Raw genomic sequence first — 72,089 nt, forward strand, 5'->3', positions numbered from 1 at the left:
ATTGCTGTGTTACATGGTGAGTTCAATGGCACTACTATTCCTTGCTCAAGCAATGTGTATATAGTTTCTCATATCCCTTCCTCTGCCTCTCTTGATAAAGGGTACTGTTTTACTCTAGGTGGGAGGGCACCTGGCTTTAATTTTATCCTGATTGGTGTCACTTCTTGTAGTAATCCTACATTGTGTGGACCTGTTGTCCAAATCTCTGGCGATACCTTTTCCATGCCTTTCTCAAATACAGTGAGTGGTATGTTGACACTGGCCATGAGGGGGTTGTGTACCTCTCTGTGTTGGATCATAATGTCACAGGGCACACTAATTTCCATTGTTATCTCTCCATCACATTCATTGTCAGTAAATAGCTCCTCATCAGTTAGATTGCACAACATCAGGCTCAGGTCTATGCATAACAATGTTCGCCATTCGCACCCATGTGTGTCCAGTCCTATCACTGCAATACGTTTACTTGATACTTGTACTGCTTCCAAATCAATAGACAAAATTGTTCCAGGGACAGTGTCTGTATTTACAATTGGGCGGAAAACAAAATCTGAAGGCACCTTCCATTCTTTTCTTGTTATCTCAGGCACCACCCGTGCCAGCACTCTGATACCATAAATGAACATGTCCATATCTATAGGTACCCCTCTGACAAGCACCTCATTTGTCATTGTGCTGATCATTAACATTGCCCGCATGGGGCGTACTCCTTGGGTGGAACAAACTATTCCCCGCTCAGTGAAGGAAATGGTCATATTCAACTTGCTTATAAGGTCCCTTCCCAACAAATTTATTGGCGAGTCTTCATGATACAATAGGGGTGTTCGCACTGTTTTCCCCCCACTGTTATGTCAAGGTCTTTTGTGTAAGGAACTTTTAAAATAGCCCCAGAGAACCCCTGCATTTCCAAATGTCTGCCCGAAAGCGGGAACCGTCCTTCCATGAGGCACGATTTTTCAGCTCCCGAATCCACCATAAAGATGAACTGTTTGTTGCCTATCTCCACCCCCACTAGTGGTTCCTCTTCTGCAAGTAGGGTGGTGGATAGGACTGGACACGCAAGTGTTTTCTATGGGCTGTCCTAATCTGCATTTGTCTCAGTTCCTGGAACGGAGAATACATTATCCCCTATCACTGTTACACCTCGAAAAAAGGTGCTGGTGCACCGTTTGCAGATGTTGCGAAAAAATTGTTGCTTGCGTTCGCCATAGTGTTTTGTCTTGATATCTGCTGTGGCATACCTCTCTGTTGCACATGCTGCTCTGGTGGTTGTGTCTGTTGCATTTGTTGTTCGTTATACCCTTGTCCTTGTTGTCCATTTCCACCCATAGGTAATCCGAACGGACTACCTGGGTGGGGGTGGCCATATTGCTGCTCATTTCCCATGAGCGTCTGCCCTTGCTAGTCTCCCATAGGTCTCATCCTGGATTCTCATGAGTAATGCCCCCATCTTCCACAATTCCAACACGATCCTTGTGGCCCGCCCCGGGCCCCGGGTCCTCCAAATCCTCTATTTCCCATTCCTCTGATCTCCCTCCCGGCCCTCTGTACCCACCTCATCCTCTTGGATGTCCTTCCTTGCCACTGTTGCCATCCGTATTGTTCCTCTCTATCCCACTGTTCCTGCCCGTTTCCTGTCCATGTTACTGCCATTTTTATTGGGCCACTTCCTCCCTCTTCTTCACCTTCCTTCTGTCTGGCTGTTGATGTTGTAGTATTCATAGCCGCGACCTTCACTAATTTATTCTGTACCAATTTTGCTTCGTCTGACAACCTTCGCTGCACTATCTGTTTTTCCCTTTCTTTGATCCTCCTAAGTGGTGTACAATTATGGCTTGAATCTCTGGCCAACCTTTGGCTTCAAACCCAGGTATTTTATCCAAGGCCTTCTGAACCTCCTTCGGGAGCTCTTTCTTTATTATGAAATAAAATAATGCTGTTGACTGGTCCCAGGGCGTACCAGTTTCACTTCTCTACAGGGCTTGCACCCGGAGGATGAATTGCTTAGGACCCTCCTCCTCTCCCATAGTGCATTGTATCACTAAGTGTAAGTCTGGAGTATCAGGAAACGTCCTTCGTAATGCATCCCACACCATCGCCCTAACATTGTTATGACAGCCCGATATGGCTGTCATAACTCATAGTCACTCCTGGGAACCCCACCTTTACCCACACTGCATCTGATTGATCACCTACCGCCGATATCAACAAACTCTTTACATCCCCTATCGCTAGCGGGAACCCTGCCGTATGTTTTTCAAATGCATGTATCCACTTCCCCGCCCCACCCCAGAGTGAGGGAGGAGCTTCAACAAGTTGTTCTTGTCCATTTGCGCCCATGGTATGTAGTTGGGCCTCCCTGCCCCCTTGTGTATTAGAGGCATTTGTAGTTTTGTCTTTACCCCTCTTTTACTTACCGTTCCCTTCTTTGTTTTACTTACCAGCATGCTTCCTATTCTCTGTCTCAACCTCCCTTGTCACCTTGGTGGCGATCTAACATCTCCTTAATGAAAGTGGAATGGCAGTGTTGTTCCCGCTGCTGTTGCTCCTTCCTTGTATTCATCTAAATCACTCCACACATCTGCTGCCTCTTCTTCTGACTTCTTTTCCCCCATGCCCTCCTCCGTGTTGGCTGTCTGGTGTTGCCGGTCGCATTATCCTCACCGGTTTGCCATTTAAATGAAACACAAACTCTCCAGACTGCCACTCTTGCTCTTGTCCCTTTGCACAGGTGTTGGTGGTGTTGGTGTCCCCCCCACAACACTTTCTCCAGCAATACTCGATCCCGCAACACTCGACGGTGATGTGAGTTCACCAGTCGTCAATGGTGGCATTTCCCCTCCCCCTTGCAACATTTGGCTCCTGTCACACAATGCTCTTAACCTCGTTATCTCCATCAGTGCATGTGCTAGCTGTCTATCTAAGTCTCCTGTTGGTCGTGTTATGCTTACCATTGGCGCGATAGTTGGTCCATACATGTCACAACCTTATCTCCTTCTAGGGGTCACGGGCCCTTAAGGACCTCATTTGGCTCGCCTCGGATGCCCTGGAGCCAGTCTTGGCGTTGCTGGCCTCGGAGACGCTTGCACAAACGGGGTTTCAATGAGCATTGGACCAGCATGGCCGCCCCCAGGTGTAATACAGGAGAACTGCATCCTGCGGTCTAGCTTCCAGGTTGGGGCCCGCCCCAAAGACACCTGGGAGACCACCTTGCTATTTAAACCACACCCGTCTTGAGGCACGCGCTTCGCGTTAATCTGCTTTAGCAGCGTGACGCTCATCTGGTCCAGTCCAGCATACCTCCGGCTTTGTCGACATCCAAGGCCCAAATCTTCTCCATCCTTACCTGCATCTCTGCATCCGTCGGCTAGACGGTGTCCTCCGGCTTCGTCGATGTCCAAGACCAGTTTCTTCTTCATCCTTACCTGCATCTCTGCATCCGTCGGCTAGACGGTGTCATCCGGCTTTGTCGACTTCCAAGACCAGTCTCGTCTTCATCCTTCCCTGCACAGCTGCATCCACCGCCTGGGCAGTACCCTCTCCTCCCGGATTTTCGAGGACAATTCACCTCCGGGCCGCCCTGGCCTGCAAGATAAAACAAATCACAGGTTATCCATTTGCAAGGATGCTTCCGCGCCACTTGGCGTTCACTTACCAGTTCGGACTCGCATTCGGCTACTTCGCAGCATCTTCACCTGCAGCAATAGTAAGAAGGTTACTACCGGCGAATTCATCACAGCAAAACCCCACCCAAAGACATTGTTCCACCAATCAAGACTCACCTGAATACTTAACTGGATAGGAGTTGCAACCGGCCTGAACTCCGGCCCTCGCCAGTGAAGTAACTCGGCGATACAGTGCCACATCGACGCGCCCCTGCCCAGTGTGGCAGGACGGAGAGCGCATCTTTACATCATACAAGGTGAGAGCCATCACTGGGGGAAAACTACAGGGGGAAACCGGGTGGAGGGTCTCAAAGAAGGAGTAGTTTCTAAATCGCCCCTCCTGTCTTCCAGTGTTACCTCTACCGATTCCAGGGGCAGGCGAAGGGTTCCAAAGAACTTCCCGGTTATCGAGAGACGCCCCCCGTGGAGACACAAGGTGAGCGTTACAGAACGCGAAGCCCTAACTTAATAATCCACCTGGACGTCTAGGATGGAAACTTCAGAAACAGATCAGCTAACCCAGTTGTTGGGACAGTTGCGTGCTGAAGTCCATTCCCCGCGGCAGGAGACCAACGCATTACGAAGGGAACTGATTGTCACCAAAGAGAGGAGGGAGGATTTAGGGCGGCAGCTTCTTCAGTCCCAGGCAGGACAGGCTCCCTTGCCCGGATTGGGTCCGTCCACCTCAGCCACCGACAGTAATCCAGTTCAAATCAATCTCCCAGGAACCGTGCCACTAGCTCCTCCTGAGCGCTTTGCGGGAGATCCCCGGGGGTTCGCCACTTTTATGAACCGAAGCCGCCTCCACTTTCTGTGCCGACCGGGGGCCTTCCCTACGGACCAAGCCTGTGTTGCCTCAGTGGGAGTGCAGCGGATTGGTCTGTGCCGTTCATCAGTCGAGATGACGCGCTGCTGCAAGACTTTGATGGGTTTCAACGGGAGCTGGAGAAACTCTTCGCTCAACGCCACCATGGGCGGGCTCTAGACAACAAACTCCTATCACTCCGTCAGGGGAGTCAGCACTTGCTAACCTATATCGCTACGTTCAATCGGCTGGTGGTCGAGGCTGACTGGCCGGAGGATAAACAAACTACCTTGTTTCATCGGGGTCTTTGTGGCGAGCTAAAGGACGTCTTGGCCCAAGTGGTGGACCCGCCCCAGAATTGTGCTGCATTCATCAGTCTGGTGGTACAACTGGATCGTCGCCTACAGGATAGGAAGAGTGACCGTGGGAGATCGGATTTGCATCCCTTGTTCTTACGTCCCAAGGAACACTCCTCGCGGGGCCCTAAGGGAACCAGTGAACCCATGCAGATACGAGGTGCCAGACCTCTGTTAACCAAGGCCTAGAGGGAGAAAAGAAGGAAGATGCAGTTGTGTCTCTCCTGTGGCAAAGCAGGCCACTTCTTGAAGGAATGCCCAGTTAAGCCCCCCAGATGAGCACTAAGTGCCACCAATAAGGAAACTCTGGAAGAGGAATCGGGAAACGACCAAGCCTGGCAATTGTAGCGGTCCAATTGTCGAGCAGAGAAACCCAGCTTCAGACCTCCCATTTTACGGTACCAGTGATCTTAATTCCCCACTAGCAGTCGACCAAAATGCATTCACTGGAAGCTTACCTCGACAGTGGGGCAGTGGGGAACTATATCGATCAGGACCTTGCGGTAAAGATGGGCCTAGCCCTGTGCTCCAAACCAACTGCAGAGACTGTTACCACGGTTGATGGCACCGGGATTGCTTCAGGCCCTGTCTCAGAGTGCACCACTGAACTTATCCTTCTGTGCGAAGATGGGCATCATGAAATCATAGCCTTTGATTTAATTAAGGCGCCCCAATTCCGGTTGATCTGGGGAATGCCTTGGTTAGTGGCTCACAATCCTCGAATTTACTGGTGAGCTCGGGAACTGGTTTTCGCCCATAGCTGTACGCATACCTGTTACCCAAAGGGACGGAAGGCCAAACTAGCAAGTGCACCGGGTCGAGAGGGACTGGCTCACACCCTTGAAGGGGTTGTTTCCCTGCCTGCTCATTACCAAGACTTCCATGACATTTTCCAGAAGGAACAGGCAAACACGTTGCCTCCCGATAGACCTTATGATTGCCAAATCGACCTGCTGCCCGGAGCCCAGATTCTGTGTGGGCGCATGTATGCACTCACTGAGCCTGAAAATCAACATCTTAAGGCATACTTGAAGCAATACCTAGCCAATGGCTTCATCCGTCCGTCCAAATCTGCAGCCGCGGCGCCGTTATTCTTCATACCAAAAAAGGAAGGTGAACTGAGAACATGCATCGATTATCGTGCATTGAACCAAGTGACTGTCAAAAACCGCTATCCATTGCCCTCGATTCCGGAGCTACTGGACCAGGTTAAGGAAACCCAGATTTACACATAGTTAGACCTAAGAGGGGCCTATCATCTGGTGCGCATCAGAGAAGGGGACGAGTGGAAGACGGCCTTCTGTACGAAGTACGGCCTATTCGAGTACCAAGTAATGCCGTTTGGCCTCTGCAATGCCCCAGCCACGTTCCAATACTTCATGAATGAAGTCCTCAGAGAGTTCATTGATGTCTGTGCTCTTGTATACATTGATGACATCCTGGTGTATTCCACGTCCGAGCAGGAGCATATAGGGCACGTGCGGGCGGTCCTGACTAAGCTTCGTGAGCACCACCTTTATGCGAAACTGGAAAAGTGCTTGTTCCATGTTACGGAAGTGGAGTTCCTGGGCTTCGTTCTTTCCCCACAGGGCATTCGAATGGACACACATAAGGTGGACGCAGTCCTCAATTGGCCAGCCCCTACCTCAATCAAGGGAGTCCAAAGCATGTTGGGGTTTGCGAACTTCTATCGTCGCTTCATCCCAGGTTTTTCTCAGATCGTGCACCCAATCACCTCGTTGCTCAGAAAATGCAACAAGACTTTTACCTGGACCGAAGAAGCAGAAAAGGCCTTCCAAAAACTCAAGACAAGGTTCACCTCGGCCCCCATTTTACGTCATCCGCGTCCAGAGCTCCCCTACGTGGTGGAAACTGATGCCTCCAGTCTGGCCATAGGGGCGGTTTTGTCCCAAAGGGATCGCTAACTGGTCAGCTACACCCAGTAGCCTTTTGGTCGCGCAAGTTCACGCCGGCCGAACTCAACTATGAAATTACCGATAAGGAGTTATTGGCCATAAAGGCGGCTTTCAAGGCCTGGCAGCACCACCTACTGGGGGCCCGGCACACCATCACGGTGATAACGGACCACAGGAACCTCCAATACTTGAAAGGGGCAAAGGCCCAATCTTCACGGCAGCTGCGTTGGGCTCTATTCTCCGTAGAATACGACTTTGTAATAACATATCGACCTGGTGTCAAGAACGGCAAAGCGGATGCTCTCTCCCGCATGGGCACAGATGAGTTGGCACGTACGCCACCTGATCCAGTGGCTATCATACAGGAGAACCGGATCATGGGCATTACTACTACTATGACCCAGAGTGAACTTCTTTATGAAATCCAACAGGTTCTCACCCAGGATCAGCTACAAGAGTGGGCCTCCAGAGGAAAGCACTACAGTATCAAGAACCAACTGCCATATTATCGTGAACGGTTATTCGTCCCGGTGAAGGAATTACAGGAGCAGGTCATCTCTGGGCATTATGATTCCCTTATGGAAGGCCATCCAGGGATCACCAAGACTCTAGCCAAAATCAAAAGGAAGTACTGGTGCCCCCCTGGCGGAAGGATTTGATCGAATTTGTGGCTTCGCGTGGAGTGTGCGCCCAAAACAAGTCCAGCAAGCAAAGACCAGCCGGACTCCTTCAGCCCCTGGCCATCCCACCAGCCCTGTGGCACACATTGTCGCTGGATTTCATCACCGACCTTCCCCCGTGTCAAGGCTTCGATACCATCTTGGTGATTGTGGACTTATTTTCCAAAATGGCCCACTTCATCCCCTTTAAGGGACTCCCAACTGCCTCCGGTCTCGTCAAAGCCTTCTTGGAACAAGTCATGCGCGTGCATGGATTTCCGTTGGTCTTAGTATCTGATCGGGGAACTCAGTTTGTGTCCAGCTTCTGGAAAAAGTGCTGCTCCTTGGCCCAGATAGACATCCGTCTATCCACCAGTCACCACCCTCAAACCGACGGCCAGACCGAGAGGACAAATCAGACTCTTGAGCAGTATCTGCGCTGCATGCTTCACCAGGGAGAAGGGGATTGGAGAGAGTTCCTATGGATCACGGAGTACGCATATAATAACTCGTTACACAGCAGCACGGGGAAAACCCCATTCTTCACAATCTACGGTCGGCACCCACGGACTTCCGAACTAGACATCCCTGCCACCCTGGAAATGCCAGCAGTCGAGACTCTGCATACGACCATCACCCAAGCTTTCGCCAAGGCTCAGGAACATCTACAACAAGCCAAGACACGCCAGAAGAAGTGCACGGACCAGCATCATTCAGAAGCTCCTGTCTATCAGGTGGGAGACATGGTGTGGCTTGCCTCCAAGCACGTACCAATCAAGGGAAAGCGAACGTTTCGTCCACGGTTCTTGGGACCGTATCCAGTGGAAACTAACATTAATCCAGCAGCGGTGAGGCTGTCGTTACCAGCCAACATGCGTATGCACCCAGTTTTCCATGTGTCTCTCCTGAAACCCTTCAAACCGGGAACCTGTGTAACAATCCCACCTGACCCGATCATCATCCAAGGAGACCCCGAGTACGAGGTAAAAGACATCCTCGACTCCAAGGAGGTAGCGTTGAAGCTTTACTACCTGGTGGACTGGAACGGGTATGGACCTCAGGATAGGACGTGGGAGCATAGTGAGCATGTTCATGCCCCTCGTTTGCTCCAACGCTTTCATCGGACATTTCCCTCTAATCCCGGACCTGGCTGGAGAACTACCCTGAGAGGGGCCTTAGGGGGGAGTGCTGTCACGACCTTATCCCCTTCTAGGGGTCACGGGCCCTTAAGGACCTAATTTGGCTCGCCTCGGATGCCATGGAGCCAGTCTTGGAGTTGCTGGCATAGGAGACACTTGCAGGAACGGGGTTTCAATGAGCATTGGACCAGCATGGCCACCCCCAGGTGGAATACAGGAGATCTGCATCCTGTGGTCTAGCTTCCAGGGTGGGGCTCGCCACAAAGACACCTGGGAGACCGCCTTGCTATTTAAACCACGCCCGTCTTGAGGCACGCACTTCGCGTTAATCTGCTTTAGCAGCGTGACGCTCATCTGGTCCTGTCCAGCATACCTCCGGCTTCGTCGACATCCAAGGCCTGAATCTTCTCCATCCTTACCTGCATCTCTGCATCCGTCGGCTAGACGGTGTCCTCCGGCTTCGTCGACGTCCAAGACCAGTTTCTTCTTCATCCTTACCTGCATCTCTGCATCTGTCAGCTAGACGGTGTCCTCCGGCTTCGTCGACTTCCAAGACCAGTCTTGTCTTCATCCTTTCCTGCACAGCTGCATCCACCGCCTGGGCAGTACCCTTTCCTCCCGGATTTTCGAGGACAATTCACCTCCGGGCCGCCCTGGCCTGCAAGATAAAGCAAATCACACGTTAGCCATTTGCAAGGACGCTTCCGTGCCGCTTGGCGTTCACTTACCTGTTCGGACTCGCCTTCGGCTACTTCGCAGCATCTTCACCTGCAGCAATAGTAAGAAAGTTACTACCGGCGAATTCGTCACGGCAAAACCCCACCCAAAGACATTGTTCCACCAATCAAGACTCACCTGAATACTTACCTGGATAGGAGTTGCAGCCGGCCTGAACTCCGGCCCTCGCCAGTGAAGTAACTCGGCGATACGGTGCCACATCGACACGCCCCTGCCCAGCGTGGCAGGACGGAGAGCGCATCTTTACATTATACAAGGTGAGAGCCGTCACTGGGGGAAAACTACAGGGGGAACTCGGGTGGAGGGTCTCGAAGAAGGAGTAGTTTCTAAATCGCCCCTCTGTCTTCCAGTGTTACCTCTACCGATTCCAGGGGCAGGCAAAGGGTTCTGAAGAACTTCCCGGTTATCGAGAGACGCCCCCGTGGAGACACAAGGTGAGCGTTACAATACAGCCCTCCTGTCTCATAGGGGGGCAGGGCAGTGGGAGATGCTGCTGCTCTTGGTGTTGCGGTGGTGCATGCGGGAACATACGGGGGCTCACTGTACCCCACTGCAGGCCTTGCCAGCAACGAGTACATTTTTGACGACTTGCTCTCTTTTGGTGGTGTTGAACACTCTCCCAATACGCACCTGTCTCGTCCCTCTTGTAGTTCTTCCTTTTTAACTATTGTGTCTTTACTCACCTCACTGCTAGGTATTACCTCCTTGAACATGCGCCACAAATCTAGTACTTCCCTTCTGTTTTGCAACTTCTTACCTTCATATTTCGCTAGTAAATGTGTCGATACCAGATCCAATACCCTCTTATCGAAGGACCCTCCTTCTGGCCATATGGGCTGTACGCTATCTTCTTTTATTTCTGTCACCCACTGATCATGATACTTCTGTATTTTCTCGCTATATAGAGGGAGATGCTCACAGATATGTGCTAGTGGTGTGCTCCTTCCCATAGTGGCGTTTGTGTTGCCTTGGCTGGTGTTTAGCACCTCTTTTTCCGTTCCCCTCTCTGGGTCAAATAAATGTTCTCACTTTACGTTTCACCTCCGTTTACCAAAAGAAAATTCCAACAACTCTCCAATATTTAGAAAGTTTTCCAATATTCCGAACATTTTTGATCATCGATCACAATTTTGTCCATTTTGAGTTCTTGTTTATATTTGACAGACCACAAATGCAATGATACTTACTGACAGACAAACATATAACAGAAAAGACAAAGTACATGTAACATAAACTGCCTTCTCGTTATCCCCTATTTTGGCTTATTTAACGCTATCACCCCCTCACTCTTGCTGTCTCACACACTCCCCACCTTTAATCCCCCTGAGGCTACCTTACCACTAATTCTGCTCACACAGAAAAGGGAAAATTTAAATTACTACTCCGAGCCTACTCAATGTACGAGACTCCTACTTTTTGTCTTTATCTTCACTTGCTCCCTGCACTGGACGAGACAATGCTATGCGGCGCCGCCTTCTACCCCGTTCGGGCTAGGCTTCTGTACTCCCTGTTTACTTCTCTTTACCACAAAACCTAATGGCCATATAAAGGATAAATGAGAAAAAGCCTCAGTAATATTCACACAGACCCTATACCTTGTCCCCCAGTGTTTTGTACTTTTACCCAAGCCGTTCCCTTTTTCTTTTCTACCCCAATGCCTTTCTTCCACTTGCAAAGTCTCACAGCCAGTACTCACATGTTCAGTTGGGTGGTCCGAGAGCCACCGTTCACGGTCTATCCACAATCTGGTCTGCACCCAACCAAGCCGTGGCCCACCCTGGCGAGCAGTTTTAAGTTGGGTATTTGGCAAGTGGGAACCCTTGGACCCACACTTTTGTGCGCACAAACTGGTCGACCGTGGAGGTGATGGTTTTGATGGGGGGCGTCCCAGATCTCACTGCACGGCACGGGGGCCTCGGGGCCCCCTTCCAATCAAGTTGCGGGGGTCACCAAAATGTAGGCCCCCTCCTTGTCTTGCATGCCCAAAATACGAAAGAATATAACACACCCAGCGGGGAATGAGACCAGGAGGAAAGGCTGCAAGAGTTAGTCGTTTATATACAATTTGGCATCCAGAGAACTCTGCTGCCCGGGAGAGCTCTGGCAAACATTACAAAGGTGGCAGCTTAAGTAAGAATATCACGTCATACATGACATCATTGCATAGGGGACTACATAGACACAGGATTGGATAAAACAGTTGGATACATATGTAATATATGATGTTGCTCCCGCTGGATTGGTTGTTCAGTTGGCGGGAGGGCTCATACCACGAGGTCCAGCTGCCTGTGTCTGAGTGGGGTGAGGGTCAGGGCACAATGAAGCAGGGCAGGCCCTAGATAATCTAACATAACATATTGCTTCAAGCATGCACTAAATAACAGTTACTGAGGCTCCTTTGAGCAAATCATTATCTCCTATAAATTCTCTATAAATTCTAAGTTTACAACATCATTATTCACTGGGATCAGAGATGGGGAGAAAAGGTGGGGGCTTTTGCGAGCGCTGTGCGTGGCGCTGCAGAGGGGAGAGAAGCCTTCTCATAGTATCGCAGTGAGGCCTAATCCAAAGATGGAGTCGGAGGTGTCCAAGATGGATGCCAAGTGTCTCTCCAACAGCCCCACCTGTGTCGTCATCAGCAGAGGGGCTGGTTATGGGCTCAGGGGCAAAAAATAGGAAGCGTCCTCCACTGTTGGTCGAGCAAGTGATGCATCTTAAACTGAATGGGTGAGGAGGAGCCCGAATGGCCCTGCCACTCCCACACAGGGGTCCAATTGTCGAGCAAGGAAATCCAACTACAGACCTCCCATTTTGCTTTACCCGTGATCCTAATTACCCATCAACAGCCCTCAAAGATGCATTCATTTGAAGCTTACATTGATAGCGGAGCAGTGGGGAATTACATGGACCAGGATCTTACAGCAAAGATGGGGCTTCCACTCTGTTCTAAGCTCACCACAGAGACTGCAACCACTGTAGATGGCACCGAAATCACCTCCGGTCCTGTGTCCGAGTATACCACAGAACTCACCCTCTTATGTGAAGATGGCCATCGGGAAACTATCACCTTTGACCTCTTCAAAGCACTGCAGTTCTGATGAATCCTAGGAATGCGGTGGCTTGTCGCGCACAACGGATCAACTGGCGTGCCAGAGAGTTGGTCTTCTCCCACGACTGCACACGCACCTGCTATCCCAAAGGGAGGAAAGGGAAGCATGCCAGTTCACCTGTCCAGGAAGGTACGATAAGTGTTTTAGGTGTGGTTGCTACCTTACCAATTCAATACCAGGACTTTCAAGACGTGTTCCAAAAGGAACAAGCGAATACCTTGCCACCCCACAGGCCCTACGATTGCCAGATTGACCTGATACACGGAGCCCGAATTCCATGTGGCTGTATCTACACGCTCACCGAACCTGAGAACCAACATCTGAAAACATATCTGAAGCAATACCTGGCCAACGGTTTCATCCGCCCTTCGAAGTCATCGGCAGCGACTCCCTTATTCTTCATACCGAAGAAGGAAGGAGAATTGAGGACTTGCATCGACTACCGTGCATTGAACCAAGTCACCGTCAAGAACCGCTACCCCCTACCTCTGATCCTGGAACTGCTAGACCAAATCAAGGAAGCCCAAATCTACACAAAATTGGACCTTAGATGTGCCTACCATCTTGTGCGCATTAAAGAAGGGGACGAATGGAAAACGGCGTTCCGAACCAAATACGGCTTATACGAATACCAAGTGATGCCGTTCGGCCTGTGCAATGCCCCAGCCGCATTTCAATACTTCATGAATGATGTTCTGAGAGAACTGATTGATGTCTGCGCCTTAGTCTACATCGATGACATCCTGGTGTTTTCGGTTTCTGAACAAGATCATGTCAGGCATGTACGGGCCGTTCTTACCAAGCTCCGTCAACATCATCTCTACGCCAAGCTTGAGAAATGCTCATTTCATGTTACGGAAGTAGTCCTGGGTTTTATCCTCACTCCAAAAGGAATCTGAATGGATGTGCACAAGGTCGATGCCATCCTCAATTGGCCAGCCCCAAGCTCATTCAAGGGAGTCCAGAGCATGTTAGGTTTTCAAACTTTTACCACAGTTTCATCCCAGGGTTCTCGCAAATAGTAAACTCGATCACTTCGCTATTAAGGAAGTGCAACAAAACATTTTGATGGACAGAGGAGGCCGAAAAAAGGCCTTTCAGAAACTCAAGGTGAAATTCACCACTGCTCCAATCTTACGACATCCACGCCTGGACCTTCCATCTGTGGTGGAGACTGATGCTTCCAGTATGGCGATGGGTGCTGTATTATCACAAAGGGACCTACACACCGGCCAGCTACATCCTGTGGCTTTCTGGTCACGAAAATTCTCGCCACCTGAGCTCACTATGCCATCACAGATAAGGAGCTGCTGGCCATAAAGGCTGCCTTCAAGGCCTGGTGACACTATCTGTTGGGAGCCAGACACACAATCACCGTAATAACAGACCACCAAAATCTACAATACCTGAAAAGTGCAAGGGCTCAATCTTCTCGACAACTACGCTGGGCCCTGTTCTTCGTGGAGTCTATGTGATCACGTACCAACGAGGAGTCAAAAAACGGCAAGGCTGAAGCCCTTTCACGCATGGGCACCGATGAGGTGGTGTACACACCTCCTGACCCCGTGGCTATTCTTCCGGGGGAAATACTCTTGGGCATTACAACTACGATGACGCAAGATGAGTTGCTATATGAAGTCCGGCAAGTATGAACTCAGGATCAACTACGAGAGTGGGGTTCAAGAGGAGAACACTATAGCGTTATGTACCAACTGCCTTACTACAGAAATCGGCTATTTGTGCCTGTAAAAGAACTTCAAGAAGAGGTCATCTCAGAATATCACGACTCCCTCATGGAAGGTCAAAGACCCTGGCCAAGGTGAAACGAAGTTACTGGTGGCCAACGTGGCGCAAAGATGTAATTCAATTCATCACTTTCTGTGGTATCTGTGCTCAGAATAAATCATCAAAGCAAAGACCCGCTGGACTTCTACAACCATTGGACATTCCACCGGCTCTGTGGCACACGTTATCACTTGATTTCATCACCGACCTACCCTCCTGTCAAGGTTATAACACTATACTAGTGATCGTGGACCTATTCTCCAAGATGGCCAATTTCTTCCTGTTCAAAGGGCTACCAAATGAATTGGGTCTTGCTAGAACCTTCTTAGAACATGTGGTATGGCTACACGGGTACCCATCAGTCTTGGTTTCAGATCGAGGTACCCAATTTGTGTCCAACTTCTGGACGAAGTGTTGCTCGATGGCCCAAATAGACATCCGATTATCCACTAGCCATCCCCCCCAAACGGATGGTCAAACGGAAAGAACAAACCAAACGCTCGAGCAATACTTGTGCTGCATGCTTCACCAAGTAGAAGGGAGTGGAAGGATCTCTTGTGGATTGCTGAGTATGCCTATAACAACTCCCTACATAGCAGCACCGGGCAAACCCTGTTCTTTATGGTATATGGCAGACACCCACGCACATCAGAACTGGACATCCCTACGACTCTGGAACTGCCAGCCGTCACGAACCAACACGCGACCATTTCAAAGGCCTTCATGAGAGCCAAAGAACATTTGCAGCAAGCCAAAACCTGCCAGAAGAAGTATGTGGACCACATTGCACAAAGGCCCCCAACTACCAAATACGGGTCATGGTGTTGTTAGCCTCCAAGCATGTACCTCTAAAAGGAAGCCGTACATTCCGCCCACTGTTTTTGGGGCCATTCCCAATCGAATCTATCATAAACCCAGCCGTGGTAAAGCTGACATTGCCAACCTACATGCAGATACATCCGGTGTTTCATGTATCCCTCCTGAAACCAGTTCAGCCGGGAACCCGAGTAACTACCCCACCAGGGCCTGTGATAATTCAAGGATAACCAGAATTTGAGGTAAAAGACATCCTGGATACAAAGTATGTTAGAACGAAACTCTACTAGTGGACTAGAAAGGATATGGTCCGCAGGACAGAACATAGGAGCCCAGTTATTACCTTCATGCCCCACGCCTGATTCAGCGTTTCCACCAAAAGTACCCCACCAAGCCGGGACCAGACAGAAGGACTACCCTGACAGGGGCCTTAGGGTGGAGTGCTGTCATGAACTTAACCCATGGCCTGGGACCCCAGGTCGTCTGGCCCTCGCCACAGTATTCCTGCAAGGCCCCAAGGGCCCAATCATGCCCCTCTCGGCTGTTCTGGAACCAGTCCTGGCACCTTTGGCGCCAGGCTCATATGGCAGATGGAGTTTCCATTGGGGATTGGACCAACATGGCTGCCCCCACAAGTATCGACGTGGAACTACATCATGCACTCTAGCATCCAGGGCGTGGTCCGCCCTGGAGGCACCTTGGATACCTGCTGGCCATTTAAGCCATGCCCAAGCTGAGGCACGCGCTTCGCGTTGTTCTGCACTTGCAGCTTGATGTTCACCAAGACCTGCTCGCAGCATCCTTGGCCTGCATCTTCTTGAAGAAGAAGAACACCGTTATTCCTCCTTACCTGTTCTGCATCCAGCTCCTCGCTCACTCTGGAATCTTCCCTAGACCTCATCTTCATCCGCTAGCAACATCCTAGAGTGGAGAAACCAGAAGAGGACAATTAGTAAGCGTTCGTCTTCCGATTCCATCACCTCCGGACTCCGCTTACTTACCGAAGCTCTCCTAGAAATTCAACTGCCGTCCGGACATCTTCCATTCTACACTCCGCTTCCATCTGGCCGCATATTTTCCAGGAACTTCTCGGCGACCTGCAAGGAAGGACAGCACAGGTTTGCCTTATTCAAAGACGCTCACAGTGCCGCGCTTTGCACATTCTCTTACCTTCTCGAGCACTGCCCTCTCCATCAGCTCGACGTCTCCATCACCCCTTCTGCATCAACGAGAGAAGGAGATGGTCAATAGGGCAGCAACAATTGCAGACACTCATTCTTTCAAAAACTAAAGACTTGCCTCAAGAGGGGAGTCGCAGCCAGCCTGGATTCCCTGGCCCACGCCAGTGAAGTAACTCGGGGGAAAGGTGCCCAGCCACAACGCGCCCCTGCACAGAATGGCAGGACTGAGAGTGCACCTTATCAAAATACAAGGTAAGAGAGGCTCTAAGGGGGTCGCAAAGGGAACACTAGGGAGGCGGGCCCCCAGAGAAGGTGATTGTGGCTAAAACTGAACTCCTGTCTTCCAGGATAAGCCCACGGCAGCGCAAGTCCCCGTGGGAGGTGAACCAGTCCCAGAAGCGCACCGAACCAGTCGGGTGGCGTCCCTGTGGATACAAGGTGAGCGTTACAATTCAAAGAGTTTGACTGGAATCTAGAGAAATAGTAACTAATCCCAGTTTCTTGTTTCTGTTGTGTCTGACAGGGAATGGATATAACTCCACGACGACTTTTTCACCAACACGCTAGCGCAGTCTAAACGCTAGTACAAAAACCAGGGTCTTACTCCTGATTAATGTTCTGGATTCATCACCTTTATGAACTGAAACATGTTGAGACTTTATACTGTGCAATGGGAATACAGTGACAAATTGATGCAACTGACCACCGAATGTTATGCATAAACTCTAGGTTTTACTGAAATAATATGTAAACCAGAGGTGAACAGTATATATAATCAATGGTTGTTATGATACCCTGGCCACTGAGGTGGAATTTTGTAAATTTGTTTGACCAATGACCACAATCTATGTGCTGTTTTTTTTAATCAAATTTTAGGCAATATTTTGTATGATGTTTAATGTTGAAGTTTATTATGATTAAAATGATTTTTAACTACTGAAAACAACCCTTTGACATTGTGGGACATATTGACATGATGCGGCAAGCGACCTTCGTTTTTATTGAAATTGCACTATTTGAACTGTGCGTGCTTAATAAGCCTGGAGAATTCTGCATGTTGAGCTTCGCGCTCTCCCCACTTGGGAATTTCACCTTTGATGATTTAATATTCCTGATGCCTTCCCTGCCTTAGGCCTTTCTAAGATGGCAGTCTCCCTCATGTTATTGTTGTTTGCTTCCTTACTTCTGGGCCAGCTCCTGCCTCCCTCTCCCATTGGTCGCCTTGGCCCCTTAAGCCAATGGCAGCAACCGGGAGGCGGGAGCCGGCCACACCGTCGAAGGCCAACAACAAAGGCCCTGTCTACCCCTGTCCACCACGGTATGCCCCACTCCCCCCGTGACCCTGTGTCATGTCCCCCCTCGCTCCCCCTCCCTGTGACTGTCTCTGGGTCCCACACCCCCCGTGACCCTGTGTCATGTCCCCATCGCTCCACCATCCCCCGCGACTGTCTCTGTGCCCCACTCCCCCCGTGACCCTGTGTAATGTGCCCCCTCACTCCCCCCTCCCCCCGCGACTGTCTCTGTGCCCCACACCCCCCCATGACCCTGTGTCATGTCCCCCCTCCCCCCGCAACTGTCTCTGTGCCCCACTCCCCCGTGACCCTGTGTCATGCCCCCCCTCGCTCTCCCCCCAGTGACTGTCTCTGTGCCCCACTCCCCCGTGATCCTGTGTCATGTCTCCCCTCGCTCCCCCCTCCCCCATGACTGTCTCTGTGCCCCACTCCCCCGTGACCCTGTGTCATGTCCCCCCTCGCTCCCCCCTCCCCCTGCAACTGTCTCTGTGCCCCATTCCCCCGTGACCATGTCATGTCCCCCCTCGCTCCCCTCTCCCCCTGCGACTGTCTCTGTGCCCCTCTCCCCCGTGACCCTGTGTCATGTCGCCCCCTTGCTCCCCCCTCCCCGTGACTGTCTCTGTACCCCACTCCCCCGTGACCCTGTGTCATGTCCCCCTCGCTCCCCCCTCCCTCCGTGACCGTCTCTGTGCCCCACTCCCCCGTGACCCTGTGTCATGTCTCCCCTCGCTCTGTCTCCCCCGTGACCATGTGTCATGTCCCCCTTCTTTCCCCCAGTGATTGTTCTCCCCTCGTGACCCTGTGTCATGTCTCCCCACTCTCCCCCTCCCCCCGTGACCCTGTGTCATGTCCCCCCTCTCTCCCCCTCCCCCGTGATTGTTCTCCCCTCGCTCCCCCACCACCGTGACTGTCTCTGTGTCCCACTCCCCATGACCCTGTGTCATGTCTCCCTCGCTCCCCACCCCCTGTGACCCTGTGTCATGTCCCCCCTCTATCCCCCCTCCCCCGTGATTTTTCTCCCCTCGCTCCCCCCACCCCTGTGTTTGTTTCTCCCCTTGCTCCCCCTCCCCTGTGACTGTCTCTGTTGCCCCCACACTCCCCGTTAACTGTCATGTTTCTCCCTTCCCTCCAAAGCCCACACCCTCCTTGCCTCTGTGCTGTGATATTACCCCCCCTCCTAAACCCTCTGCTTCCCTATCTTAACTTTTCTCTCTGCACTACTCCACTTCCCACTCTTAACTATCTTGGTTGCCCCTTATCCCCCTCATCCCTTTACCTTCCTCCTGTCTAAAATCTGGCTATACCCCAATTGCCGTCTGGCATAGTAATTCGTAGCGCCTGCTTTTTTCACTGCCCCCCCCTCTTCCTACCCCTCTCTTGGCTATAGGCTTGCACAACACCAATTGCCGTCAGGCATAGTAAGTTGTAGCCGCCTGTTCTATCAGCCACTTACCCCTCTCCCTCCCCCCTCTCTCCTTCACCACTTCTCTTTCTCGTAGCACTTACTACTACCATTGTCCCCTGTCTTCTGATAGCAGCTTGTCCGACCCGCCTCTCCCTCCTTGTTCCTCTCCCCCCCCTCCCTCCCTAGACTACTCTGAACTGTATTCCGACCTTCTTGAAGTCTCCTGTTTGTTTCCTCTCCACCTCACTCTCTCCACTTCCGCCCACCCCTTCCCCTCCTCTTGTAACTCTTGCACTGCAACAAATGTCGCCAGGCATAGTAATGCTACTGCTTGTTTTGTTCTCCTTTTTCCCTTCCCTTTCTACCCCTAACTGTTCTTGCACTTGTACTAACAAAAATTATTATGATAGTTCTACTTTTCACATTCTAATTTGTTTCAAGGACCTAAAAGAATGTAACTGTATTCTCCCTTGTTTCCTCCCTCCTTGAAGCGCTTTGAAACACATTGTGTATAGGCGCTATACAAACAATCAATCAATCAACCCCACTTTCAGTTACCCACCCCATCAGACCTGCCTCTACCTTCCTTTTTTGTTTCACACCTCGAAAAGACAACATGGCTGGTGCAATTTATACCCAGGTATAGCCATAATCCATGCAGAGGCCTCAGCCAACTGCAGCTCGTAAGTGAGGTCGGCAGCATTGCCTACAGCCTCGGGAGGATAGCTCAGGTGTAACATGCTCGTCTTGGAAGCAAGACCACCCAGAGCAACACAGGTTAGAGCAACACAGGTTTGATTCCCAGGTCCGCTCTTAGAAACCTCTGGGTATTGAGCGCGCTATAAATAACCAATTACAATTACGGCAAATCGTAATGGGTGCATGAATATTTCACCCAATTAGTTTCTCAATTTAGGCAATACATTTGCGCAGCCGAAGCAGGTAGCAAATGCTAAATATTGCATGTTTAAAACCGAATGAAATTTCTTATTTGGTCCTAAGGGAGTAATGGCAAAGTGGCAGATTTCAGATATTCCAAATTTGCCCAAAATTAACTGTTTCCTCATCCTGGTGAAATTCGGACATTACACCCAGCCCTAGTGGTAATTACTACAGGCAAAATCCATAATGAGATCCTTGGACCAAAGTCGACCGAGAGCCGTTGAGCTTGCTGGTAAATAAGCCTACAGTGCGGGCTGTAAAAATGAACGATGGACGCTGCAAATACCAATTTCTGATAAAAATTGAAACATGCATCCATTAAATGATTCTGTGTGGAGTTCACTCCCCTCCAGACCATTGTCAGAATGTCACTGGAGCTCACCCCATTCTAAGAAGCTCACTGCTTCCTGTCAAACGGGAAATCTTCTCTCTTGTAGGTTCTTTTGTGATCAAAAGAGCACTGATCTTCCTTGTATATAAATAAATATACTGCGGAAGGACCAGTGCACTTGTTTCATAATCACTGTGTTAATTTCTAACATTTTGCCTGAAACACTCTCACAATGAGCTACACTGTAATTGGCATGTTTTCGATGTCAAACAAAAAGGGTCCCTCTAAAGTATACACGTCATGAGCGTGTATTGTTAAATGATGGCTGTACGCAGTTAAATCTTCAGTCTGTAATAGTTAGCAACGACTTGTCTAACATACCGATAACTTGACATGTTTCAAAACAGTTACAATAAAATGAAACTGGAAAATTACCCCTTGTGAATAACACAAAGTAATGCGAGATTAAACACATGTAGCGCAATTCTCGCATTACATGTCCCCTGGGAAACGAGTGTGTAGGTGTATGCAGCTGGGAAGCTAAAAGCACGGCGGCGTAATCGCATCTCTGAGAAAAACCACGAAGCAAAACATGTCTGTTTCAAATGGAGGAAGCAGCGGCGTCCATCTTGTGATCGCTTCCGCCGGGTCAACCTCAGAGGGGGTGTATCATGCCTGCGCTTTGCGGAGGCTAACATCCTGACGCTGCCACTTAGTGGTGGCGTCTCCGAAAGCTAGCCACAATATAGCATCCCTTCAAATAAAAAATAAAAAAGTTTTAGAAAGAATGAATTACAGTGAACTTTGCTTCCTTGTCACACACAAACAATAATTACACCCACATAACTGTACTGTGCATCATCAGTTTGTGTGAAGATGCGGTAGAGTTCTAAAATCGACCTGTGGGGAAAGGACATCCGCTGACGAGGGAAGAGAGATGCTGCAGAGCTGTACCCCCTCGCGGTTGTCGATTAGAGTTTTCAAAGAATGCACAAGTCGCTATTTCACAAGCCACCTCAAGCAGAAACAGAAGTCGGCAGGCACAGGCGATGCTGTGCCCCATGATTTACAAGGATGAGACAGGCAACTACATCTGAGGGGCCTACTGATACAGAGCAGTCTTGCAGAGAGAGAGAAAGAGTATTATGTGCCCAGGGCATACTGCGTCACAATCAGACAGCAGCACCCTGTGAAAAAGCAGGTGGGGACAAAGCACACAATCTAAGCCTTTGAGATGGCGGGTACATATCTGACAGGCAAGAGCGGCGTGGTGTGCTCAACAGCCGCTAATAGGGGAATCATTGCTTGGTTCAGCTTTTGTGTAGAGGTTTTAAATGCGAATTCGGTGTTCATTATGCTCTGCTGCTAATTTTACTGATTCCGCTTGTGTGATTTGTGGGATTACTAATGAGGAGTGCATGAAGCTTAGATGTAATGGCCTCTGATTTCTGTGTCAACCAGTTTAATGTGAGAGATGGATGAGGGATAATGAAGGTGACAACGGAAATACAGGAAGAAAATGGAGGAGGCACCCCGATAACTGGGGCAGGGGCCTTCCTCCTTCCGCTCTCTCGTCCCCCCTCGCCCCCTCGGGGGCAGGGGAGAGGGCAGCAAGAGTTCCAAAAGAGCGCCAAGCGCAACAGTAAGCCTGCAAAGGGCAACAATGGAAAGGGGAGGAGCAAGGGCTTCATATGCAGCGGGCGCCCGGCACAGGAGCACTTGCAGCTCTTCCAGCAGCCGGGCGCCCGTCAACCAGGAGAGGATTTCGTTTTGCATCCAGCCCTTTCGGCAGAGGACGTCGCACGCCGCAGCAGGAAGGAGGATTTCCTTTTGTTCCTGGTCCTGGTTCGTGTGGCTTGTTCGGGATGCGGTTTCCGTTCCAGGAGAAGTGTGCAGGACTGCCGGTTCCAGCGAAGGAGGGGATGCCATTGCAGCGGAACCAGAATATGGTATGGAAAGGCGAGCTGGGCACATTCGTGGAACCAAGCCTTTGCTTGTCAGATGTTTTAATGGGGTTTACGAGTGTCATGGCCGCTATTAGCATACTAGCGGCGGGATGCGGCGGCAGCTGGGTGTGGGGAAATAGAGGCTGGGCTTGCCATTGTAATGTAGAGCCCCACTAAGATTGCCAGGGTCGTGCAAAGTGTTTGGATACTGGGTTTGTTTTTTCGGTTCCGTGTCCGGTGTGATGAGCTTGGTGTTTTCCCGAGCATACTGACGAGCTGGGGGCATGGTTTTCAGAGGGCAAGACAGGCTTTCAGCGAAGCGACTACGGCTCCCGAGTTGTTGTGATGAAAGACGCTCTTAGAACAGCTACCAAAGTGGTTCAAAAGAGTGGCGTCGGACACAAGTGGTCGCAAGGCGAGGGCGACAGTCCGCTGGAGTCTGGTTTTTGTTCTCAGCTCAGCGAAGCGCGTGGTTACACCATGGGAATGTACACTGTTTTGAGGTGATGGAGCGCTGTTATTTTAAAGAAGAGTTAATTTATTGCAAGCGTGGTTAAGTGTGTAGGACGCCGCGCAGCACCTTGTTTTATGGGTGCAATGGAATATAATACGCAGCTTAGGTTTCGGCTATACATGCATTTAAGTACAATTGTAATAATCTCATACCGGCGTCGAGTTTTGCTGGTTTGGTCGCAGCTAATGGTTTGGGCCGAGATATTATGTGACAATTTCTGTTTTTTCTGGTCGGCTGCTTGGGGGTTTCTGTCCATTGACTGCATTGTGAGCATTTTGGTGCATTTTAGGGTGCTTTTGTACCTGTGTAGCCTTCCCGTCGCAAGACGTCTCTTTCCTACCCTACGTGCTTCTAAAGGGCGATTGTTGGGAATACAGCATTATGCTAAATGCGAGAAAGCTACCACTGCCAGATAATTGTATGCCTGTATGAGAGTTTTAAGGCGGGGTTTTGACGGTAAATGCATGTTGAACATTTGGGTGTGTCGTGTGCCTTTTTATCTTGTCCGACGGAATACGATTGGTATCTTACCTTGGGTGTTGTTGTGCAGAGAAAAGGGACACAGGCCCTTTAAGAAAAGGTGAGGGACAGAGGGAAAGGGGGCGGGGCAAGGGGAAGGGAAAGCGGGAAAGTCAAGGGGTCGGCAGTTACTGTTTAATAAAGGAGTTGTGAAGATGCACACCCGTGTCGCTGCGTAATTTGTAGGCCGGAGGCCTCACAACAACTGGCGACGAAGACAGACGGACCACGCACACGAAGAAGACTGCCAGGCAGAGAGAACGCGAGGCAAGGAGGAGCCAACGCGCCCGAAGAAGGCATCCGGAGTAGCGGAAGGACCCGACGCCGAGGACTGAACGTGAGGTGTGGAGGAGCCTACGCTCACGAAGAGAGCAGCCGGAGTTGCACAGGAGCCGAGGAGGAGCCCTGCAGCCCGTGGAGGAAAAGAAAGGAGACACGCACCGCCGAAAGCGAGGTGGAGCCCAGCGGGTCGCTGAACAGCGCCCTGGAGTTTGAGAGGTGCCAGGCGCACACACAGGTACCGAACAGACCCCACAGGCGTAGGGGAGGGAGCGAAAGGCACGACAACGTATAACGAGCCACTTGAAAGCGAGGAACTTCATGCTTATGCGAATGCTTGATGAGCCACTTGAAAGCGAGGAACTTTATGCACATACGAATGCTTTAATGAGCCACTTGAAAGCGAGGAACTGTATGCACGTGCGAGTGCTTCAACGAGCCACTTGAAAGCGAGGAACTAACTTTATGCACATACAAATGCTTTAATGAGCCACTTGAAAGCGAGGAACTGTATGCACGTGCAAGTGCTTTAATGAGCCACTTGAAAGCGAGGAACGTCACGCACCACTTGAAAGCGAGGAACTGTATGCACGTGCGAGTGCTTTAACGAGCCACTTGAAAGCGAGGAACGTCACGCATCACTTGAAAGCGAGGAACGTCACGCACGTGCGAGCGCTAGCAAGAGAAAGGTGCGACAGCGCGGAACGGCCCACCTGAGAGTGAGGGAAGTGAAACACACGCGAGCACCAGCAATAAGCCACTTGAAACCGAGGAGTCACTGGCACACGCCGGCGCCAGCCACACACCAAGGGACACCCGATTTCAGTGATCATGTCACAACCAGGGAGTGGTGGAAGCGCAGCAGTAGACACCACGGCACCTACCACGCCTGGTGTGACTTCCACCAATCCAGTCTCCTTCCTACGCCGCCCAAACCCATTTTCGCTAGAACCGCAAGAAAACCAAGGGCAAAGGTGGCAAGAATGGATGGACGAGTTTGAGGAATTCATGAGGGCAGTAGGAAACCAAGATGCCCCGAACAAACTAGACATGTTCACAAACTTAGTTGGGAAAGACATAAAAAGTGTCATCAAGACCATCCCTGCAGCAGAAAGGAATACATACCAAAGACTCATTGAAGCCATCAACGGTCGATTGATAATAGTCCCGAACAGAGACTACGAGCGCTACATCTTTAATCAGTGCACCCAGCTACCCCAAGAAACAATCGGCCAATTCATATTGCGCCTACAAAGGAAAATAGCGTACTGTGATTTCGCCAACTTCAACGACGACGAGGCCATCCGTCTGAGAGTGATAGAGGGATGCCTGTCATCGATATTCCGCAAACATCTTCTGAAAAAACCACTCCCTCTGAAAGAAATAGCTGAACTCGCCAGAGTATATGAAAGAGTGGATGCTCAGGCTGCACACATGGATAACCCGAGAAAGATAGACTCCGTCCCAGCCGTCACCACCAATCAAATGGGCCGCCAACACAACAACACATACAAACAGGACCAATGGAACAACGCAAGACGCCCACCACACGAAAAACAATGTTACCGGTGCCGGTTTGAATTCCCCCACAGAGGCCAGTGCCCCGCAATTGGCCAAATGTGCATGAAGTGCGGACAAGAGAACCACTTTCAGAGCATGTGCCGGGAGAAGACGCCCCCGCTATCAGCGTATAGACCACACAACCAGCAACCGACCACAAGGAAGGTCGAGCCGCGGCCCGAGCCACTGAGACCTCTGAACCCAAGACCATACTCAGAACGAGAATACGCCAAGCCCGCTGGCAACCCCAGAACACCAAACAATCCTGGGTTCATCAGGGCGGTCGAAAACCTACAGGTGGACCAAACCGATGCACCGTACGCCAACCAAGAACAAATATATCACATGCAAACGTACCCTGAAGAGAAACCCCGAAGGGAAGATAACACCAGGGACCCATACGAAAACCCACCAGTCGAAGAACACCCAACAGAATACCTACCCTATGCGGAATACGACCGATACAGCAGGGAATATGTCTGACTTATCTCGGAGGCCTCCGACGACAGCACGGCACCCAGAGTGACGGTACACCTGGGAGGAATAGACACACCATTCCTGGGGGACACGGGCGCAACCGTAAATGTCATGAGTCACCTGGCATACGAGCATCTAGCAAACAAGTTTCCCCTACAACCATCTTACGCCCACATATTCCAATGGGGCGCAACACAACCACTGACCTCAAAGGGACAGTTCACATGTGACCTCATACATAGGGCCAAGAGAGCACCGACCGCGATACATGTCATTCACAGCCCGGCAATCGGCAGATGCCTGCTGAGCCACAAGACTGCCACAGCCCTATGCCTCATCGACATCCATTACGACGCATCGGTGGTGATCCAGGGCGTCCCGCCCAACTCCCACTTCATACAGGCCATCCACCACAGTGCCCCAAACATAGAAAACCTGAAATCAGCCTACCCGGCCCTATTCGAAGGTGTGGGCAAACTGAAGGACAACGTCATCAAACTACACATCGATCCGAAGATACAGCCAGTACCACAGCACCCCAGGAGAGTAGGGTTCCACCTGCAGGCGAAAGTATCTCATGAGTTGCAGATGCTGCTGGACAATGACATCATAGAAAGGGCAACAGGACCCACGCCGTGGGTTTCCCCACTTGTAGTTGTCCCCAAAGCAGATGGACGTCTCCGCCTCTGTGTGGACATGAGGATCCCCAATACCGCCATCCAACAGGAAAGGCACCCCGGCCCAAACATAGAGGACATGCTGATCAGGCTCAACCAAGCCACAAAATTTTCAAAATTGGATCTCAACCAGGGGTACCACCAGCTAGTGATTGACCCCGCATCAAGGCCCATCATGACATTTACCACCCACGAAGGCCTGTTCCGTTACAAACGACTTAACTTTGGAATCTCGTCCGCTGCCGAGATATTTCAGGAAACGATCCACAGACTGATTTGCTCCGTCCCTAACGCATTCAATTACAGTGATGACATCCTCATCTTTGGTGTCACGCAGGATCAGCATGACACAGCCCTACACCAAGTGTGCCGCATTGTACAGGACGCCGGACTGACACTTAACAGCCAGAAATGCGAAATCAACACACGCACCCTATGCTTCTTCGGACACATCTTCTCGGACCAAGGAATCAAAGCAGACCCGGACAAGATCCGCGCCATTACCAACTTGCCCAGCCCACAGGACGCCTCCGAACTCCGCTCATTCCTGGGCATGGCGGGATACTGCGCCCGCTACCTTCCATAATACGCCTCACTAACATGCCCACTGCGGCAGCTACTAAAAAAAGACCAACCCTTCCAGTGGACGGACCAATGCCAACAGGCCTTCGCCACAATAAAACAAGAGCTAGCTGCCAATCGCCAACTGGCATACTTCAATCTGAGATGGCAAACATAAATCATTGCGGATGCTAGCCCAGTGGGGCTTGGTGCCATCCTAGCTCAAACAGATCCACAAGAGAACTCCAAAACTCATATCGTGGCATACGCCAGCCGCGCACTCAACTCCACCGAACAAGCATACTCACAAGCAGAGCGGGAGAGCCTGGCGGCAGTATGGGCGTGCGAAAAATTTCATCATTTTGTCATCGGACAAACGTTCACCCTCGTTACGGACCACCAGGCCTTACTGGCCCTATTTGGCAACCCGAGAATAAAGATGCCTCCACGCATCGAACGATGGGGCATCCGCCTCCAGGAATATGACTATACAATCATTCACAAGCCTGGGGGCGACGCAAACCCAGCAGACTATCTATCACGACACCCGGAAGAAGCACCAGACACCGCAATGCAAGGAGAAGCCGATGGATACATCGCATACCTATCACACAATGCCATTCCCCCGGCCATCACTGCCGAACTATTTGCGGAAAAGAGCAGAGCTGACCCCACCATCAAGGCGGCCGTCCATCTCACCAACACCAACAAGTGGCAACAGGCGGCCAACCAACACTTCGTGTCAGGAGAGGGGGGGGAAGTAGACAGAAGAGATTTGGCCAGAATGGAAAAAATACACAACGAACTGGACACAACAAGCCAAGGCACACTGCTCAGAGGGAACCGCCTGGTAGCACCCAAAAGTCTTAGAAAACCACTAGTCATGATCGCTCACGAAGGTCATCGAGGTGCGGCGAACACAAAAAAGATACTGAGAAACCAGGTGTGGTTCCCCCACATGGACACCATTGTGGATGACATACTAAGACACTGCAACCCTTGCCAAGTAAATGCGGCCGGCTCACCACCCTGCCCCATGCGCATAGTTCCGCTCCCTGATGGACCTTGGCAGCGAGTAGCACTTGACTTCTACGGCCCACTCGAAGAGGGGGGTCACCTGCTGGTGGCCATAGATGAGTACTCCCGATTCCCACTGGTAAAGCACGTACAATCCACGGCCTTCCACCACGTGGTAGGCCCAATAGACGAAGTATTTAGCGAATGGGGCATCCCGAACGTAGTGAAAACGGACAATGGATCCCCATTCCAAGGACAAGAGTTTAGGAAATTTGCGGCGCACCTCGGATTCCACCACCAGAAGATCACACCACTATGGCCCCAGGCCAACGGGATGGTGGAGCGATTTATGGCGAACATTAAGCGCACACGCCAAAAAGCAGCAACAGACCAAGCCTCGATGCCACAAGCCATCTCACAAATGCTACGAAGCTACCGGCATACCCCCCACGAGGCAACTGGGTACACCCCAGCCGAACTTATGATCAAATACAAACCAAGGTCCAGGCTTCCCCAACTCGAGGACTACACACCGGAGGAGGACGACGAGATACGACAACGAGAAGCGGAGAAAAGACAAAAAGCCAAAGAATGGACTGACCGGAAGTGGAAGGCCAAGGAACCCCTGATCCCCGTAGGAGAAACAGTGCTGGTCAGGCAGGCCCAACGCCGGAAAACGGACTCGAGACATCGGCCCGAGTCCATGATAGTGACGGAAGTGAAAGGACCCATGATCACCGCCCTGGGAGACCAGGGTGAAATAACCCGCAACGCGTCATACTTCAGACGAATGTTCCAAGAAGATGGACATGAAGACATGCCTCTTGAGGAAGAAGACCCTATGGAGCCAGAGACCCCTCCCGATCCGCCCGAGGCGCCGCTACCGGCAGTCCAGGAGGACGAAAGGGAAGAGCGAGCCGAGCGACCCCACCGGCTAGCCAGACGGCCCACTCGGCTCATTGAAGAAATGTAAAGACGGACTTCGACGATAAGTAAGGGAGGGGTGTTGTGCAGAGAAAAGGGACACGGGCCCTTTAAGAAAAGGAGAGGGACAGAGGGAAAGGGGGCGGGGCAAGAGGAAGGGAAAGCGGGAAAGTGAAGGGGTCGGCAGTTACTGTTTAATAAAGGAGTTGTGAAGATGCACACCCGTGTCGCTGCGTAATTTGTAGGCCGGAGGCCTCACAACAGGTGTTGGTTGGAAATACATCCTGATGCTAATTTCCAGTAAGCACGGAAATTATATGCATAATGGGGCGGTAGAAATCTTAGCACCCTTCGGGAATTATTGCAAAACACGATGACAGGAAGGAAGTAAGAAGGCGGCGGGAAGATCAGACAAGGCTTGTGAAAGGTCACGGGGACACGAGCGGGGTCACAACGCGAAGCAGTGCAGTAAACAGGGACGGAAAGGAGAACTACTTCGCAGGAGGAGCAACTGGTAGTTGGCCTTCTCAGAGTAACCTGTATGGCGGAGCTGGGGTGCAGAACACGCGCAAACACAGCAGAAGGGGCAGTAAGGTGCTGCAGGGGTATATTCATAGCACAGGGTTATGCAGGGGAGGATGGTAGGCAGGCCAGGGGAGAACAGGCCTATGGGAGAATCTGGGGAGTTCTCAGTGGGCCTCTGCACCCTGGGCAGGGGAGGGCTGGCCTAGAGGGAACTCGGGAGATTTCTCGGCAGGCCTCGGAACACAGGGCCTCGTCTGTGGGGTTATTCCAAATGTGCTCATAAGAAAAGAAGTAGGCCTGCTGAAAATGTGTCATATGGGGCCACTGTGAACATTATTTCCAGGGCCTCTTTTGGTCCCCAGTAACGATAGCCAGGGCTTCTTTCAGCTCCCTGCCCGTCCCGGAATCGGGATGAGGTGCAGTTGAAAGGGGAAATGTGGGGATTAATGTGCACAACTATCCCCGGGGAAGGTTTTGTGGCAGTCGTACGGTGTGGGACGTATAGAGGTGTCAGTGGTTAGCCAGCCAAACAGGTGCCATATGAGGCAGTGCGGGTCTAGGTGCATTAAGGACGGATCAAAGAAAAATGCATGCCCAACTCCGGCATTTGAATGGCAGGACATTTGGAATGGCCGCGCACGGTGTTGAGGGACTACAGTGAGGGGTCGCCCAGTGGGAGCTCTGCTAGTGTAAAAATTAAAGCCACATCCTGGGCGTCAGAGCACTGGGGAAGGGACGTCGTGCTGTAGGGGTGTTTGCAGCGGTAAAGGGGCTTATGGTCCGCATGCAAGAGTTTGGTGAGCGGATTTTGGGTGCCCAAGATTACTGCAAACAGGGTATGCGCGGTTTAGCCCAAACGATTTGGTGTTGCAATAGGCACTCGTCTAAGCGATGGAAGCAGGATGTGATTATACGATACCCGTGGGCAAATGGTTACCTTGTGGTGTTATAGACTGTACACAGGTAATTTTCACCACAGGCGGAGTGGCGTCGCTGTTAGAACTACCATTAAGGAAAGAGTTTCTAGGTGCAGTGCCGGTTCCGTGTATGATTGAGTAGGCCTTTGAGGGGTGGGCCTGGAACGGTGATGCTGGCAGGTGTATATATAATGCGGACTCGAAGTGGTGTATGCACAAGGAATGAGGCGATATTGGCTCGGGGGAGCATGCAGTATTGGCGGTAACTATGTATGTTCTAAACTCACGCTTTCCACAATGCGAAGGGAACGCTAGCCACATAGGGCAGTTGTAACGCACAGGTACACAAGTGTTTTTAAGGCGCAATTGCGTGAAGGGGTGGCCCCTCCCCACAGGTTTCAGTAGCTCAGGAGATCAACAAAGATATTGCGGTTGTAATATAACTGGCCAGTTCACTACTTACATCGGTATAGGCAGGTGTGATGTGCAGTTGGGACGAAACAGGGCTAGCTTTTCACTTACGGTGGTTCGCTATGGGTCAATTGGCAATGCACAGTATGGTATAGGCTCAGTGTTCGCTGGTATGGTTGAGGGGACTGGGTTACTCACAGTAGCTCCATTGGGATTGGCTGGACAGATGCAAGTGGGCAGTGGTCCAGGAGTCAGCAGTGGGGGGTTATGGGGGCACTTGTGCTTAGTATGGTTAAGGCACTGAATGGAAATAAGGCCTGGGTTGAGTTTGAGTAAATAGAGAGCAGGAGCGACAGCTAAGAGAGGCGGTTCTGCTCCCCGGAGGATAGCTCAGGGGGAGCAAGCTCGCCTTGGACGCAAGATGACACAGAGCAGCACTAGTTCGATCCCATGTCAGCGCTTGGAAACCTTGGGGTATTAAGCGCATTATAAAGAACCTATCCTCATACCAATGTGCCAAATGTTATAAAGCAGGTTGAGAGAGGATGGGGGAACAGGCGGGGGAGGCAATAAGGGCACAGAGGTAGATGGATACCCCTGTAGACCATATCTGGGCAGATTCTAAGGTTCACGGTATGGGACGCATGTCTAAATTGGCCAGGGGGTGAAGGTGGCTGGGTCACTCAGGTCTGTGGCTGATCCACCGAGGTAGATGCACAAGAGGGCATACCCTATAAGGTAGTTTGTCCAGGTTTGGGGCATGGTGGGGTCCCTTATCACTGCATGGCCTGGTAGTTGCAAGGGCACTGATGCGAGGGAGATGGCTCAGGCTATCCATTGGGCTGCGGAAGTGGCCAGGAAGGATACTAATACACAGCGCAATTTATTGGGGCTTGTGCAAGGGGGTCAGTTAAGTTGAAACAACATAACACCAGTAGTAGGAGGCAAAAAAAGCGGATAAGTTTCGATCCAGAATGCAAGTCAGTATGTACAGTAACCTCAGGTATAGACTCCACTACTCGGGAGTCAGACCAGCACCTCCGGGAGCTTAAACAGCAGGGGCGTCTGGTGTGGCAACATGGGCTCGCTTCCTCGAACAAATGGCGTTCTCTCAGCCCAAAAACACCTGCAAGGGCAGGGGGTATCAGGCATGGAGGGTTGAGAGAGTGGTGTCTACGAAGGAGATGGTTGGACTATGCAAGGAACGGAGTCGGGCCAGCGCCCCCTGGGAGCCTAAAACGGCAGGGGCGTCTGGTGGTGGCAACGAGGGCTCCGCTTCTTCGAACAAATGGTGCTCTCTCAGCCCAGAAACACCTGCAGGGGCAGGGGGGTAGCAGGCACGGAGGGATGAGAGAGTTGGGGCTACCAAGGGATGGTTGGAAGAAAGGGGAGGCAGTTGGCCTCAAAGCGGTGGTCGAACCGGGAGCAGGTTGTGCAAGAGCAGGTCAAGGTATGACGGAAAGATGGAGGGGACTGAAGTATCCCTAGATCAGGCACAACCGGCAAAGGTGAAATCCCTGGTCAAAGGAGGATAGACGGAGTTGCACTGGGCAGCAAGGTGTACTCAGAACTGCTAGAACAACAAAATAGAAAAAGGGGGAGCCACGGTGGGCGGTAACCCACCTTTGGCGTGGTGGTGTTGTGGCGACCAATGAGAAGAGAAAGACTCCGAAGGAGCCATTGCTAAACCGGAAGGGGCTTCGCCCAGTCTGGACAGCGCCTCCTGGGAGCCTAAACGGCAGGGGTGTCTGGCGGTAGCAATTGGGGCTCAGCTTCCCCCCAACAAACGGCGCTCCCCCAGTCTGCAAATACCTGCAGGGGCAGGCGGTTCTCAGACTCGAAGGTCTTGGGGGAGTTGGGCCTGCAATGGACATGGATAAAAAGGGGGAAGCAGGACAAGGAGCAGTCGCTACATCTTTGGAACTATTTTCAAGATCTGTTTGCTGTGGTTGTATATATGTGAAAATAAATCTGCGGCCTTGTTACGCCAAACCAAAAGAAAATGTCTCATTCAGCACCTTACTAGAGGGGAAAGGAAAGGGGCTGGCAAGAATGAGAAATGGGTGATACACTGGCCTAACTAATGGACAAATGCCCAGGTTATGAAGGTGACGACGGAAATACAGAAAGAAAATGGAGGAGTCACCCCGATAACCGGGGCAGGGGCCTTGCTCCTTCCGCTCTCTCGTCCCCCCTCACCTCCTCGGGGGCAGGGGAGAGGGCGGCAAGAGTTCCAAAAGAGCGCCAAGCGCAACAGTAAGCCCGCGAAGGGCAACAATGGAAAGGGGAGGAGCAAGGGCTTCATATGCAGCGGGCGCCCGGCACAGGAGCACTTGCAGCTCTTCCAGCAGCCGGGCGCCCGTCAACCAGGAGAGGATTTCGTTTTGCCACCCACCCACCCTACAGCTACGGCAGAGCCTGGACGTCGTTGTCGCAGGACGACAGTGCGGTGTTGTGGCGACCAATGAGAAGAGAAAGACTCCGAATGAGCCATTGCTAAACCGGAAGGGGCTTCGCCCAGTCTGGACAGCGCCTCCTGGGAGCCTAAACGGCGGGGGTGTCTGGCGGTAGCAATTGGGGCTCAGCTTCCCCCCAACAAACGGCGCTCCCCCAGTCCGCAAATACCTGCAGGGGCAGGCGGTTCTCAGACTCGAAGGTCTTGGGAGAGTTGGGCCTGCAATGGACATGGATAAAAAGGGGGAAGCAGGACAAGGAGCAGTCGCTACATCTTTGGAACTATTTTCAAGATCTGTTTGCTATGGTTGTATATATGTGAAAATAATTCTGCTGCCTTGTTACGCCAAACCAAAAGAAAATGGCTCATTCAGCACCTTACTAGAGGGGAAAGGAAAGGGGCTGGCAAGAATGAGAAATGGGTGATACACTGGCCTAACTAATGGACAAATGCCCAGGTTATTGTTTGTCTCACAATTCGGCACGATACATTTTCAAGTGCAGCTGAAGGAAAGAGGCCAGCGCAATTACTGTCCAACAGGACAGCAAACGAAAGGGGTGTAACGGTCACTCACGTGACTTTGAATTTGGCAGGCCCCAGGTGACTTTTTAACAAATCCCTTGATCTTAGTTAGGAATGCTTTGGGCAAGCGATCTCTACAATGAGGTGTCACAGGCCATGGGAGTGGGAGACTGGATGCATTTCAAAAGAGAGACAGCTCATGTTCTTTTTACACCGAGTGCATATCGCCAATCACGTTGCTGCTCATGCAGCATTCAGTGGAGCGGTACACTCCACGAGGACAAACTGTCACGTGGCTCTTGCAAAACAATGGACTGAATCTGTCACCATCTAGCCATGATCAAGGGACTGTTTTGTGATTAAGCTCCAGCGCCTGTGATGTAATCCCCAGCGCATGTGTGTGTGAGCACGTGAGCTGGTGGCTGTGTGACGTGTGTGGGGTTAAGATTCTAGGGGAGACGGTTGAGAGAGCCGAGGTTTGCCGGGTGGGATGTCCAGTTGTTCACCATTGTAAGATCTACGCATTATATATGAACCGTGTAACAAGCAAGTAAACATTCGTTAACTACACGTCTGGCATCGTTGTTACTTACCCACGAGATTACTACACTGGCGACAAGGAGTTAAAGGACCTTGAAGGAAGGTGTTCGTCGTGGAGGGGACGAGCGTTGTGGTGAGAACACTGCCATCCATATCCCATCCCACCTGGCGGGCAGTGGCCAGTTTCAGGATCCGGTGCGATGGTCCTGGGGGCTTACTGGTCCGAACTGTGTACAAAGGAGGAAGAGCGTTAGGGTAGCCGGGAAGGCTACTTGGTGTGTAGCCGGGGCCCAGCTGTCTGCTGAAGCTGGGGTCCACATTGGCGTTGCAGTGTAGCCGGGGTCCAGCTGTCTGCTGAAGCTGGGGTCCACCAAACTTTTTGGAACTTTCGTTGGTGCTGCCTGGGTCCGCCGCAGGAGTTTTTCCTCATTGCCGCTGTCATCCAGCAGGTGGCGCGCCGGAGACGGAGTAAACAGAGAGACTTTCGTGGTTGCAGCAGAAGTGTGCAGACGTCTCCTGGTCGTTTGGGTAGTGAGTTCAGACTGTGGGTTCCTAGTTGCGGGCAGTTTTGAACGTTGTTACCCATGGTGGGCGGGGCATCAGAGTGCCAACATGAGGAGTGCCTTCGCGGAGCGCATTTCACGGTGCATGCATCTATTGTCGGCCAGCCACGCGTTTCGGGAGTTTGTGCATGCGGCAAGAAACATTCCACCCAGGAGTTGTTGACTGCTGCGCGGTGCATGGGCAGCAGTATGGAGGCTGCTGTTGTGCGGTGCGTGGACAGCAGTATGGGGTCGGAGGAGCGGCTGATGGAGCAGCCCACTCATCAGTGCAGGTGCACTGTTAAAAAGTTGGTTGAGGCTTCTGGTGTTGGTCACATTACTTCAAGGAAGAGGCGTTCAGCAGTGGCCAGCGGTGGCAATTACTGTGCGAACCTGAAAAGGAAATGTGACCATATGTGGAGAGGAAGGCTGTCATGATAATACTCATTGTGATAAATGTGTTTCCGTCCTTTCTATTCTGGAGGGATTTGATCCTGATTTATATAACTTCTATGTGGGACTTAATGGTCTCACATTAAATGAAGATTAATAGTTATTGATCTTATGCTGTGTGAGGCCGGTGTGAATGAGTGGAGATTGTGTGTGGCCTCTGTTGTATGTGTTTTGTTTGGGGCCTTATGGTGTGAGTGATTGTGCGTGACTGTTGTGGCCCTGTCATGTGTCTGTTTATTATTCTAATTGCTGATGATATCGTTTGATAACGCTGTTTTCCTTTGCAGGTGGGAAAAGGGTTGTTCTAACAGACTTGATGAACTATATGCGTGTTTTCATTTCTTTTCAGCACGCACCTGCAAGTTATTAGTTTACTGCACAATGTTCATGTTGTATTTTTCCTTGTATGTGGGTGTGGGAAATGTAATTGTTATTGGTTTTATAGCTCTGTATTTGCTATTTTTGGGAAACATGCACTTATGTGTTTATGAATTTGTTGATATTCATCCGTTAATGGGTCTTTTGCATGACCTGTGTGTGTTGTAACGTAAATTGCGTATGTGCATACATGGAGGTTATGTATGTTGATGTGGTGTTAGGGAGTTCAATAAGAGGGCTGGGTAAAATTGGTAGTGTGGGGCATTGTAGAACTTAGTGAAGTACTTTTACTTGCTCTCTATTTAATGGAGGTAGTCACTGGGTGGTGCTACTTTGCGCTGTTGCGCGATAGGGTTGGGAGACGTTATTTTGATCGTTTCCTTGTGTGTGGTTGCTTCATGTGTGGGTGGCCGGGAGGGCCCATACGGGGGTGTGTATTGCTAGTTGTTGTTGAAATGGCTAATAAATTATGGGCAGCCGGGTGGGCCCACGGGAGTGTCATTGTGGCATTGACAGGGTTTTGGCATTCTGGGTTTCGCCAGTGGCAGTAGCCGGGGCTACAGTGGAGTTGAGGCGAGGTGTAGTTCGGCAGTGGCCTGGGGCCACACTTGGGGGGTGGTTTTGGTGTATTGGCGTTTTGGGTTTCGCCAGTGGCAGTAGCCTGGGGCTACAGTGGAGTGGAGTCGAGGTGTAGTTCGGCAGTGGCCTGGGGCCACACTTGGAGGGTGTTTTGGTGTGTTGGCGTTTTGGGTTTCGCTAGTGGCAGTAGCCTGGGGCTACAGTGGAGTGGAGTCGAGGCGTGGTTTGGCAGTGGCCTGGGGCCACACCTGGAGGGTGTTTTGGTGTGTTGGCGTTTTGGGTTTTGCCAGTGGCAGTAGCCTGGGGCTACAGTGGAGTGGAGTTGAGGCGTGGTTTGGCAGTGGCATGGGGCCACACTTGGAGGTGTTTTGGTGTGTTGGCGTTTTGGGTTTCCCCAGTGGCAGTAGCCTGGGGTTGCATTGGAGTGGAGTGAGTGTAGTTTAACGGTGGACTGGGGCCGTCCTTAGGGGGTGTTTTAGTGTGTCGGCGGTGGGCTGCGGCCCGCATTGAAGTTTATGGGCAGTTAGTGCGGGACATTTGTCTCCTTAGGTTCGCTCCCCTGGCTCCATGGGGGTGGTGTTGGTGTTTGTATTCAGGGCCCATGTTAGTTGCGGGTCGGTTGCTCTTTCGAGCTGGTTTGAGCTTGGGTGTGGCAGATCCAAGGCCCCGAGGGGCAGCTCAGGGCGGATGGGGTGTGTGCTTGATGGCGGTCGAGAGTTAGTAGTTAGTTGTGTGGAGGTTGGGTGTGGCAGGCCCAAGTTCTGAGGGGCAGCTCAGAACTGGTGGAGTTCTTGTTTGTTGTTTTTGTTCTCGTGGGTCGGGTCCTGTTGTTATTGGGTTTTGTTTTAGAAGAACTTTGTTGAATGGATTGTCATCATCTATGCGCCGGTTTGGTGGTGTAATTGGTTGTTCCTGTGCTATGGGCATTCGTTTAGTGTTTGTGCTTCCTTATTGGGTCTGGGTTGGTCGTGTAGGGTGATTAGCCTCATTTCCTGCATGCTTGTGACTTTTGAGTTGGGGTGCGGCTTGGATTTAAGGAGTGGGCTCTGTGTGCTGGCCACACGTAGTGCCAGGTTGGTTTTGGGATATTGGTGTTGCGTGGTGTTGAGTTTGTCGGAGGAGCAGTGTAGTGAAGTTCATCTCTTTTCTTTCAAATGTACGGAAGGAGAAGTGTTGTGATTAAGCTCCAGCGCGTGTGATTAATCCCCAGCGTGTGTGTGTGTGAGCGCGTGAGCTGGTGGCTGTGTGACATGTGTGGGGTTAAGATTCTAGGGGAGACTGTTGAGAGAGCCGAGGATTGCCGGGTGGGATGTCCAGTTGTTCACCATTGTAAGATCTACGCATTATATATGAACCGTGTAACAACCAAGTAAACATTTGTTAACTACACGTCTGGCATCGTTGTTACTTACCCACGAGATTACTACAGACTGCAACCAGGCCAGCACCACACGAGCAAGTGCTCCAGTCTGCTCCAGTCTGACAATTTTTCAACAAAATGACATTTCTTACTTTTCGTCTTGCATATAAAGACTTACCAAACTTAGAATTCCGATTGAGAGATATTTATTTTAAAGAAAATTGTGACTGGGCTAGGACTTTGGCTTACTGCCTGGTTCATCAAATAATCAGTTGCTTTTACTAATGTTACCTCATTTTAACCTATTTTCCTCACGGTCCTGAACCTATAAGTGCCTTCTCTTGAACTCTACAACTAGGGATGGTATTTGCACCAAGCACTCTTTGTGAGGTGAGTGTTTGGACTCCCGCTGTGGTTCCATACACTACGGCTGGAAGAGCGAATAAAGGGAGAGAGACAGGAAGCAGGAGGTGAAGAGCTGAAGTACTAGGGACGTAATTTCACCAAAATGTCAGGGGTAGCGGAAGTGACATCACACAACCCTTGACCTTTGATGACATTACAGGAAGTGCTGTCATTTGACCACACCCCAAAGTGTCATCCCGGGAAGCGATGGAACATGACCTTTCACCCCTTCACAAAACAGGAAGTGGCATCACATAGCATTGTTTCTAAGTGCACTACAAAAAGTATGGTTATGATATCACTGTAATGTGATATACATTTCATACAAGAATGGATCAACATGTGTATCATTAATAGCAGTGTGTATAGACCAATATTACCAAATTACTGTGAATGCAAGCAGACGTCCAAAGCCAAATGATAATGAAGTTTTATTATATAGCACTAACGCGTAAGTGCTTTATATAGAACAAATACACATACAATATCACCCAACCTGTGTTGCTACTCATTTATTGACCTCAGAACGATGAAAGGCTGAGTTGGCCTTGCTGGGATTCGATCCTGCAACCTTCAGATCACACACACATTGCAGCAGCGAGTGCTCAACCACTGAGCTATCTTACAGGCTATTGCTGTCATTCTGGCTATAGTAAAATGAGCAATTACATGTCTGAATGTTCTGAAAGTCAGAAAGCAAATTACGCTCTGCAGTGCATACCATTAAACTAGTAACTGAGATTCAACAGCAGGCCAGTTCATCTGCAGGTCTGGTGCAAAGTTGGCCACATGTCAAGTCTGTTTGGATCTACTTTTCAGATTTCAGAGGTTGCCACCATACATACCATTGGGAGGGTTCATAACTGTGTATTGGAGTATTTAGAGTAGCGCATGGAAAGAAGCGCACTCACATGGCATCCTGTACTCTGGACACTCGTTACCACATACTTGCAAACAAACATCCTGAACAGCATGCCAGGGAGATAGGAAAGATAGACACATTACAACAAAGCATTAATTGTGGCACAATGAAATCAAGGGCCACTTTATGTTCTATGGTCAAACATTTCTAAACTGTACACAAGCCTTAAGGCACAAGGATTTTGTCAAGTGACTGAGGACACAGAGATGGAATGTCTTGTGATGATTGTAACAGAGACAACGGCAGAAAAAGCAAGCTATAACTGCAACTTCCAAAAAGCAAAATACATAGTTGGAAATGGATGCTTATTCTACTCTAAATGCTTTTTAGAAGTTTTTGTCTGCATTATGAATTTGTGGTGTTTAAGAACAGACTAAATCAGTGACTCACCCACTAAGTGTGACTGAAATAAACCTTTAATAACTCTAGTAATTATTGTATAGAATTCCAGAAAGACACATTAATTGGCCAAATGAACTTCGGCGCGTAATTGTCCTAATAATTGAGCCAATTGGAGACTGAGGGCTACATCGGGCATAGAGGGTTGCAGCATATAAGTAGCATCGGCAGTGGGTTCTGAATACATTATAATACATTGTGGTTCATAAGTGTCATAATTGCAGCAACATAAGTCTTATATGTTCTTTCAATGCATTCAGTGTTAGAGGGCAGTGCTGCGGAAGAAAGACCATAGAGCAGGCTGTAGGGGAGCCAGTAGAGGAGCGGGTGAGGGGAGTAGCTAGGTCCGGCATCAGTGGTGCTGGCCAGAGAATCAAAAGACAAAGGAATGCTGTTACGATACAATGGAATTAGTCATACCAGTGTTAGTAAAAATTTCGAAGTGCGGCCACTGGTGAGGAAAGGAAAATTCAAAAGCTGCTGACACGCTAGAGTATATGGAAAGAAGCCGAGACATGAATAGTTGAAATTCATAGAGGAGGAGTAGGATCTAGGCACCAGGAGGCCTACTGAAGTCTGATTAGTGCTGTAGGATATATTTTGTATTGCGGTAAAGTTTTTAAAATTAATACAGTAGAAATGGTGATAGCGCTGTCTGGGTGCGCAGGTACCAGGGATGGAGGGGCAGAAAGGAGGAAAATAGAGGCAAATAGGGGATCAGTTTGTAGCATGCGAGGAGTTCAGTGAAGACAGAAAGGGATAGTAACACGCCGATGCAACTGCCAGATGCAGCGGGCATGGCTTACCTTTCCTTTTCTTTCAGAGATAAAAAAGCGGCCACCTGTTTTAAAACATATGGACGAGGTATGGCAGCATGGTGGCAATCGCTGGTGGGGACCGGCAGTGACACAAAGCTGCGATGGCCTTAACTTCAGGCCTTTACATAGGGCCGGCTGCACCTCACGGCTATTATGGGCAGGTTACTTTGAATTGCGCACAGGCCAATCGGGGTCCTGCAGTGGAATTGCAGGCTTGTAGTCCTTGTGAATGCCCGATGGTGTGTCAGTCATGATGATATGTCTGTGATGGTGTTCTGCCATCATGTTCTCTGCTGCAGTGGTCAGGCTGCCATGTAGAATGAAACCGGGACCTATATGGTCATCCCCATCGGCAGAGACACAAATCTGTGCTCAGGATGGGACCATGATGGGTGAAGGTCCATGTGGAAGAAGATAGACACTCATACCTTGCAGAGGAGGTTCCAGATAGGGTCTGCACTCCAGCCACCCATTTCAAAATACCAGGAACATACTCGCAGAGATATGTGACGTATGAGGACCAAATAATCCAACAGAGAGCAAGACTGGGGCTCTGCCCAGTGCCCATCAGAAGAGCAATACCTGTTGAAGTGCAAATAACCAGACAACCATGGGCAGCACGGTACCCATTGAGACAACCTTAACAACAGCTGACACGAAATGAAGACTACTTACAAACTGTCCCCAAAGAGACCCAAAGGGCCTTAATCGAAGGCGAATGCTGACAACACAAGGGCCAGGACAGATCTACAGATGAACGGAATAACAACCAGAGGATGACAAACAAAGATGAAATTATATGAAGAAAGAAGTAAAGGACTTAAAAGGAGAAACGATGCTGAACTTTAAAGAAACGTAACCATAAAGCAGGAGGCAAAATTTGCAACTGGCTAAACGCCTGTAAATAGGTTTGGAACACAAGAAGCTAAGGAAACGGTACTGCTTGCTATGCTTAGTAGAAAAATAGAGCGGCAAGCGCCAACTATATATCTACCTTAAAGAAGCACATTATACAAGTACGACTCCATTTTACAAAAGCAGAATTAAGCCCAGAATGGCAGGGGCCAAACAAGGCAGGATTCATATAACAGCACAGAGCCAGACAAAAGAGCGGAATCGAAACTTAGCAAGAAGCAGCTCATGCCTGGGAATTCTAGGTCACCCAAGAGAGGGAGGAGAGCGGCAACTTTGAACAATCGAAACTTGAGAGCACAGCAGCCAGCCATTGAAGGTCGAGATAAAGGGGCCCAGGCAGATGGCAAGGCTAAAGGAAGAATCAAATACACAAATAGAGGGAAAATGAAGCAGATTCACGGTGTACTGACACGTGACCAGCAAAGCGCGAAGAGGTACCAATGTCTGATCTCATCCAAAACCAGAGGATGCCATAACTTCTCCTGATAAGAAGCTACAGTTTCGAGGCCATCCTCTGACAACTAATTGACACATAGCCCTGAAGTACTGATTGATGGAAGGGAGGCAGGGTGAATCTTGGGGCATGCTACACCTGGGTGATCATTCTGCATGCTGCTAATTAAAGTGGAGATTTGTGCCTAGGAGTGTAACCCACCCAATCACAATGGACCAAATAATCAAGGGTCCTATAGCTAGTAGAAGCAATGAGACGTCATACTTTTAGTGACGTCTAGCATGAGTGATGTAGAGGGATGGGCTTAGATGCCCACCCGATAAGAGTTATCCAATCCCCACACTCCGTTACCATATACAGATATAGTACCTATACTTAAGTTACCTTTTCCAACCAATAGAATTGCATGACAAACCTTTGAGTGTTACACGTCAATGGTGATGAAAAAGTACTATAACTATTGCTGTCTGAATGAAGATTTTGGAAGTTGAAGCGAGACGGGCGATCGCATCACTGATGATTTCCTATTGTTTCCCTGTTTTCTGTACTTGTCATTAAATGGACTTCCCTTTGCCAAACCATTGAGTTGTCCTTACTGATTGATGTTGGAGTAAGAGAATCCCGCACCCCATCCACCTCAAGGTGCAGCTATCTCGTCTTAAAGTACTCGAGGGTGAGCTCTGATCCCATGGGCCCGTCAGAGGTCGCTCTGCCCTCCTGTACACTTGGTAACAGAGGATGGTTTTGACCATCGATTATTGATTATTGATTAAAATAAAACACCTATTGTCTGTCGACACAAAGTAACTCTAGGTCTTCTGCAATATCACGAGTCCTTCGCCATTTGGCCGAGTAGACTGTGAAGCTTCCCGTGGACAATGATAGTTTAAATCTATCCAAAAACTGCAGTGGGTCTGAAGGGACCCGTTTTATAAACATAAACCCTTCCATTCCTACGGGCAGCGGAACAGGCGAAATACTAAAGGAGGCGGTAACGGAGGCAGTGATCCCGAGGATCCAGAGAGGAACCATGCGAGCAGTGAGTGAAACAAAGATTGAATGCTTTGGCAAATGTCATAAGGCATTAGAACAAGTAAGGGAAAAGGTAACAGAGGGAGGTGGAGAAAACAAAATAGTCAGAAGTAGAGAAGACTGTATATATATATAAGGGGATAATGACTCTAGAATAATGGAATAAAAAGAGAGAATACCGGGGTGGACACCCGAGAAAAAAGAGAATACCGGGGTAGACACCCAAGAAGAGAGAGGACACCAGGGTGGATACCTGAAATTAAGAGAGAGGATACGCCTTATTCCTGCGCTTTAATATAGCGGGTCAGAAGAAACATGAACTCAGAGCCCACATAATAGGGGACAACTAGATTACTACCACGTTTAAAGATGTTGTAAAAGGGGTTCGTTTAAACTCCATGTCGGGGTACAAATTAGAAGCAGAGATATTTGTGTCCAGCTGGTGTCTGTCTAGTCTGTCAAATTTCTGTTGTACGTGTTCTGTCGTATGTCACATGTAAGGAAAATTGTCTACTTTTTGGTTGAAATCAAGTGGTGTTTGTGATGCCGGAAATGCATCTGAGGGACAGGGCCTCTGAATCCTTGTCCTTTTTCTGTTTTTACCGTGTGTTCTGTCATGTTTTCTGCCCAGGAGTCCATGAGGGACTCCTGGCAGTGCAGCTCTCTTTTGGTTTGGTGAACAGACCCATGGGATACCCTTATGGCACCCATGGGTAGGGGTACAACCCTGTGCCCCTAGTGTATGTTTTTGGGCACCTGTGGGTGGCCCACAGAGCAGGGTATGGGCTGGTGGCAGCTCCATGCTAAACTTGACAGGTGCTCTGGGTGTCCTCCATTTTGGGATACCCAGGCCCTGCCATTGGGATCAGTTGATTCCTGATAGAAACAAGATGGCCCCTGTGGCCTCTTGCTTTCTATTGCCTGTTGTCTTGTTTTTCCCAAAGTCCTGGGAAGCCCTGGCTCTGTCCCTTCCCCCTGGCTGGCTGTTGGGTGGAAGTTCCATATATGGTGTTGTTGTGAAGGCCCAGCTAGACTGACTGGAGCCTTCCCAGTGACTGTATGTTATGGGTACCTCCTGTGGGTGGGACCTGGGTGAATGGAGTGTGTGACCAATATACACTCCTTGTTGTGGTTGTCTGGTTTCTGGCATGAGAGACAAAGACTGAGACAGCCCTGCCCGAAACTGGCCTGAATGCAGTGTGTAGTGTTGAATGGCTGGGTACTTGTCCCAATCCACATTCCTTGTTGTGAGTGTCTGAAAGGGAGGAGTGTGGCCTGAATGCACTGTGTGCCTGATTGGCTGACTGACTGCATGAATGCCCTTCTGTGTGATTGGCTGCTGTGTGTGTGCCAGCAGCGTGGATGAGAGACAGAATAGTATATCTGGGGACCTCTCACCACTGGAAATTGTTCAGAAGCATTCAGAAGCTGAGTCTCCACTCAAGAGTAACTGGATTTGCTGATCCTCGACGTCCAGCTGGAAGAAGAAGACTTGCTGTGGCATTTGCTTCGACGGAACTGAAGGTTGTCGAAATCGTCGAGGACTGACCCGAGAGAGGACCTGGTAAGGCGCCCTCTTCCCGTGCTCCGAGGGACCATCGAGCACCGCTGAATCTTCGCCGAAGCTCCCTGGACGCCAGACCATCGAAAGGCTGCCGACCGGAGAAGGGGACTGCCGAGGAGACCGAAGTAAAGCACCCGGACATCGACGCTGTCGAAGTCCATTGCCGTCGACCAGGGTTCGCAGGTCTGTGCAACCGCTGGAGGCCCGTCGAAGTTGTGTTGCCCAGCCGGGGGAACCACTTGACGCCGAGCCGCCGACGACCGGAGCCGTCCGCTCCTTGCCTAAGAACATTTGACTCGAAGGACTCCCTCGTCAGCACCGTCGACCGCTTTTGCCCTGCCGGAGAAAGTCGAGGACGACCAACGCGCCGAGGAGAATCCGCCGGTGGGTTTCCCGCCACCTCACGATCCCAAAGACTCGAGCGACTCGACGCCCTTGCTGGGCTCCCGTCTCTACAATCTTTGCGGTCCAGAACTATTGTCATCGAGGTGCCCCGCACACCTCCGCCTTGCAGGACGCCGACGCCCCGACGCCGACGAGCACCGCTCGGACGAAGCTGCCGCCTCCTCGACATCGTTCTACCTCGTTTGTCGACGGACGTTCGACGCCCCGTGTCTCCCGCTTGAAAGGGAAGGCATTCAAGAAGGGCCGTCGATTCCCCGTCGCCGAACCCCGAGGTCTTCGACGTTTCTCGACGCCTCTCGACGATCCGTGACTCCTGCTTTAAAGGGGGTCATTCAAGAAGGATCTGTCGACGCCTCTTCGAAGAACTCGACTCCACCAGGTACATTGGGGGGGTAAAAACATTGTAGGAGAGAATAAGACTGTTGAACAATATATGGACTGGGCTTGTGTTATATCTCTTTATTTTACAGGTTGCCCAGGTGGGGGGATCTCCACACAGAACGGTGTCCAGTAGCAAGGGCCCGTCTTCTGCCTATTGTTTCAACCATCTGTTATCTCTCCTCTCTCTATTCGCTGGTTTCCTGCTTATTGATCTGCGTGCCATTGCTACAGTATTGTGAATGCACTGTTATGAGGTCTAATATTAGTGGTACCACTTTAGAATTGTAGATATTTATCATTATTGGTTTTCCTGAGCACAAAGTGCGTTGTTGTGATAAGTGTACATAACCCTTGAATATTAATTATATAAAGACTGTGTTTTCAGTAATACAGTGTGTGGACATTCCTTTGTGGGGGCTTGGGGATACACTGTACTTAAGAACCAGCCTGCATCACCTCCTGAGAAGCTAGGCCTTGATTGCTCGTCCATTGCTACCACAATCGAGAATCTTGGCTGGGGTCCTCTGTGCCTCTCCTCTACCATATAGAGAGCGGAAGTACAGACCCCCCCACCGGTCTTGACAAGCTGGTGGCAGCGGTGGGATGCTTATGGTTTTAAGACTCAGTGTATAACCGTGCCACTTACAAAATATCCGCACTTTATTAGATTAAGGTTTGGGTGTGTACCAAATAACTGCATTACAGGCAATGGAGCCCATTGCAAATGGTAAATTGACTCGGATGAGCTTAGAGGCTCTCCAGAGTGCTTGTGAAGCCAGGGAGTTGGACTTTGTGGATAAGTCTAGGGCTGAGCTGATAGCTGCCCTGGTGGACTACCAGACTGATGGTGAAACCCTTGATGAAGGGGGGGATGCAACCAGTGAGGACTCTGCCCCTGGGGTTGTCGCTGAATCTGTTTCTGGGAATGCCACCATTCCTGCTGCCTCTGTTCCAAACCCCAGCAATTCCATGGAACTTGAGTTATTAAGGATGAAATTGGCCTTTGAATATCGCAAGTTGGAAATAGAAGCTGAGCTTAAGAAAGAGGAGCTGGCACAGCAAGTGGAACTCAAGAATAGGGATCTTGCGCTCAAAGACAAGGACACTGAATGTCAGAGAATCCAGCTAGAGAGAGCTAGAGTGGAGACTTCAGCTAGACCAATTGAGAGTGGCAGGTCCCCAGCCACCAAGTTTATGAAAGATTTGGTTGGTGTGTTTGTGGAGGGTTCAGATATCCTCCAATGGATTGAAGCGTTTGAAATGGCTTGTGCAATTCATGATGTAGATAAAAGAGATTGGGCTAAGTGTTTGTTAAGCAGAGTGCCTCAAACTGGATATGACTGTATTCTGAAGCTGAGTGTGGAGGAAAGGGGTCAGTATGAGTGTATGAAGTCTGCTTTGATTGCCAAGTTTGGCAAGACACCTACCCAATACCTTAAAAGGTTCAGGGATTTTAAGAAAAGAGAGAATGTGTCTTGGGTTGACTGGGTGAGTACTGCGCACATGAACATGATGGGGTGGATTGACGGTTACAAGGTGAAAACTTTTGTTGAGTTGTCCCACCTCTTGTTTTTTGAGCATTTTTCTGAAGCCTGTTCACCAGAGCTGCGTCAGTATGTGGCTGACCAGAACATTTTGGACCCCTTTAAGCTGGCTAGGTTGGCTGACAAGTGGGTCTCCCACCGGGTGTCCCCTAAGGACTCCAGTGGGAAGGACAAGGACAAAGAAAAGGGGACCTCTCAGAAAGCTGAGGAGTCCCAAAAGCAATCACAGTCGGGTAAACCAAAACCTTCCTCTCCTAAGACCCAAAAATCTGGTGGGGATAAGTCCTCTGTGGGTGGGAATAAGAGTAGTGGTCCACCTGCTGCAAAGCAGGTTCCCAGTGGTTCCAGTACCGTACCCCGCACTCCTGGCACTTGTTGGGATTGTGGGGCTCTGGATCACAAAAGGGGTGACCCCAAGTGTAAAGGTAAGGCACTTGGAGTACAGGCTGTCAACCTGACCTACCCTTACCCCGTGGCTGAGGTGGAGGCCACTGTCCTCCCCTCCTCTACAGGAATCACATTTGGTGCTCCGGTAGAGATTTCCTTAGTGTCCCTTGGGGCCTGGGACCAGTACGCAGAAGTACTGGCAACTATCCCGCAGAACACCCGTAGGTTTTTGAGAAGTGTCCTCTTGAATGGCCAGCCTTCTACTGGTTTGAGAGACACTGGGGCAAGCATGACAGTGGTGGACAGGACCCTGCTCAAGCCAGAGGACTATGTAGGTGCTCCTCTGAGAACCACCAGGTTAGCTGGTGGGCCTCCCAAATTATCGCCTGTAGCCCTAGTCACACTCATGATTGGAGACAAGACAGCAAAGCTTCCTGTCCTGGTTCAGGACAATGTCCCTGCTAACATTCTGTTAGGAAATGATCTAGTAGAGTTGGGGTTGATCTCGGATGGTCTTCCCATGACTGCTGCTGCAGTCACTAGGTCACAGGTGACACCGGGCCTGGCTGTGAGTCAGGTATCCGAGCCAAAGGCGAGGCCTAAGGCAAGAAGAAGGAAGACCAAGAAGGCCACCTCTGTGGAGGGAACACCTTCTCTTCCTGCTGTTCCGACAGCACCCATTGGGATCCATGCTCCGGACGGGCTGGGTCCAGCGGAAAACCCAAACTCAACTCCTGTGGGAGAAGAGACAGAAGACTCTCCTGTGGGAGAGGTTCTCAACCCGGAGGATCATCCCGACCTTCAATGCTTGTTAGCTGAAGGGGGACCCTCCCGGGCAGACTTCTGTAAGGGACAGAGAGAGTGCCACTCTCTCGAGGGCCTGAGGAAACAGGCCCTGTCCCAGGCACAAGGTGAAGTGCCTAGGACATTCAAGATTTATTGGGAGGGTTAGCTCCTTGTTAGTGAGCCCACTAAGCCCGAACCTGGTGCCCGCAAGAGGTTGGTGGTACCCCAGGTTTACAGGCCCTTCCTACTGCAGTTGGCGCATGAGGTGCCCTTGGCTGGTCATCTTGGGACCAAGAAGACTAAGCAGAGGCTCTCTGCCCATTTCTACTGGCCACGGATGGGAGTAGAGGTGGAGTCCCACTGCAGGACCTGCCCAACTTGTCAGTTGTCTGGCAAGACTGGAGGCAGGGTCATTGCCCCACTGCAGCCATTACCAGTGGTTGGCACACCATTTGAGAGGGTGGGCATCGACATCGTCGGTCCCCTTGACCCTCCCACTTCAGGTGGACATCGGTTCATCCTGGTCTTGGTAGATCATGCCACCAGGTACCCTGAGGCAATACCCCTTCGGACTGTTACTGCCAAGGTGGTTGCCAGGGCTCTCCTGGGCATTTTCACCCGTGTTGGATTCCCCAAGGAGGTTGTCTCTGACCGAGGATCCAACTTCATGTCTAGTTACATGAAAACCATGTGGAAAGAGTGCGGGGTAACCTACAAGTTCTCCACCTCTTACCACCCCCAGACCAATGGTCTGGTTGAGAGATTTAACAAAACTCTCAAGGGCATGCTAGGTGCTTTGGAAGAGCCCCTAAGGAGGAAATGGGATCTCCTCCTGCCATGCCTGCTGTTTGCTTACAGAGAGGTACCTCAAGAGGGTGTTGGTTTCAGCCCCTTTGAGTTACTCTTTGGACATCCCGTGAGGGGGCCCCTCGCCTTGATCCGAGAAGGCTTGGAAGCCACCCCTCCAGGTCCCGCCAAGCAAGTGGGGGACTATGTGTTAGGCCTCAGGCGGAGGATGACACAAATGATGGGTCAGGCAACAGCAAATCTCAAGGCCAGCCAGGAATTGAATAAGTACTGGCATGACCTGAAAGCTTCGCAAGTGGATTGGACTCCGGGACAGGAAATTCTTGTGATGGAGCCTACCAAGCCTAGAGCTTTGGCAGACAAGTGGACTGGACCCTTCAGGATCATCTCCAAGATGGGCGAAGTCAATTATCTGGTGGACATGGGAGCCTCTGGGGTAGCCCCCCAGGTATTCCATGTCAACAGGCTCAAGCCTTTCCACAGGCGAGCAGAGGTCTCATGTCTCTTGCTAGCTTCAGGGCAAGAAGAGGATGAGAGTGAGCCCCTTCCTGATTTGCTGCATAGCAACCCTCAGGATGGCTCAGTGGAGGGAGTACAACTCTCTCCCGATTTGACAACAGAGCAGCAGAGGGCCTGCCGGGCTTTGCTCCAGCAGTATGCCCCTCTGTTTTCACTGACACCGGGCCTTACACCGTGGTGTAAGCACGAAATTGACACTGGTGACAGTGTGCCTGTCAAAAGCAGGAGCTATCGTATGTCAGATACCGTCAAAAACCACATCCAGGCTGAGGTCGCCAAGATGTTGGATCTGGGTGTTATTGAACCCTCCACCAGTCCCTGGTCCAGTCCAGTGGTCCTTGTCCCCAAGGCAAGTTCCCCGGCGGGTACCAAGGATTGGAGGTTCTGTGTGGACTACCAAGGAGTCAATGCCGTCACCAAAACTGACGCGCACCCATTGCCCAGGGCTGATGAGCTCGTGGACACTATAGGTGCTGCCAAATTTGTGAGCACCTTTGACCTTACCTCAGGCTATTGGCAAATAGCTCTGACGGACCATGCCAAGCAAAAGACGGCATTCTCCACACCTGAGGGACTCTACCAGTTTAGGGTCATGCCCTTTGGGTTGAAGAATGCCCCTGCCACCTTCCAGAGATTGGTCAACCATGCGCTCAGTGGGCTGGAAGCCTTTTGTGTGGCTTACTTAGACGACATTGCCGTCTACAGTTCCACCTGGGAAGAGCATTTGACACATCTGGATAAGGTGTTGCAGGCCTTGAAAAGGGCTAACCTCACTATCAAGGCCACCAAGTGCCAGATAGCTCAGGGGAAAGTTACCTATCTTGGTCATGAGGTAGGAGGGGGTCAAATCCAACCTCTCTCCAGTAAAGTACAGGACGTACAGAACTGGGAGACTCCCACTACTCAAACCCAGGTGAGAGCCTTTTTGGGCCTCACTGGGTACTATCGCAATTTCATGGCAGACTATGGAACCATAGCTGCACCCCTGACAGCTCTAACTTCACCCAAACAGCCTAGGAAGGTTAATTGGACTGAAGACTGTCAGAGGGCCTTTGATGGCTTGAAAGAAAGTCTGTGTAGGGCACCTGTGTTGAGTGCGCCTGACTACAGCCGACCCTTTATCGTCCAGACGGATGCCTGCGACACCGGAATTGGAGCTGTCTTGTCCCAGTTAGATGACAAAGGGAGAGAACATCCTATCATATTCATCAGTAGACAACTCAAGGGTAGAGAACTTAGGTGGGCTACTGTTGAAAAGGAATGTTTTAGTATAGTTTGGAGCCTTAGGCGTTTTAGGCCCTACCTTACGGGGTCCACCTTCAAGGTCCAAACAGATCATAAGCCCCTGAAGTGGCTTATGCAGATGAAGGGTGAGAATCCGAAATTGCTCAGGTGGTCGATTAGCCTACAAGGGCTAGACTTCACCATAGAGCACAGACCAGGGAAGAGTCACGATAATGCAGATGGCCTTTCCAGAAGGTATGTTGACCGTCTGGATGAGGGTGTCTATCCCGTGGGAGATTAGGCACCCTCCACCTCAGTCTGGGGGGGGCGACTGTGATGCCGGAAATGCATCTGAGGGACAGGGCCTCTGAATCCTTGTCCTTTTTCTGTTTTTACCGTGTGTTCTGTCATGTTTTCTGCCCAGGAGTCCATGAGGGACTCCTGGCAGTGCAGCTCTCTTTTGGTTTGGTGAACAGACCCATGGGATACCCTTATGGCACCCATGGGTAGGGGTACAACCCTGTGCCCCTAGTGTATGTTTTTGGGCACCTGTGGGTGGCCCACAGAGCAGGGTATGGGCTGGTGGCAGCTCCATGCTAAACTTGACAGGTGCTCTGGGTGTCCTCCATTTTGGGATACCCAGGCCCTGCCATTGGGATCAGTTGATTCCTGATAGAAACAAGATGGCCCCTGTGGCCTCTTGCTTTCTATTGCCTGTTGTCTTGTTTTTCCCAAAGTCCTGGGAAGCCCTGGCTCTGTCCCTTCCCCCTGGCTGGCTGTTGGGTGGAAGTTCCATATATGGTGTTGTTGTGAAGGCCCAGCTAGACTGACTGGAGCCTTCCCAGTGACTGTATGTTATGGGTACCTCCTGTGGGTGGGACCTGGGTGAATGGAGTGTGTGACCAATATACACTCCTTGTTGTGGTTGTCTGGTTTCTGGCATGAGAGACAAAGACTGAGACAGCCCTGCCCGAAACTGGCCTGAATGCAGTGTGTAGTGTTGAATGGCTGGGTACTTGTCCCAATCCACATTCCTTGTTGTGAGTGTCTGAAAGGGAGGAGTGTGGCCTGAATGCACTGTGTGCCTGATTGGCTGACTGACTGCATGAATGCCCTTCTGTGTGATTGGCTGCTGTGTGTGTGCCAGCAGTGTGGATGAGAGACAGAATAGTATATCTGGGGACCTCTCACCACTGGAAATTGTTCAGAAGCATTCAGAAGCTGAGTCTCCACTCAAGAGTAACTGGATTTGCTGATCCTCGACGTCCAGCTGGAAGAAGAAGACTTGCTGTGGCATTTGCTTCGACGGAACTGAAGGTTGTCGAAATCGTCGAGGACTGACCCGAGAGAGGACCTGGTAAGGCGCCCTCTTCCCGTGCTCCGAGGGACCATCGAGCACCGCTGAATCTTCGCCGAAGCTCCCTGGACGCCAGACCATCGAAAGGCTGCCGACCGGAGAAGGGGACTGCCGAGGAGACCGAAGTAAAGCACCCGGACATCGACGCTGTCGAAGTCCATTGCCGTCGACCAGGGTTCGCAGGTCTGTGCAACCGCTGGAGGCCCGTCGAAGTTGTGTTGCCCAGCCGGGGGAACCACTTGACGCCGAGCCGCCGACGACCGGAGCCGTCCGCTCCTTGCCTAAGAACATTTGACTCGAAGGACTCCCTCGTCCGCACCGTCGACCGCTTTTGCCCTGCCCGAGAAAGTCGAGGACGACCAACGCGCCGAGGAGAATCCGCCGGTGGGTTTCCCGCCACCTCACGATCCCAAAGACTCGAGCGACTCGACGCCCTTGCTGGGCTCCCGTCTCTACAATCTTTGCGGTCCAGAACTATTGTCATCGAGGTGCCCCGCACACCTCCGCCTTGCAGGACGCCGACGCCCCGACGCCGACGAGCACCGCTCGGACGAAGCTGCCGCCTCCTCGACATCGTTCTACCTCGTTTGTCGATGGACGTTCGACGCCCCGTGTCTCCCGCTTGAAAGGGAAGGCATTCAAGAAGGGCCGTCGATTCCCCGTCGCCGAACCCCGAGGTCTTCGACGTTTCTCGACGCCTCTCGACGATCCGTGACTCCTGCTTTAAAGGGGTCATTCAAGAAGGATCTGTCGACGCCTCTTCGAAGAACTCGACTCCACCAGGTACATTGGGGGGGTAAAAACATTGTAGGAGAGAATAAGACTGTTGAACAATATATGGACTGGGCTTGTGTTATATCTCTTTATTTTACAGGTTGCCCAGGTGGGGGGATCTCCACACAGAACGGTGTCCAGTAGCAAGGGCCCGTCTTCTGCCTATTGTTTCAACCATCTGTTATCTCTCCTCTCTCTATTCGCTGGTTTCCTGCTTATTGATCTGCGTGCCATTGCTACAGTATTGTGAATGCACTGTTATGAGGTCTAATATTAGTGGTACCACTTTAGAATTGTAGATATTTATCATTATTGGTTTTCCTGAGCACAAAGTGCGTTGTTGTGATAAGTGTACATAACCCTTGAATATTAATTATATAAAGACTGTGTTTTCAGTAATACAGTGTGTGGACATTCCTTTGTGGGGGCTTGGGGATACACTGTACTTAAGAACCAGCCTGCATCACCTCCTGAGAAGCTAGGCCTTGATTGCTCGTCCATTGCTACCGCAATCGAGAATCTTGGCTGGGGTCCTCTGTGCCTCTCCTCTACCATATAGAGAGCGGAAGTACAGACCCCCCCACCGGTCTTGACAGTGTTTTTACGCGATTCTATATTTGAGAGGGAATCGCGCATGGATTGATATTCTTGAGGGAACTGGTGATAAAAAGTTTTGGCGGGATAAGATTGGGTTGGAGCTTGCGGTATTTGGTGCTCGCTCATATTGTTGGGAGTGTTGAAGTTGTATGAAGGTATTGTTAGAGACAGATTTAAACATGGAAGACATTACTCCACTAGCACACCTATGTAAACAACTGCCGAATCATGCACCCAAGCTTAAGAAATATAGCACCGAGTGGGTTAAGGGCACCGCCCACAAGATGTTTATGCCGTGGCCACAAAATGGGTCTTTATCTAAAGCCGTTTTACAGCACATGACGACTTATTAGCATGCCACATATACAGGCAAGAAACTAGAGAAACGCCTTGCTGTTCTAGAACTTTGGAAAATGTTTGAACAGTCGAAGGAAGAAGATCCACCTGCTGCCTGGATATTAAACCTATACACAGAGGGGGTTGAGATGCCTACCGCGCCACCTGCCCCGCCTGAAGCAGAAACCGAGGGAAGTAAGCCTGAGGGAATCTACCCATTAAGAGAGCTTAAGGCAGCCACTGGGTATAGCAACCCAGGATATGAGTCACCTACGTACAGTAGTGACGTAAATAAAGGGAAGGATCAAGATAAGAATCTTGCCTCCGCAATCCCGAGGGACAAGGAGAGACGCGATGATGAGAGGAAGGATCAGGCACAGATTAGTGCATCTCTCGATAAGGAGAGAGGGGGAAAGAAATGGAAAGAAGGTGAAAGCAGAACTGATGAGATAGCATTCGCAAAAGACGAATGGATGGGAGGACAGATATTGTTGAAACTCAATGGAAAAGGAAGTGCTGATGTGAGACCCGAAGAGAAGTCAGATGAGACACAGAGAAGGGAGAAGGAGAAGGAAAAGGAATTGAGGGACTAAAGGATAAGAAGGAAAGATAGGCTGAGACGAGAACAGCTAGATTGCGAGGAGCAAGAAAAGCAGCTCGATCGCAAACAGAAAGCAGCCTATGACCAGTACAGACAGAAACAGCTAAGGTTGGAAGAAGAGCAAAGAGTACGTAAAAAAAGGATAAGGAGACAAAAAAGATGAGGAAGTTCGAAGGGCAGATGAACGTAGAAATGAAAGGAGAAGGGAAGAAGATAAGGTCAGAGAAGAGGCGAGAAAGCGCAAAGAATTTGATGACGACATTGAATGTAAGCATAGACAGAGGGCACGCGATCTCGAATATCTGGAGCGGGAAGTTAAAAAACCCGATCCTGTTGTAGAATGGGAAGACATTGAAGAATTCTTTCCTGCGTATGACTCAGTACCAGGCACGACCAGGGCAAATATTGAAGATGACTTCGACACCAGAAGCATCGGGGAAACAATCGATAAGATATATGATGAAATGGGACTAGAACAAATATCCCAAGAGGAAAGGGAAGACGAGAGCCTGGAGAGCACTCAGCTGTATAACACTGAGGATGTCACCCGAAGTAGTGGGAGCAGGAGACTGTCCCTGGACAGACTAGAAATCAGTAAAATGATGATGACACAAGGAGTGGCTTGAATTGGGAACAATCAGTGTCGGACTCCGGGGAGGAGACGGAGTACGAGACAAATAAAGAAGGGAGACGGTGCGAAAAGCGGCTCCCAAGGGACAAAGGGGTAAGATGTCAGAGGCGGGCGAGTCCGTACCTAGGATATCAGAGTCTGCCGCACAATCTGACCAGCATGAAGGGACACCCCATGGTCAGAGGGGGGTATCGGCACCCGCCTATGCAGACTGGTTGAGGACATCGCCAGGCAGACAGCGATGCAGGATTATTACCCCAGCGGTAGACAGGTGAGCTATGGGGGAAGAGAAAGAAGGCTGCGCATTACAATTTCTGCTATTAGAAAATGGGGGAGCAAGATCGCAATATATTCCATGGCCACACATGGATCGAGAAAACTTTAAAACAAGCTTCCAATGCTGACATCGGGAGCCGGGAAGTGGATACACGAGTTAGAAAAAATGACAGGAGGTGTCACATTAGCTATAGGGGACATTAAAGGTCTCTTGATCGCCATACTTGGTGAGAGAGCAGACGATGTATGGACACGGGCAGGGTACCCTGGCGTAACCATAATTAACACTGCACATGACGGAGCACCATTTAATAATTGCAGAGCAGCTGTAGGGAAAGTGCCACAAGAGCTTTACCCAGACACTTCCGATATGGGAGCTATAGTGACTCAGAAAATGAAGGAGTCAGAAGATCTGTTGATTTATATCCAGAATTTCCAAGACGCGTGGGTGCTCAAAACACATGAATCTTGGACAAAATCTATAGCAGTGTTTTACCACATTTTATGCCAAGGGTTGCCAGAACCAGTGCAGAAACAGCTCAAGAAATTGTTGGGGGTTGAGGCTAAACCCTGGGCTGAAATACAATTAACTATTGCACATTACTGTAGATTGTTACAAGAAAAGAATCGGAAAAACTAGCCCAGCTGAGCAGAACTTACAATAGGGGGCTAGCCCACAGCAGAATAACCAGAGTAACGTAGGGCAATACCCAAGGAGAAGAGGATTTAGAGGAAGAGGAAGGAGGAGCAATCAGGGTGGTTTTAACAGTAATCAAGGAGGGTTTCAAAAGGTGCTAACGGGCATCCTAGATATGTCAAACGGACAAATAATCCGACCACCGCCAGTATGTTGGCTGTGTGATACGATGGGGCATTTAGCGCGCACGTGAAGAAGCCAAGGCATGTGGCAGAATGGCCAAGGAATGGGAGCAGGCACGGCAAATCCACCTGCGATCTCACAACAGGGCAATGCACAAAATCATACACTGCAGCAGCAAGCACCAGGCATGCAACAGGGTGCGCAGCAAGGGGTTCAACCCCCAAACATGGGGAATTTGCCACAAGGGCAATTTCAACAGGCACCACCACAAAAGTCTCAGGGCACAAACTCCGGAAGGCGAGGTAGCCCAGGGAGTGGAGAGAATCCACAAGTGTACAGTGGACCGAACTTATATATGAAATAGGACAGCTCACTGGGAACCCTGATGTGCTCTATCCTATCAGTGACGCCAGACCCTAATAGGGAACCTAGGGTGAATGTCATCATAGGGGGTAAAGATTCTTAGTTGACACGGGTGCAACACGCTCGTGCATGCGAGAAGGCATCCGGCGAAGCCATAGATACGTAGATTTTTACAGGAGCTCACAGTCGAGTTCCCTTTACAGACACACTCCCAGTCTCCATAGGGGAGTGCGAAATGAAGTACCTTTATAATATTCACGTCAGACCCCAGTAAACATTTTGGGCCGAGACTTAATGACAAAATTGAACATGACAATCTCGTTCACGGAGGAGGGCATAGTATGATCCACTTCAGGAATGCATTATTCAAATGTGTGCGAAATTATCAGGGCGTACTCAGGACACATAGCCATGAGAGCTATACCATTAGAGCCAGAAGTTTTCGCAAATGGCATGTGTGTGCTTATGGCAGGATTACCAGGCCTAGCAGACAGAACTATGAGAAGCCCTGATGAATTTCTATTCAAACCAAGAACATTATGCATGAAGTGGAGAGACAAGTATTTCCCTTGATGATACATACCGCAGCAGTGCGAGGGAAAGTAGTATTGGTTGAAGGCTACGATGATGAAGGTAGACTATGGTGCGCAATTATCGCCATTGAAGAAAGGTGTCGAGTGACTGACGTCACCGATGACGATCTGTTTGAAAAACAACTAGACTCAGAAGAGTCAAGGGTGGATGTGAGTCTCATATTTTGGGTAAAAATGATCAAAAGGGAAGTGCCTCAGAGAATGATGTTGGCACTGATATGTCCGGAATACTTTGATGACGACATGGCCCAGGTGCCTGCCTCAGTATGGACTAAAGGACCATATGATGTAGGCCTCCTGAAGGGGGTGGGAGAAGTGAAAATTAAGCTGAAACCATGAGCAATTTTACCGAGATCCGACAATATCCCATGTCCAGAGAGGCGGATGAAGGGATCGCAAAGACAATTTCCGCTATGATGGATCAGGGCATCTTAGTGACGTCAGAATGCCCCTGTAATAAAGGGTGATTTATCCCGTCAAGAAATCAAAGGGAGGGTCTTGGCGCTTAATCCAAGATTTTTTTTTTTTTTTAAACTTTTATTTTTGGCGGCAAAGGTTACAAGGTACATACATCAAGGCAATAAGAAGAATAGAGAAACATTAAGTGGAGCAGTGCATAAGCTGTTATACATAATCACAGTAATGTTAGACAATGATCATACAAGATACATATGAATACAAGTTTATGTTGTAGGGACGGACACTGAAGGGGTGGGGGATGAGCCAGAGCCGGGTGTATCTTCACTGCGACTGTTAAGGTACGAATTGAATTCCACCCAGATGTTCTTGGGTCGAGAAGTGACGGGGAGCATGGATATAAATTCCTCCTCACAGTTCCGTGACCAAGTAAGCATATGGAGCCATTTCTGGTGGGCCGGGGGGAGGAGACTTTTCCAGTTTTGAAGTATGCATTTTTTGGCTATCATGCACCCGATATTAAGAAACTTAGCCAAGCGTCTGGTGTCATCCGTTTTCCAGGCTCCAAAGAGGACTGCTAAAGGATCAGGGTCAATCACTGTGCCAGTAATAGCCGTGAGCTTTACTAGATTGCTTTCCCAGAACCCCAGCAATTTGTCACAAGACCAGAACATGTGTAAATGGTCAGCTGCTGTCGCCCCGCAGCGGGGGCAGGGTTGCGGCGTAGCACGGGTAAACCTCGAAGTCCTGTGTGGAGTGCAGTAAAGTCTATTTAGAGGTTTGTACTGCATGGCACGAAAACGGAAATTGAGGGAGACTTTCTGAGTGTGTAGGCACATATCCCCCCAAACCCTGTCCGATATTTCTAGATCTAGTTCGCCAGCCCATTCATCACGTGCCTTGAGAGTGGGAGTAGGGGTAGCCTCCTGTAGGATCTTGTAAAGTGATGAGACTACTCCAGGGGCACCTCCAGAATTAGCGATATATGCAATGGCTAAGTTGTCTGGGGGCTCATCGGGGAATGTGGGCCATTTGGTGCGAAACGCAGCTCGCAGTCTGTAGTATTGGAGGGTCTCCAAGGCGGACCCGGTGTGCCCCGGTTTCCAAGTTTGGGGGTCGATGAACCTGCCCTCGGGGTAGAAGTCCGTCAGTGCTTGGTATCCCAGCGTCCCCCAGTGTCGGGCCAGTGCCGCATCATGAGTGGGTTCTAAGCCGGGGAAGGCCCACACAGGTAGCCACTTGTAGTACGGAGAGGCTTCAGTTGTCTGAAATAGCAGGCGAGCCCAGGCTTGAAGAGTCGTGCTGATTGGGTCAATGGGAGAGTCAGGTATGTAGTGTCGATGTAGTATGAGGGACATTAGGTTGATACTAGGAGCTGCCAGTCGTTCCAGTTTGATATGGGGACGCACCGGAGTGCCAGGGTACCAGTGGGTGGCATGTTGGGCCTGGGCCGCGAACCAATAAAGTGACAGATCTGGAGCCGTGATTCCCCCTTGTCTATATGGGAGTGCCATGTCCGTCCATTTTTTGCATACTGCGCCAGAGTGCCAGAGGAACTGTGCACATAGTGCGTGCAGTCTAGTAAAATATTGCCTCCCGGGCCATACGGGTACGTTGCTAAATGTGTATAGAAGTTTGGGGAGTAGGATCATTTTAATGAGGGAGAGCTGTCCAGCAATGGATAGTGGGAGGGCACGCCACCGTAGAAGTTTAGTCTCGGCTATTTGTGATATCGCGGAATAGTTATCGGCGATGAGGGTGGATTTGTCTAGCGATATTTGCACACCCAGATATCTAACACCATTCGGTGACCAGCGGAGGGGGTATTCAGTGGTGGGTTGCCGGGTGGAAGTAGTGAGCGGGAAGATCTCTGATTTGGAATAGTTAATAGTGAAACCGGAGTGGGTGCCAATGCGGGTGATGTCCCTTAGTATGGGGTCAAGGTGTGTTGCAGGGTCTCTGATGTATAGTAAAACATCATCCGCATAGAGAGATATAATTTCGGGACTGTCTTTCAGTCTTATTCCCTTGCGGGCGTGATGAGCACGGACATAGTCTGCCATCGGCTCTATTGCTAGGGCAAATAGAATAGGAGAGAAGGGGCATCCCTGTCGGGTGCCCCTGAAGAGTGTGAAGAGGTCAGAGGTCAGTGTATTGGTTCTAACCCGCGCCACAGGAGAAGTGTATAACAATTTGATTAACCTAATCATGTTTGGGCCTATGCCCATGGTCTCCAGCACTAGCCATGTGTATTTCCAGGAGACCATATCGAAGGCCTTCTGGGCATCAAGCGTGACCGCCACAGCTTGTACATTTTGATCAATGCGGGACATCACGTTAAACAGTCTCCTGATATTGTGGGAGGTAGATCTTTCGGGTACAAAGCCGGCCTGGTCTTCATGAACTAAATACGTCATAATGGGCAGGAATCGGTTAGCTATAATTTTAGCAAAAATCTTTGTGTCGAGATTCATAAGGGAGAGGGGTCTGTAGGACCCACATTCATTGTCAGGTTTGCCCGGCTTGAGCAGCACTGTAATGGCTGCTTCGCGCATGGAGAGGGGGAGGATAGAGGCGCGGAGCGATTCGTCCCAGACCTCAAGCAGCCTGGGGGCGATTATGGTGACGTGCTCTTGGTAGAAATCGGCAGTTAGGCCATCAGGTCCCGGGGCCTTGCCTTTGGGCAAGTCAGAGATGGCTGTTACAATTTCATCTAGTGTGATTGGGGAGTCCAATTCGTCACGGGTAGCGGAGGAGATCTCTGTGGTGGGGATCTGGTCGAGGAGCTCACGCATATGTTGTTCTGTGTGTTCAGCGGGTTGAGAGTAGAGGGACCTGTAGAATTCAGCAAACGTGTCTAGGATTTGTTGGTCAGCCCATTGTGCGTTGCCATGTTTATCTTTAATAGAGGTGATCTGCGTCCGGCCAGATTCCCATTTTAATAGCGTCGCTAATGTTTTCCCAGGCCTGTCTCCCTCTCCATACTTCCTTGCTGCCTGCGGGCGGGTTAAGTATTGTGTTTCACTGACAGCGAGCTTGGTGTATGCCTGGAGTTCATCGGAGACTTGAGCAAGTATGGCAGGGTCCGCCCTGCCATACTTGCTCAGGTCTCCGATGAACTCCAAGCATACACCAAGCTCGCTGTCAGTGAAACACAATACTTAACCCACCCGCAGGCAGCAAGGAAGTATGGAGAGGAACTCACATTGTAGTTCCAATTGCTTCAATTTAGTTTCAGATCGACCCAATGCGGCTCTGATTGATTTCAACACCCCAGCCTCCCGGGAGATAGACATACCCCTAATATACACTTTGAAGGCGTCCCACCTGACTGCAGCCGAGGAGTCCGAAAGAGTGTTGTGTTCTAAGAAAGACAGAATGTCAGCAAGTATTTCAGCCCTAAATACAACATCCCTAAGGGCCTCGGATTTGAAACGCCAGGTGGTGAACGTCGGGACAGGTATCCCCAGCCTCGCCGAGAGTGTAATCGGGGCGTGATCAGACAGTGTGCGAGGTAGAATCTGGGCTTCCACCACCCCACCCATGACTCCTTTTGATACCAAAAACAGGTCTATCCTAGAGGAGCTATAGTGCACTGATGAGTAGTAGGTGTAGTCTCTCCGTTGGGGGTGTAGCTTCCTCCAAGCGTCACAGATGTCAAGTGTCATAATATGGGCTTGCAGTCTGTGTGCAGCACCGGACAAAGAACGAGGAACAGTGCCGGTTCTGTCCAGGACCGTGTCAAGGATAAGATTGAAGTCCCCACCCCACAGGATCGGTACGCCCACATATCCCAGCAGTATGGTGGCGATATTGTCGAAAAATTCGGGGGAATCCACATTGGGGCAGTAGGTATTAACAAGTAGATATTCTTTGCTAGCCAGAGTGCAGTGCAGTGTTACATAACGTCCCTCGGGGTCGGTGTAGCTTTTGTGCAGTGTAAACTTAATGGATTTGTGGATCATCGTTAGAACACCCCTCGATTGCGTGGAATAGGAGGTGAAGAATCTCGCCGGTCCCCATGCATGGGCCATAGTTCTTGGTATGGGGCCATAGGAGTGCGTCTCCTGTAGGAGCAGTAACTTGCAGTTATGTCTGTTAGCATAAGCTATGATTTTACGGGCCTTGGTGTGATTGCTTAGCCCACGGACATTCCAGGACATTATGACGGTAGACATTGCAGTAGTAAATATCCTATCATGCTGCACACATTTTTAGTGGGCATCCCAGACCCAACAGTGGTGTTTGCCCGAACGTTTGAAGTCGAACTTACTTTCATGGACCTTTAATGCTCGCACCATGCAACCTTGTGTGCGTTTTTTAGATAACCCCCCGTCCCCACCCACCACCCTCACCACTAACCCAAATTTAGTAGTGTAAACGCCAACCCACCCTACCTGTGCACAGGCAGATCAACCCCAACCTGATCCAGCTGGTGCAGGAGCCCAACAGGGGCTAACCCATAACAAAAGTACAAAAACCAGTGCAATCGCAATGGGGTGCGCTATTGCCGTGCGCTAGCACGCTTGGAGCCCAGTGGGATCCGTGAGAAAACAAGCAGTGTTTGCGGTATACAAGTGCATGTCGCTGCATCTATCAGTGGCCGTGCCGGGCCCGAGTGTGGATCAGAGGAACGTTACACTTAACAACAATAGGAAGTCAACATGGTCAAGATGAGTAGTTCAACAATATGGTAATTTGACAGTGCGTCTCTGAGAGATTGGGTGCTGTGAGTACAGCCAGGGCTACATAGGAAATGTGAATAGAACAACCAGATACTTGTGTAGCCATCAGGACGACTGGCCATAGGACGATCAGAGGGAGCAAGCCTCGGATGGAGTTCAGTCATTCTGCATCATATCCTCAGCGGGTGGATGAGGGGGAATGTGTGCCTCTATGAATTTCAACGCCTCCGAAGGCACCGTAAAGAAGTAAAGTTTGTTGTTAAATGTGAACTTCAGACGTGCAGGGAATAGGATGGCATAAGGAATGTTTCTCTCCCTGAGCAGTTTCTTAACTCCAAGGAATTGGCGACGTTCCTGCTGGACTCCAGTCGAGAAGTCAGTGAAAATTCGGATCACCTGTGAGTCCATTCTGAGCTCGCCCTTCGCACGTGCGAGACAGAGGATCTGGTCACGATCTTTAAAGCTCAGGATTTTTGCAATAATGGGTTTTGGAAAGTCCCCAGGACTGGGACGTGGGGCCAGTGCCTTGTGAGCCCTTTCAATCGTGAAGAAGGGGGACATATCCGGGTTGCCCAGTATATCCTTCAAGAGGTTCTCGACAGCCAGTTCGAGTCGGCCTTTCAGCGCGTTTTCCGGGACCCTGATAATGCGTATATTATTCCTCCTCGATCTGGATTCGAGGTCATCGCACTTAGCCTTCACTGACTTCATGTCCGTGACAAGGGTGGCCACTGTACTCTGCAGAGTGGCTATAGTGTCCTCGCTGGCACCAATTCTATTTTCAGCCTCAGTGATTCACGTCCCCTGTTGATCCAACTTGGCCTTGAGAGATGCCACATTTGCATTGATGTCATCCAGCTTTTCATGAAATGCAGCAAAGTTTCTGGCCATAGTTTCCATCATGACCGTCAGGTCTGCCTGAGGCCCCTCCGCAGGGAGCGGCGTGTCGGTCTGGTCGCATGAAGAATGGGCCGATTCAGATCTCGGGTGGCTTTTGCAAATTTATCCATAGCTCCAGTCTTGCTGGTATTCCTGGATCTGTTGGACATTATGCGGTATGAGAACTTAGACACTATATATGACCTGGGGCTATGCAGAGTAAAGGTCAAATGGAGGAAACCACTGAGGTGTAGCAGTAACTCACAGGATCGTCCGGAGCGTATTATCAGGGGAGGCAGTTTCAGGGGAGATGCCCATGTAGTGTGCCTCAATAGGTCACAGGAGAACAGGCCGGTGTCGCGAGGCCCCTGGGGCATATAGCACAGGTGAGGGCGAGAGGGCCGCAAGTGGAGCGGAGATTACAGGGACGCCCGCACGCGGCAGCCACCCCGGCTCCTCACCTCAAGTCTGTGATCAATTCAGATGGCAGGGTCCCGAGCGCTTCCACTCGTGTCACATGTGTCTGGCGGCACAGCAGTGCACTGCAAAGTTCCCCCGCCTCAGGCCCCGCGGGGGAGCCGTCCTCGGGGGCCCCGTGGAGACACAGGGGCCGTGGGAGGAAGGGAGCCAGGCAACGACGCCACGAGAGCGCTGAGCGGCGGCCGGCCACGGGAGATCCCAGGCGGCGAAGTCCGATGCGGGATCCACCCCCGCGTAGCAGGGAAGTGAAGGCGGCGCCCGCGCTCCAGAACAGCCTCAGCTCCCAGGCGACGGCAGGCCAGCGACCGAGCGAGGGAGGCGGGTAGTAGGATCACGTGAGCCGCAGGGCCGCAGGCAGCGGCGGGCCCCGACCGGCGCCACCTCGTCTCCCGCTCGGCAGCGGCACAGCGGCCTAGTCGGCCCAGCACGTCGGTCAAACCCGGGCTCGGAAGGTCCGGATCGGGGCAGAATTTCACAGACAGGTAGCAGGAATCAGGTTTGAAGAAGGGGCAAGATGTTAAACCGCAGATGGAAGCAGATATAAAGCGGCAGCACACGGAGCTGGAAAGCCAGGCAGCCATTTTTTCGGCTGCTCAACAGCGCCCCCCGCTTAATCCAAGATTTAAGAGCATTAAACGATATTGTTGAAGCCAAGTTCCCTTTAGTCCCTAATACATCTACAATCCTATGTAACATACCCATCGAGGCAAAATATTTTACGGTGATTGATTTGAAAAATGCCTTTTTCTCAATTCCCTTGCACTGTGACTCTCAAGATCCGACATCATTCACTTTCAGACAAATGCGTCTGAAAAGCATGAGGTTGCCGCAGGGATACTGTGAGTCCCCATCCATTTTCAATAGAGTCCTACAGATGGACCTAAGCAATATTGCATTTAAAAGTGTCGTCTTGCAATATGTGGACGACATCTTGATCTGCAGCTCCACGGAAGAAAAATGCAGACGCGATTCTATTCAGCTATTGACTATACTGGCTGAGAAAGGTTATAAGGTTGACAAGGAAAAGTTGCAATATTGTCAACAGGAGGTGCTATACATAGGCCAGCTAATCTCACATGAAAGTAAAAAGGTAACCCCAGAAAGGGCTGAAGCCATCACGAACACGGCTAAGCCACTCACGATAAACCAAATGCAGAGCTTTTTAGGCCTATGCATTTATGTTAGAGCATGGGCTTCGATTACAGCTCATATACCAAGCCCTTGCTCCAGGCCCTGAAGAAGGCCCAGGCAACAAAGGAAAAGATTGAATGGACTGAGCTATGGAAAAGGGGTTTTCAGAACTCAAGAGAGCCATTTGTACGGCTCCAGTTCTCGGGATTCTTAATTATGCAGAGGAATTCTACCTGTTCTCGCACACAAATGGCAGCGTTATGACGGCAGTGCTCGCACGTAAAAACCTGTTGGGGTACAAGCCCCTGGCATATTAAAGTGGGAACCTGGACCCAGTAATGAGAGGCCACTTCCCATGGGAATAAAGCTTAGCTGCTGCAGCGTTCGCCATAGAGAAAGCTTCAACCATTGTAATGGGATGTTCTACGACGTTATACGTCGAGCACTCATTATTCGCCATTTTAGAGAAACCAAAGAGCACATTGACATCTCAAAGAGCTTTTGCCGATTAAGTGATTATATCTAACCCATTGATCAAAATAGTTTGATGTAAAACAGTGAACCCAGCTACGTTCATAGCTGAGCCAGTCACTGAAGGAGATCCGATACATGACTGTGCAAACTATGAAGAATTCTATGATGAAATCCCCAGGGTGAAAGAAAATGCCCTGGTGGGAGGAGAGATTGTTTTCATTGACGGTTCTTCGAGAATCGACCAAGAAGACGGACAAAGATATACAGGCGTCGCTGTGATGAAACACATAGCAAACAGAGAATTTCGAGTACTCGTCAGTGCACGAATACCATCTCATTATTCAGCACAGGCTGCAGAATTATTGGCGTTGATACTCGACATAGAGAATCACACAGACCAGGAAGTTACGGTGTACAGTGACTCCGCCTATGTGACGTCCACAGTGCATGCAGGGCTAGCACGCTGGAAAAGGAGGGGCTACCTCTGAGCAGACGGCATGCAAGTGCACCATGCAGCCTTATTGGACAGGCTGATTAAGGCACTACAGTTCCCAGTGGGCATAGCGGTCGTGAAATATGCCGCCCACACTAAAGGGACAGATTTTGTGTCATGCGGAAACCACGCAGCAGACACGGAAGCCAAGCGTATGGCCTCCAAAAGGGAGACGATCATGGAAGTGCAAGTGGCGTGCACCCATGAGAGAATGATGATGGCACGTACCACACCCGAAGCCTATAGTAATCTGGGGCAGACACAATTAATGGAGATTCAAGGGGAGGCACCCCAGGATGACAAGAACCTATGGAAACGTTGAGGGTGTTCTTTAAACCCCTCTGACGGATTGTGGCGGCAAAAAAGCACTGGTAAACCAGTTATTCGTGTAGCCCTACTGAAAATAGCATTGGAGCAATTGCATTACCCATTACACATGTCAAAAGAGAATCTAGCAGCAACGCTTGCAGAAGACTGGTTTATACCGAATTTAGCTGAACATGTTGCATTCTTTATGGTGAACTGCATAATCTGCCAGAAATTCACTGCTGGGCACACATTAAAAGTAGTGAGAGGAGTCATCCCCCGGCCAAATGGGCCTTTTCAGCACTTACATATCGACTATGTCGACATGATTCAAGTGTGTAACGGGTACAGATACTTAACTGTAGTGGTGTGTCCATTCTCTAGATGGATAGAAGCAGGTCCATGTACACAACCAGACCCTACCTGTGCGGCCAAATTCCTAGTGAGGGAAGTGTTCCCTAGATGGGGGTGTGTGAAGTGATGAGATCAGATAATGGGGCTCATTTTGTAAATTCAGTCTTTGAGCAGATTAGCTTGTTGCTTGGTATAAAGTACAAGTTCTCGTCGGCGCATCATCCGGAAGGTAATGGTATTTGTGAGAGGCTCAACGACTTGCTAAAGGAAAGGATAGCCAAGTTGAAGCTTACTCTAAAGAGAGGATGGTTGCACTACCTTCCACTGGCATTGTATGCTCTTCGGAACCAACCAGGCTCCGACCATCATCTTACGCCACACAAGATAGTCACAGGAAGGAGAATGAATACTCCCCTAACCCCACGAGACAGAGCTAGATGTGATGCCCAGTCAACCCAAGAGGTCCTAGGAACCGAAATGAGCAAATATTTGAACTGCATGACATCCAGCCTTACTGTAATTTCAGACCAACTGCAGCGGCGATGAAAAGGGTGCAGCACAGCAGGAGACACTGAAACAGATGCAGTTCAAGGTCTACGTGTTCCACTCGTCTTTCCTGGAGATGCAGTGTTAGTAAAAAAACACGCGTGGAAGAGGTGGGACGAGCCAAGATTCAATGGCCCTTTCATCGTAGAGGACTGCACTCCTTCAGCTGTAAAACTGGAGGGCAGGAGAGCATGGATTTTTCTCAATGACGTTAAGCCCTATATCGGAGAAAGCCCTCTAGCTTCACCCCACCACAAAGAAACCACAGACAACGGGGAAGAACCACAGCACGTGCAGACAAGATCCACGATGAGGAAGAAGGACGTATGAGCAGCAAAGCCAAGACAGAAAGAACTGTTGTGCAAAAGTTGTGGCTTAAACTGGACGTTTCCTCTAAGCAAAAGGGGATACGGACATAACCGGACATTCTGTGCATCCTAGTTGCAGGGTGAAGAAGAAAATTGTGCATTTAAGCCACAACACGATTGCCGACACAAACTTATAAATCAAACAGCACTTAAGCGTTGTCGAGAAACAAGACTCTAACAGACAGTGATCAAGGACTTTTACCTTAAGAGTTAAACATAGTATCCTGAATCATCAAATATCAAGACTTTGTATGGAAGCACTTATGGTATCCTCCAGCAGAAACATCACAAGGGACGTGCTCAACTACTTCCATTTTGTATTGGCAACATATCCGTCGCTGGTAGGGAGAGTCACCAGTATCACAGACTTTATCCAAGATCCTGCCAACAAGAAAGTAATCTGGCAACTACTTACCGTCATCGCGGAAGCCGTCATATAACTACCTGTATACAGTGATAAAGACACAAATGATTCCACCGCAGGCGATTCTAGATGAACTCATCAATACGCTTTTCTTTCGCATCATAGAGGAGTGCCCAGCTATTGTCGGGAGAACCACAGACACTCTCACGTTTATTTGAGATCCAGCAAACTCTGAACATTTGAGCCAGCTGTGGATTAAACTCAGTTACTTAGTTGCAATCCACGCTTCAGGAAAGTGCAAGGATTGTTCACGTCAAGGGAAGGGCCTGTAATCCTGAACTCAGCAAGGCAGGACAAATGTCCCTGTCACCCAAGGACAGCTGACTGGCTCACAATGTCCTCTTCCGCCTAGTCACTGACTTTCCAGAAATGATGGGGAGACCTATCGAGGTTGATGTCCTCACATTTATCAGAGATCAAGCTAACGTCGCACAAATGGGAACGCTCCTCCATGGCATCATGCTGCAAGTGGAGCTGTCCAACTTTCATAGAGATTATATGAGGAGATTCCAGTGAAATATTCTGCCGAGGGACAGATCGAGGAAGCAGAGGCAAGTACTTCATCTTTCCACCGAGGGACAGATCGAGGGAACAGAGACAAGAACTTTGCCTTTATTTGTTTTTGATTACCATTTTTTCCATTTCTTCACATTGAACAGTGTCCAGTATGTCCTCAGGACTGAAGCAGATTCGGGGGTGGATTGGGAACTAACCTATTTTGAACATGCACCGTAAAAGTGACTCATCGAAGTGTTAGTCTAACCTATTTTTCCATACTCTAGCAAGGATACTGCATCCCCTATCGAGAGACAAACGTCACCCGCAAAAGAGCGGACACTTGTGAAGCACTAGACACTTTATGATCCAAACTGTTCAAGAAAAATATTGAATTGGGGTAAAAGAATAAACATTGACATTTTATTATGATCAATATGGGGGCCCAGAACAGTAACCTGGTCCTCCCATAAGCAGAGGGGCACCCTCGCTTCTCTGGAAGGAAATGCTGCCGTTTAACCTACCGCACTATCGTGTATCTATGCATTGTGTTTATCATTATTTTGCTATCATTAACGATCAGCAACTGCATTTTTCCTTGGTGCACGAAGCGGACCAATTTCAGTGCACCCACCTGATGGTGTACGCATGAGTCCCACAAAAGCACCCAGTCCCTATATAGTTATCCCAGTCCTGAGAAAATCTGATGGTAAGGCAAATTAACTGAAAATGAATGTAATTAGCAGTGATACATACACACTTGAGGTAACAAATGTAGAGAAAAGCTGGAGACAGGGTCAGCAACGAAAACTTAGCACAGACAACTACACGCAACCACACACTGAATGCACACGAACCAGGGCTTGTGTCACTGGCCACAGAACCTCAAGCGAAGGCAACCAAGAGTATGAGACTGCCTACCGAACAATCAGTCCTAGAAAACAATGAGAGAGACAGTAAAGAATCGTGAGAAAGTCCAACGAAAGAAGACTTAACAAAAGCCCTTAAGAAGACAGAAGCGGCTGTAGGAGAATTCACTGCAAAGACACAAATGTTAATAGATCATGTATTCCCATTTATAGCCAAAGCGAAGAAGCGGCATGTGGAACTGGAAAATAAAACTGCAGAGACCTTATTGCCCAGTACACAAATTCCAAAACAAGGAACAAGTACCAGGCCCACAGTGCAGCCGTACACTGGGCCGGTGACAGGCTTGTGGTTGATAAAGGCACTTAGAGAGAGCAGAAAAAGAATGCAAGAAGAGAAGGAGAGAACTGCGAAACCTCCACCTACCTAATTGGTGCGACTAAAGAAACCTGCGCATGTGCCAGGATGCCCGAGGGTCCCCCAGCAAGGAAAACTCATACAGACGCGTTTAGAGATGTAGTCAGAGATAACTACAGGAAGACACTAAGAATCAAGAGAAGCACACACAAAGATAACAATGAACAGCACAGCACATCTAGGAAACAACATTTGGTATCAACACATGAAAGAAGTTGGAAGAAGTTCAGAAGGAGAAAGCTTCGTTTGCGCACTTCTACCGTACAGTATGGGAAAATCCAGGATCTTCGTGGCTGTAGAAATCGATGTCCCAACAGCACACTGTTTGTCACACGTAGCAATGTGCAACACCAGAGGACAGTTTACGGGAAGGGATGCCTCATTAATATGGGCAACCGAGACAGATTACCCTGATGAAGATGATTATATACAGGACATTAAGATGAAAAATAGAGCCCATACGAGGAATCATGTGATCAGGTACGAGAAGCCTGGAGTTAAAGGAGCAGCAATCAGATGGGATGTGAACCCAAAGCTAAATGTCCAAGGTAAAACTCCAGAAGAAGCTCAAATTTGGAAGCCCAGAGACCTGCCTGATGAAGAAATAGGAGACTTTGTGAAGGCCAGCGAATATGCGCCAGAAGGAACAAAGTTCCTGTACCCCAGGAAACGTAGAAATTATGAAGGAAAATGGATCTATTGCAGCCCAAATGGACAGTGCCAACTAATGACCTGGAACAAAGACGAACATGTAAAAACAGCAGGAAGTTTAAAAGGAGTGATAAAAATATTGACTCCAAAGAAACACACGTTCACACCATCATGTACAAACCCAGAAGATGTGGATACAGAAGAACCAAGTAAGACTAATCCAAAGGAGAAAGAAGAAGTGGTCGATGAACCAACCAGAGGGGGGAGTGTAGAGGAGGTCCCAGATAGGGCCTGCACTACAGCCACCCATTTTGAAATACCAGGAACATACTCGCCGAGATATGTGATGTATGAGGAGCAAATAAACCACCAGAGCGCAACACTGGGGCTCTGACCAGTGCCCATCAGAAGAGCAATACCTGTTGAAGTGCCAATAACCAGACAACCATGGGCAGCACGGTACCCATTGAGACAACCTCACCAACAGCTGACACGAAATGAAGACTGCTTACAAACTGTCCCCGAAGAGACCCAAAGGGCCTTAATCGAAGGTGAATGCTGACAACACAAGGGCCAGGACAGATCTACAGATGAACGGAATAACAACCAGAGGATGACAAACAAAGATGTAATGATATGAATATAAGAAGTAAAGGACTTAAAAGGAGAAACAATGCTGAACTTTAAAGAAATGTAACCATAAAGCAGGAGGCAAAATATGTAACTGGCTAAACGCCTATAAATAGGCTTGGAACGCAAGAAGCTAAGGAAACAGTACTTCTTGCTATGCTTAGTAGAAGAATAGAGCAGCAAGCGCCAACTATATATCTACCTTAAAGAAGCACATTATACAAGTGCGACTCCATTTTACAAAAGCAGAACTAAGCCCAGAATGGTAGGGGTCAAACAAGCCAGGATTCATGTAACAGCACAGAGCCAGACGAAAGAGCGGAATCGAAACTTAGCAAGAGGCTTCTCATGCCTGAGAATTCGAGGTCACCCAAGAGAGGGAGGAGAGCGGCAACTTCGAACAATCGAAACTTGAGAGCACAGCAGCCAGCCAGTGAAGGTCGAGATGAAGGGGGCAAGGCTAAAGGAAGAATCAAATACACAAATAGAGGGAAAATGAAGCAGATTCACAGTGTATTGACACGTGACAAACAACGTGTGAAGAGGTACCAATGTCTGATGTCATCCAAAACCAGAGGATGCCATAACTTCTCCTGATAAGAAGCTACAGTTTCGAGGCCATCCTCTGACTACTAATTGACACATAGCCCTGAAGTACTGATTGATGGAAGGGAGGCAGGGTGAATCTTGGGGCATGCCGCTCCTGGGTCATTCTGCATGCTGCTAATTAAAGTGGAGATTTATGCCTAGGGGTGTAACCCACCCAATCACAGTGGACCAAATAATCAAGGGTCCTATAGCTAGTAGAACCAATGAGACGTCGTACTTTTAGTGACGTCTAGCATGAGTGATGTAGAGGGATTGGCTTAGATGCCCACCCGATAAGAGTTATCCAATCCCCACACTTCGTTACCATATACAAATATAGTACCTATATTTAAGTTACCTTTTCCAACCAATAGAATTGCATGACAAACTTTTGAGTGTTACACGTCAATGATGACGAAAATGTACTATAACTATTGCTGTCTGAATGAAGATTTTGGAAGTTGAAGCGAGACGGGCGATCGCATCACTGATGATTTCCTATTGTTTCCCCGTTTTCTGTACTTGTCATTAAACGGACTTCCCTTTGCCAAACCATTGAGTTGTCCTTATTGATTGGTGTTGGAGTAAGAGAATCCCGCACCCTATCCACCTCAAGGTGCAGCTATCTCGCCTTAAAGTACTCGAGGGTGAGCTCCGATCCCATGGGCCCGTCAGAGGTCGCTCCGCCCTCCTGTACAACCTCCAAGTTCTGTCTTTTGGTACCCAAACTCTACTGACATCTTGCAAACTTTCCCCTGCCTAGCCATATTGTTCTGGAGTGCATGTCATCTTAATACATCCCCCATCCCCGGATAAGTTTACTCAGTGGTCAGTATAATTTTCAGGATCTGGTGGAGGTATGGTTACAGTCCCGGGGAGATCTATGTGCCTTTAGATCCTTACAAACCCACCTTTCATGGGATCATCTGTTTGGACTTGCCCATCTTTTGTACCACAAGGCATGCTATTTACCCCAATCGGAACCATCATCATTGCGCTATTTGGAAGAGTCTTTGCACAGCACCGAAGGATCATCTGGCAAGTACAGAACAACACCAACAGGAGTACCATGATAGGAACCAATATCTTCACTAGCTCTCCCATCCATGATGGAGCCCATGAAAACAGATTGTCAAACCAGTCATCCACCTCAATTCCACACTCACTTTGCATATTTGTTTTTAGCTTGTGAAGGGCCCCTTAGTGGTGCGCTAGGGACCCATTTTCTGCATCATTTGGGGGTATTTAGGGGCAGCATGATGACCCTATCTTCTTGCATACACCTCCCTCCATTGCTGTGAGGATATCCAAGATGTATCTATTCTGGAGTGTCATCAACCTGATCACTGTCTTCTCGCTCCTAATGGCATTGAGTCCTTGTTCTGTGTCATTGGCCAGCTGGATCACTTCCCACCTGACTATTTGTAACCATTTTGCATTTGCTGAAGCTTGCACTGCTGGCAACAGTATGGGTGTGAAAAATGTTTCGCCCTTGTTTAACCGATATTTGGCAGGTATTTCCTTCAGTAGCTTAGAAGAATCATCAGACAAGTAGTTGGACCGTCTCTTTTGTTGCCTGAGTAAGCACTTTCTTCTTGTAGCTTACGGGGTCAGGGGTGTGGGTGGTCCCAGTTGTATTGTTGTTGCTTTTGGAATTCTAACGAGATGTGCTTCTGTA

Source organism: Ambystoma mexicanum, chromosome 2q (assembly GCF_040938575.1).
Source record: "Ambystoma mexicanum isolate Mex_15411 chromosome 2q, UKY_AmexF1_1, whole genome shotgun sequence".
Taxonomy (NCBI): Eukaryota; Metazoa; Chordata; class Amphibia; order Caudata; family Ambystomatidae; genus Ambystoma; species Ambystoma mexicanum.